Below are 64824 nucleotides of genomic sequence, written 5' to 3' on the forward strand. Positions count from 1 at the left end.
TTTTTTAAATTTCTAGGAATTCATTGAGTTCCAAAGATATTTTTGAAAAGGGAGCCATTGTCAGCTAAAGATGGGAATTCAGGTTTTCCAAATCTTGATTTTGCATCTTGCATACTTTTTCACTAGTATCAAATTTAGACATTTTAGAGCAAATTTCTCTTCCTGAACTCTTGAGATATTTATATTGAACATCTTCAGTTGATTGTTTTGAGTTCAAAATATAATACATTTGCTATGGTTCTTATTATATATATTCAAAACTGGAGTATTATTTGCAAAAAAAATGTATTATCTTTTTTCTTAAACTAAATTGACATTATGAAGTAAACCAGCTCTCAAAATTGGTTAAAAATGGTTTTGTGGAAGATTTGAAGGGACACTGGGATCTTTACATTATATGAACAAGTAGATGGTAACAATGAATTATCATTTTCTATGTTAAAAAATAAAAATTATTTCTAAGTTGTCACCACTGGTGATATTTACAATTTCAACATTTATTGAAATATTTTGGATCAGCTGCATTTTCAGTCTCAGAAACATTTAAGTTATTAGAAAGGAGCACTACATTTTATAAAACAAAAAGCTTCAATAATATTTGCTGTTAATAAATCAATTTAATATGCATATGTTAAAAAGCTAAATGGAGAAAGGAACTGGGGAGCCTCATTTTATCGATACAATATGATGTTTTTATATCCTTGTAAGCTGCCTTTAGTCACCATGTGTGAATAGGTGGCAACATAAATTTTCTAAAAAAATAAAAATAAAATACCTTAATCTCAATATCAAAAACCTTATGAGATCTCAGATTACAGTAATAATTCAAAGTTCTTATACATCTAAGTTTGTGTTTGTACAGAAAAAAAATATTACTGGAAATCCAATCAGAATAACTCTTCATTAAAATACATATTTTTGCGTATTCCTAAAGTTACTATGTTCTGGGAAGAAGTACTTCGATACATTGATTTGGGACATAAACTTTGGAGTAAAGTTCAATATTTTCAGATACGTACATTCTTTTGAATTACCGGTACATACACATTGCATGGAAATTGACAGATGGACAAAGAAATAGATTCTCCATGCCCTGATATCCCAAAGATGCTTTTTCATGAGGCAACTGGACTTTGTTTTTTTTGAAGAATTTCGCTTCTCATCCAAGAAGCTTCTTCAGCTCTGAGACGAAGAAGCTTTTTGGATGAGAAACAAAATGTCTTCAAGAAAAGTAAGAAAGTCCAATTGCCTTGTGAAAAAGCACCTTTGGGATAACTATGAACTGGATGACTGAAAGTCTTCATAGAAACCATGCCCTGATAATTGCCAAAATATTAACTCTTCAACATTTGAAGGAGAAATTTATGGATCCAATTACCCTGTAATTGGCCTGATGTTACTTATGATCTATGAATGAGTTGTATATACTGTAAATACCGATTATATAATTCCAATTACAATGAAGCATAACTTTTTGTATTGAAACTTACATAAAGTTTCATATTTGCATTATAAGCCCTTACATATACAATGTATATTATTTTGCTGCATTATTTTTTTCTATTAAATAAAGCGCATCACCAGCTCCATTTACTTATACATAGAAAACCAGAAATGTTTTACTTGAATCCTCCTTTGGTTACTGCAGGTGGGGGGAAAACATACCTTCCAGGTTCAAAAGCTGGTGATGCCATGGGTGACAGCTCTAGATTAAAGAAAAGTACGCCTTCTGTTGCACGATTTGGCTTTGGGGAGACAAGTTCACATGACACTTGCCCAAGAACTCTGCAAAAAGAAGACCCAATCTTTAACATCAAATCTTAGGCCCTTATTAGTTAATAGAAAAAATGGCAATGAGATACTTTAAAATTCTACACTAACATAAAAGTGAAATATATCTGGAATTTAGTCACTGGATTCTAGCTGAAAGTAGTAAATGGCGCAATCCTTTATAATTCCTATCAAGTAGAAGATAAGGTAGGTGTGGAATAGCTGTTTGATATAAATCAAAGCAACTGCTTCTTCTCTACATTTATGTTGCTTCATAAGCAATATTTACATTGCTTCCAGACTTTCAGGGAACTCTTTTTTGCAGTTCACTGAAAATGATAAGAGAGTTAATGTTATATACCTAACTTCTGCATAAGCCCGATTGAATGTTAGTACCAATTACACTGATATCTGTTGCAATATCGAGAACTACAGTAACAATATGTATGAAGGATAAACTTTCTCTTTAATTATCCAATCATCTCCCAGGGAGGAAATATGGCACTTTTTGGATAATCATTGTAAAAGGTTTAAGAATAAATTCATTTCAGTCAACATTGTGTTATTTTTAAAAATAAGCTTTTAATCAAACAATTTACTACTATTTTATTGTATCTTTTTGTTATTTCATTGACTAATGCATTAAACATCCTGGTTTCATTATATCTTGTAATTTATATATTAAAATTTGTTTTGTAAACAAAAAATTCTTGAAAAGCAGACGGTAAGTCCAAGAACCATGGTGGCACAGTGGTTAGAATGCAGTACTGCAGGCTACTTCTGCCGACTGCCAGCAATTCAAGGTTGAGTCAGTCTTCCATACTTCTGAGGTCGGTAAAATGAGTACCCAGATTGTTGGGGTCAATATGCTGACTCTGTAAACCGCTTAGAGGGCTGTAAAGCACTGCGAAGCGGTAGATAAGTGCTATTGCTGTTAAATACAATACACAGAATTATAGAACACTGGATACCTCGTTTTTCCAAGCTCCACAATACAGCAGCCATAGTCAACACCAAAAGAAATGCGAAGGTTTCTGTAATCGTAGCACTGTCGCCCATCCAGACGCTATAAACATCAAACAATGGAGTCATTTAACAATGAGAACGAGAATAGAGAAAAGACTGCCCAAATCCAAGGGAGCAGCCAAAACTTTGTGCAGGGGTTTTGCATACTTCAACTCTACCTCTATAGTGCTACTTTTTAAAGAGTTTTAGAGTTCAGGAAAAAGGGCAAGCAGAAACCAACAGGACATCTTTGTAGCTCAAGGATAAAAAAATTCTTCATATGTTGATGCTCACTTTGGGCATTTCTAATTTAGGACTGCAATGTAAGAGCATATAAATACTGTATTACCCAGGGCTTTTTTTTTTCTCACAGAACGCTCAGAACGGAGTTCCGGCACCTTTTTTGGATGGAACCTTGTAGGGTAGGCAAGGCGGGTTGTATGACATGTGTGAGTTCCGGCACCTTTTTCTTTTACAAAAAAAGCACTGGTATTACCTATTAAGAGTTAAAGCAATCCGAAGGTTACACCGTGATGAGCCCAGAGTATCTAAAGCTCGTCCTCTGGGATTTCTGTCCAAGGAAAGACTCTCCAGTCGATTGAAGAATACCAAGATCTCTTGTCAACTTGTATTATTATATGCCTAAAGTCTTTCACAGAAAACATCTGCAATTTATAGCACATCAATCTCAAGCAAACACCTTTTTTAAAAAAAAAAGTGGATGGCAAAAGACAGTTCGTCCTCTTTCCTAGAAGCAGCTTTCTCACCCCAAGCACATGCGCAAAGAAACATTCTTACGTCCCACGGGCGCCTCAGCGCAAGCGAGTTTGAAGTGCACGTGATATTATCATCCATCGTCCCTTACCTTCCTTTCCTCGATAGCCCGGAGCAGGAACCGCTTCTCACAATTAGAAAGTGGCGTTTCCTTCATAGCAGCTACTGGGTCGCCTCGTCTTCAAATGGTCGCGTTTTTTCTTTAACCGTCTGTGTTTTCCTGACGTCATAAGCGGGCGCCGTTTAGCAAGAGGCCGCAACTTGAAAAGCGTTGTCAAGCCGGCTTTCGGTTTCTGCTTGGCAACCAGCCGTAAAACGGAAAGAACGTAACGTAAAAAAAAGAGGTTTAGTAAGTGCGCATGCGCGGATTTTAAAGCGCAATCTTGAGTAATTGTGAATTGAAACGGTTAGAAGAGGGGGAGAGATGCTTGGGTTTCTGTCAGCCTTTGCCTGGAGCCTCGACGGGGAGTCCGTAGCTTTTTAAAGGTCATCGGCCTCTGGCGGTTCCTTAGCCGCGGCTGACGGAAATGGAGTGCTTGAGTCGAGATTCCCCATTCCTAATATAGCAGCGTTTCCCAACCTTAGGAACTTGAAGATGCGTGGACTTCAACTCCCAGAATATGCTGGCTGGGGAATTCTGGGAGTTGAAGTCCACGCATCTTCAAGTTCCTAAGGTTGGGAAACGCTGTAATATAGAGCCACTTTTTTTTTTACACTGCCTTTGCATCCAAGCGCGAAAGTTTTGACGATTGTTAACACGGATATGCAGTATCTAAGTCTTGTTGAAACTCATCGACACAGCTGCACCTCTTTAGAGACACTTTCTGCAAGTTCGAAGGGGTCTGGGAAATCTGTATACAGTTGCATTTTTATAATCTGATATTATATATAAAGTATTCCTTTATTAATGTTAAAAAAATTCGTTTTTAAGCCAGTCATTGTCTACAGGCGAAGTTTAATGTGCCTAAGAAGCATAGGTGTGGACCGGTCCTGCTGCGGAGGTTTGGATAGAAGTTCAGTAGCTTTGCTTTGTTTTATTAATTTTTGACTTAATTACGAATTTGGTATACTTATTATTTTCTTTTCCCTTTTTTTGAACATATCTTTAAAAACTATTATTTTTAGTGTCTTGGTAACCTTTGCTAATTATGAGCCTTTGCTTTACTGACATCAGCTCCACAAGTCTCATCTGTCTGATTGTATGCTTTCTTGGTGATCTTGTCCTGTTTCCCTTAATCATTATACATTATAATAATGTGATTTTTGTTTTGTTTTGTTACATTTTAAAATAATTCATTTTCATGTTTCCACATTGGCTTCTTTTCCTATCCTTTAATTTTTCAACTCATTTTTGCAATTGTTTTCAATAGTGCTTTTGCTTTCTCTTCCAGAAACTCTTATCTTGATCTCTTTCTGTTAGTTTCTCTTAGTGTGGAATTTTGCTTATCAAACTTGGACAAAGCAGTAGAATTTCCCTGCAGTGGTCCTAGGGAATAGATTTCTTTCATAGATTAAAACAGGCCCCCTTCCCTAAAACCTTCCTATTTTAGCTCAGTTTCATTGGAAGTAAATATTTGCATTTATTTGCATATTTTGCGTTACCTTGAATAGTTAAGTTTAAGTTTAAGTTTTATTAAATTTTTATACCGCCCTTGAAACTTGATATTTTCATATTGTCTTTTAATTTGTTGTACATTGCTCAAAGTCATAAAATTGAGGTGGTTAATAAATATAGGAAACTATTGAGTTGGTTCCAGAATCAGAGGCGACACAGGTTCAGGAGCTAAGTTGTTTATTGAGGAACATGGCCGAACTGGGGAACAAAGGATTTGAACCCTCACTTATACCTGGTCAGGTAACTGCCTGGCCAATGGGTTAAATCCAAGCGTCCTGCTGGCTGATCAGCCAATCCCTTTAAATCCAGCTTTCCCGCTGAACGCTGTCCCCTTGTTCTGGCTTCCCGCGGAATGCTGTTCCTGCTCGGAGCTGTCCAGCTCCACACCTCCTTAATTCACTGACCCTCACGTGTATGCAAAACCTGCATACACTACAGAAACTTTAATGGTTTATTTAAAATTAAACATTCTGACATTAATTTTCTTAATTTTCTTGCTATTTGCATTTCTTCAATTAAGTTTTCTTTAATAATTAGTGTCAAATCACAGAGAAGTAATCTTATCCACCTCTGAATAAGAAAGTTGAAAACAAAGTAAATATAGAATTTCCTGGGAGGATCATGCTTGACATAGGTCTGAATAGATATTAGTATGTAAAGTTCACCACCCCTGTAACTTCACACCCCTTTGAAAGATCTGCAATCCATATCTTCTGGGCTAAGTGGGCACAATTGTAGTCATCGGCAATAGTTTTGTCTATTTATTTTAATCTAGATGTTCCTTAAAAGACTGTGAAATATATTTATTTGGATTTCTGAGCAGAAGCAAACATTATTAATGCTTAGTGCAATACTCTATTATTTTGAAAAAATTATATCCTTCAGGCAATGGTATCCTTCAATCTTTCATCTTAAAACAAATTTGGACTTGTAGGCTTTTTATTATCAGAGGAAGAGGTAACTTATACTAGCAGAGGTTACTGGAGCATGGAGCAGTTACAACCAGGTTAAAACCAGTATAACATACTAGTTTTTAGAACTATATCAGAAATATTTTTCTGTCTTCAAGTGTGGGACAATCAAGTAAGTTATAAATACTTTAGTGTAAGATAAAATGTGATTTCAGTGTAATATCAAGTACAGTAATGGGACTGTAGACTACATATGGTTGCAGGTTTATACACTACTGTATATAATACTTTCCTGGGAATAAATCCTATTCAATAAGATTTCTGGGGAAAATTTAAACTTTGTAAAAATTTGTATTACATATATTAGCAGATATAGGATTTTTAAAAATACAGAATTATGAAATATGTTATGACTGTCTGGTATTAAAGACTGAGTTTCAATCTGAAATCCAATTTAGATTCATGGGTAAGAACCAATTTAAATAATTTGGCTTTACTTTTTAGTACATCTTTAAGCATCTACTGTATTGTCAGATGGTGATTCTTTTTATGGCATCTTGGTGGTGGTTCAAAATATTACAGTATGTTTGGCAAAGACTGTAGCATTTCTGTACTCTTAATTCATAAGTGCTGCGTAACAGAGTGAGCGCCTGTTACTTGTCCCAGCTTCTGCCAACCTAGCAGTTCGAAAGCACGTAAAAATGCAAGTAGAAAAATAGGGACCACTACGGTGGGAAGGTAACAGCGTTCCATGCGCCTTTGGTGTCTAGTCATGCCGGCCACATGACCACAGAGACATCCTCGGACAAGTGCTGGCTCTTTGGCTTTGAAACGGAGATGAGCACCGGCCCCTAGAGTCGGAAATGACTAGCACACATGTGCGGGGGAACCTTTACCTTTACTAATTCATAAGTAGCTGTTATAAGAGCTCTTACGATAAGATTTTAAAATGGCCAAATATTGTAAAATGTCATTTGCTAAAGTTTAGTTATGAATGTTTCATCAATGCATTAAGTAAGCAAGTAAAATGTCCTAGCCTTGGTCTTTAGTGGATTTCATTCCTTCCAACATAGCATTTATTCCACTTGCATTGCAGGCAACGGCTGCATGCTTAATATCAAACCTTTTAAACAATAATTTCTTGTTTCTCATAGAATCCCCAGGTGCAGTGGGTTGGATCACATGTCATACATGCAGTCATAACCTATTTTGTTAGAAACCAGTTTTTTTTTAAAAAAAAGAATCAAAAAATGCTACAAACAGAAAAGAAGCAGTCTTGCCTCAGGTTTATAATTTTTAAATATAAAATACAATTTTTAAAATAAAACTAAACAGTTTTATAAATAGAGGAAAGTAATAAGTAGATACCTAAAGGGTTAGGAAAAAAAACAATGGGATGGGATTGGAAGTTGGTTGAGGAATATGAAATCATGCATGATATGGGAAATGAAAAGAGGATATTCTGTCTTTCTCAAAATGCCTGGTGAAGGATTCCATCCAATGAAGTTGATTAGAAATAAATTTGGAAACTATATTAAAAAAGTACTTCATTACGGAATTCTCTTATAGAAGATGTGGTGATGAATGACTTTAAAGCCAGGGAGCATGGGAGGTGGAAACTAAAGGATAAATTTAGCAAGACAGAGTGATTGCTATAGAAAACAAAATGCAGGACTAAAAGTGGTATTTATTTTGATCTTTTAAAATTTAATTTACACTAGAGTACCAACCTCCTAGTGAACACCTGTCTTTTCAGGGCAATATACAGAATAAATAGCTTGTTGATTTAGCAACAGAAAAATGTTTTTCTGTCTTTTGCAGAAGATGAAATGGTGCACCTGTCACTTTCAAAACAAACAATCTGGACTAAATTGAAGCTGGTGTTTTCTGCTAGAGACTTTGATAAACTGTTTAGTTAGTTTAGGAGGTGCAGGACTGAGGGAGATGTCATCCAATCCAGAAAATGGCTACCCAGGCTCAAGGCCACAGGTGTGGAATGCTATGATATTTGCTTCCTGGGACGCTTGTCTTGCTCTCTAATAACAAGCTTGAGATTAATTTAATTCTCATTTCTCTAAATAGTTTTTGGCTTTTGTTTCATCAGATACAGTATGAGAAATGTCTCCACAATAAGGTTTCACCATCAGTAAGCACTTTTGCTTGATTGCCTAGAAAGAATAGCCTCTAGGAGTTAATTTTTCCCCAAGTTAACATAAAAGAATCTCATTTTGGTTTTGGTGTAATCAAGATGCCACACTTCATGCTGTTGAAAGAGAAACAGTTTTTAGCAAACGAAGTAGATTTCTTTGGTTCGTCTCAAGATTGAGAGCAGCACATAACATTCTAAATAACAGACACTGCAATCAAATTTATTTATTTATTTATTTGTTTTTATATACCGCCCTTCTCCCGAGGGACTCGGGGCGGTGTACAGAGTAAGGTAGGTATACAGTTGAACAATAGTAAAAAACAATAGTAAAAAACAACTGAGACCCCAAGAGCTATCAGGCCAGGCCGGACTGCTGGAACAGGTAAGTTTTTAAGTCGCGCCGGAAGGTGCGAAGGTCGGGGGCCATCCGGATTTCGGTAGGCAAGCAGTTCCAGAGGGTTGGCGCACCCACTGAGAATGCCCTCCCCCTGGGGGCCACCAGCCGACATTCTTTGAGCGGTGGCACCCTGAGGAGGCCCTCTCTGGGAGCGCACAGGACGGAGGGGTGTTGACGTTGGCAGAAGGTGCTCCCGTAGGTAGTCCGGACCCATGCCATGTAGGGCTTTGTATGTCATTGTTAGCACATTGAATTTCACTCGGAAGGCAACCGGAAGCCAGTGCAGCTTACGGAGGAGAGGTGTGATATGGGAGTATCGGGAGGCCCCCAAAAGTGTTTGTGCAGCTGCACTCTGCACCAGTTGAAGCTTCCGAGTGGCTCTCAAGGGCAGCCCCATGTAGAGAGTGTTACAGTAGTCAAGGCGAGAGGTCACAAGTGCATGGGTGACTGTACGTAAGGCATCCAGGTCCAGATAAGGTCGTAGTTGGCGCACCAGTCGAACCCGGGAGAAGGCCCCCTTGGTCACAGCTCCTATGTGATCTTCCAAGGATAGCTGTGAGTCTAGGAGGACACCCAGGTTGCGGGCCCTATCAACAGGGGGTAATAACTCATCCCCGATGTTAAGGGATGGAATGTTCTGAGTATCCTGGCATGCCGGTATGTACAGCCATTCAGTCTGTGGAATGTCAACATTCAACTGAAAAAAACATGCAGTGATGATTTAAATTTTAACACTATTGTAAGAATACAGTTGACAGTGCAATCTTATCAAAGCTTACTCAGAAATAAATTCTGGATTTACTCCTTTGCAAGTATGACTTAAAGTGGTTTGCAACCTGAGGCAAAAGGAATCTTTTCACACACCCACTCGTCTCATAAACAAAAATAAACATTGGCAAATTCTTGACCTTCCACATAGGAATGAAGATGCAAATCAGTGCCATGAATAAAGAATCATAAATTTATCAAAATATTCTGTTCAGCACTTAACTTTTTTAAAAAAGAAACTTTCACCGATATCAAAATTCCAGCCAGATGGGGCATCTATGCGATCAATGCCTTGCTCATCATATGTCTATCATCTAATGCAGCAGTCCCCAACCAATTGGGCACAGGTGACTGGTTCTGTGGAGAGTTTTTTCCGTGGACTGGAAGGGGCATGGTTTTGCATGCTGCCTGCATCCTAGAGATGGGGCTTTTATTTCCGTGGACCGGTTTCTGGCATGCTGGGGCTCCGTGCTGGTCCATGGAATGGGCCTGGGGACCCTTGATGTAATGGACAACTGAACCCAAAAGATAGGCTAGCTTGTGAGCTAGATCAGAGGTCCCCAACCTTTTGGCTACCAGGGACCGGTTCCGTGGAAAGAGGTTTTTCCATGGACCAAAGGGGGCATGGTTTTATGTGCTGTCTGCATCTTGCGGATGGAGTTTTGCTTGTTTGTGTGGCCTGGTTGGTGGCAGGCTGTGGCCCGGTACTGGTCCATGGACCAGGGTTGGGAACCCCTGAGCTAGATTGTAATATGAAGTTGCAATAATCTCAAGGTAGCCCACACACTACTCCAATGAGTTACATACTACAATCTAAGTTCTAGTAGCAGACATTTTTCCTATGGAACACAGCAAAAGAAACTACTGTGATCATTATGACTTTAGCAATGGGAAAATGTATGAGTCCCTGAGCACAGAAGAGATTGATTGCAGCTTTACAAAGGCTCAGTTCCTTGCAAACTATCATATCAGGGCAAAGATTGCAATTCTACTCCATGCTCTTGGAAAGAACGTTATTTCTATAGAAAGCCAAAGGAATGGCTTTCTTATCTGTTTTGTCACTGGAAACTGGAGTTCCTGAATGGTTTCTTGTCCAAAATAAAGTAGTTTGGAGGATTAGTAAATAAAATCCATGTGACTGCTGATTGTTATTGGTGGCAATATGCAAGACCTCACTGTTTAAATGTGAATGTAATCTCATAATTTTTGTACAAATACTGTAGATGAAAAATTGGAATGCACTCACTTTTTATGTATAAAATGTAAATAGATGCTTTAAACTGCTTTCATTTATGCAGTATGCTGAATGGTGTTTAGATAGGACAAAGATAATATCTGTTTATGAAAAAGTCACTGAGTTGGAATGTGAACTGCACAATTGACAGTAGGATCAATGTAAAATAAGTGAGCAGGATTAAGGTACCATTTCTAGCTTACTGGCATACTGTAATTAAAACATCTCATTAAGTTTTAAGCATCAAGTTATTCCAGCTGAATATGGGAATTTTGAACACAAATACAACATAGACAGAATCTGCCTATGTTGTTCTTACCCTTCTATAATCAGTTTCCTAGTCTTGTAATGAAGTCACTGTAGTATCTTAAAGACAAATTTCTTATGGCTCCAGATTTTGTCCAACACCTGAAAGCTATGTCATAGCAAATGCTATTGCCTTTACATTGCTAAAAAAACCCAAAACCTTTTATGTTTTGCCTAGTAGTGGTGGTCGTGATTAGGTTTTCTTGACCAGTCAATTAAAAGCTTGGATTATCCTGGAGACTCAAGGAAAAGTGAAATTGAAAAGCACAAACATTACCATTCCAGTATCGTGGTTATCTAATCTTCATGAGCCACCCCATAAATAAATATTGTGGAAAGTTTTAAGGATTAAAATAGCCCATAAGCACTTTTCTATTAATCCTTTCAGTAAATCCTGTACAAAAATGGCGTTTTAAAGCATCATGGATTAATCTTTAGACTGAATATCTGCTGTAACCATGGAACCTATGTGTTTAACTGAAATGTTGCATAAGGTTTCCTCTTTTCCTTTGTTTCTTATCTTCCTAGTGACAGTCTTTAGTTTGCAAGCTCTTTGGATTAACACCTGCACTGTTATTCTTGATAAAATGCCATGTAAATAGACAGAAATGATCTTGCCATTACATAATGCAGCACTTTGTGGATTAATAGCAGGTAGTTATTTTGACTTTCTTCAATCTCTGAAATATAATTTATACACAGAAAGAGTAAACGAGAAGTTAAGAGAAGTCTGAATTGGAAGAAGTGGATCTTTCGAAGTCTGTCCAGATTCTTCCAGTAGTATCGAAGTCAGAGAATCTCAAATCTTGGAAGTCCCCAAGTGACAATCAAAAGTGTAGCAAATGATAAAGAGCTCTGGACATGCATGGTTGCCTGGACTGTTATTTTTCACAGTACTTTATTTTTTATTTTTATAACGATGGCATAATCAGGTGCAGTTGATATGTACACAAATATAAACACCCATTTTATTATTGGCACTGTATTGTCTTTCCTATGATGAAATAGTGCTTATAACTAAGCAATTGGGTTTAGATTCAGAGGAGCAGAACCAATGAAAGCCATACATGGTATTTCATTTTTAGGAGGATGAGTGTAAGATAAATGGATCACAAACTCTGAATCTCATAAAGTGTTTAAGGTGGTGGACAAGAAGACAGGAAAGGGGCTAGTCCTTCCTCATCATGAACACCAGCTGAGAAACTTTGGGCTGCTCACTGTCCTTTGGCCAAACCCACCTTACAGGGTTGTTGTTGAGGAAAAATAGGAGATGGAGCCCTGGAATGCTTCTCTGAGTCATGCAAAGAAAGGCAGGATATAAATCTAATGATAAATAAACAATGAATAAATACCTACATTTCCAAAGCCATTATTTTCTTTCCCTCATAATAAAAGGGATGGATAGGAAAATTATCAACCTGGCTTCCTCATCTGGTTGTGCAATCCACATACACCATTAAGTGGATTTCTCTAGTAGCGAGCACAAGCCAAAAAGGAATAATGGTAGCTGTAACAAGCAATTTATAGTGGCTTTTATTTATTAGATTTTTATTCCACCTTTATTGCTTTGTAAATAACTCAAGGTGAGCATACACACTACTACTTCCTCCTCTTCTCTGCACCTGTGAGGTGGTTGGGCTGAGAGAGTGACTGGCCCAAAGATATCCACCTGACTTTCATGCCTAAAGTGGAATGACTAGAATTCATGGCCTCCTGGTTTCTGATCTGGTGCCTTAGCCAGTAGATCAAAGTGACTGTTAAAAGATTTTTAATATATTTTTAAATCTTTGATTGAGCTATTGATCTGTTATGTTCAATGATCAGACTATTATAAATGAATAGTGTTTTTCAGTGGGTATTTTAGTTGGTCAATGGTAGTAAAATTGGCTTCTGCAGATTATGTCTGTATAAGTCATCTTGACTTATATCAGGGCTTTTCAACCAGTGGTACGGTTATCACCTGTGGTACAGTGGCACCTGGCAGGTGGTAGCGGGGAAGGGGAATGAGCTGAACCAGTGACAGCACCACACAAGTCTAAGCGAGAGATGGCTGGAGCTGCAGGGCTGTCACGGCTGAGTGGAAGCGCCAGGATCAGCGCCCGGCTCCAGCTGGAGCTTGGCGCTGATCCTGGCGCTTCTGATGAGCCCAGAAGAAGCACCGATCAGCTAGAATGTTGCAGCGTCTCCAGGGTCTTGTGATTTACATTCAGATGCTTGGCAACTGATTCATATTTATGACGGTCACAGTGTCCCAGGGTCATGTGAAGTGACCAAAACCTGCTGCAACCACACAACAGACAGGGGGAATAAAAACCAAACATACCCCCCACCCCACCCCCACTGCCAATTCTCAACAGAAATGCTCACAATGAAAACCTTGGACAGGAGGAAGAGCGCCGCTGGGGGGGGGCAGGCAGGCGTCTTGCTTGGCTGTGGCTTGGGGGGCACTTTTTTTAGTGCCATTGTAACTGAACAGTCACTAAGCGAACTGTTGTAAGTTGAGGACTACCTGTACTTCATCTCTTTTTTTGGGGGGGTTATCAAGTTTTTGACACCTTGCTAGGCCACTGGTGTTGCCATATCCTAAAAGTTGAACAATGGGTGAAAAGGTTGAAAAGCTCTGACTTATATCACTTTCCTTTCCATATCCCTTTCCTTTCCATATTTATATATTTATAAATAAAGTCTGCATTTTATTTATTATTATTATTATTATTATTATTATTATTATTATTATTATTATTATTATTATTATTTATTAGATTTATATACCGCCCTTCTCCAGAGGGACTCAGGGCGGTGTACAGGGCAATTAAAATATAACATACAAAAGTTAAAAATAAATTAAATTTAGCCCCAAACAAAATAAATTAAATTATGAATTTAAAACCCCAATCCCTCAGTCCAGGCCGGCAAGCTCGAATAACCAGGTTTTCAGCTGCCTCTGTGGAAATTCCACACATGAAAAGAAACCGAAGTACAAAAAAAGGGGACACTTATCAACCGTTGCCATCCTTCCACCTAAGAATTCCAAGTAAAAGTTAAAAGAAGCAATCCTTTGCATACTTGTGAGGCATTCAACAATTGCTCAGGAACTCGGAGAACGTATGAATCAAGAAGCGGGTGCAGAAGGGCAAGACGTGTTGCCCGATCCTCTTCTAGCGAAGTGCTGCAAAAAGAAAAAGGGTGTGGGGAGCGATGGGGCTGCTAGAAATATTCGCTGTAATTTTTTTTTCTAGCGCGAACAGCAAAAAAAAACCAACTTCACCGCTTTCTGAAAGGGCAGCAGTGACCCGCCGATCTAGGCAGCCTCGATTAACGTCAGAAAAGCCTGCTCTCCCTCCGAGGCTCGCTTGGCGGGGCTCCAGATGCGGTGCCCTCCAAAGGTCTCCAGCGCCCGCTGGGAGGGGGGGGGGCGACCGGGAGCTGTGGTCCATTTACGTCCGTAGAGTCGGCGGCACTCGGTCCGTTGCACCTTCGATCCCGCCCTTATTCCCGCTTGCTCGCCTTTTCCCCGGGTTTATAGCTTGGTCAAAAGCCAGCGGCCGCGCCGGCTGGACTCTCTTGCCGGGAATCCTGCTATTTTGATGGGAGTGGGGTGTAAGGTTTTTGCCTCACCCAATGCCCCCCCCCCACACACACACCGGCTTTTTTCAACCAACTTGTGGAGTAGTCGTGCTTGAACGCGAGGAACATCATTAATAATAATAATAATAATAATAATAATAATAATAATAATAATAATAATAATAATAATAATAATAATAATAATAATAATAATAATAATAATAATAATAATAATAATAATAATAATAATAATAATATAAAGTTGGAAGGGACCTTGGAGGTCATCTAGTCCAACCCCCTGCTCAGGCAGGAAACCCTATACCCTATACCAGGGGTAGGCAACCTTGGCTCTTTTATGACTCATGGACTTCAACTCCCAGAATTCCTGAGCCAGCTATGCTATGCTGGCTCAGGAATTCTGGGAGTTGAAGTCCATGAGTCATAAAAGAGCCAAGGTTGCCTACCCCTGCCCTATACCGTTATCTGCGGGACTGTGCTAAGAAATCCGTCCCAAGCGCGGCGTGTGCGTGCGTGTGTGTGTGTGTGTGTCTGCGTGTTCCTTCAGCGGGGGTCTGTGAGTGAAAACAGCCCGTTACAAAGCGCCAGCCCTTTATTTACCGCGACGGACTGATTGGTCGCGCTGTTCCCAACCCGGAGTCGGTGAGAACCTTCTTGGCGGTCTTTCCCGCGTCTCCTTCCTTTTGGCTCCCAGACTCGGCGAAGAAAGCGTGAATGTGCGCGGAGGGGGGAGCTCGAGGAAGAGATGTCCGGGGCGGCTGAATACCCCGCTTTCGCCCCCTCCTGGGAACAGGAAGCCCGGCGGGGCAGTTGGTGAGGGATGGCCTGAGCGGCGCCATGGAGTGGCAATTCAACTTGCTCCTCTACCTCGCGCTTTTCTTCCTTCTGCTCTTCTTGCTCGTCCTGCTCCTCTTCGGGGTCATTAAGCAGCTGAAGAATTCCGTCGCCAGTACCGGCGCCCTCCAACCCGGGCGCCCTTCCTTGCGAGAGCCCTGGGGCTTCTGCCGCGAGCAAAGCTTGTGAGACGAGGCGCCCCCTCCTGGAGTAAAAGACGAAGTACGCCCCGAGGGCCGGCCGGCCACAGGTGTGTCCCGGTGGGTTGTTGATCTTGGCAGTTGGGATGTGTGATCCAGTAGCGACAGAACGGGCTCTTTGGGCTGGGAAATAGTAATTTCAAAACCAGCTTCAGCCCCATCCTCAGCTTGCAGTCTCCAATTCAGTCGGAGAGATCCTTGCTCAGGCTCCAAAACGGCCTTCCTGAATCTTCTGGCTCCCACTCTCAGACTTTGCTTTGAGAAAGCTGCCCTAAATAATCACAGAATAAGTTCCTCGGTTTAGCTTCCAGTCTGGCAAATGGATAAGGTTTAGGGGTTCCTTAATTACTGGAATTCTTAAATGTGAAAAGGCTCGATAAGTCATAAATAGAAGGAATTCTACTTACAGTAAAAAAAAGAAACTTGATATAAATTCCAAAGCCATTCTTTGATTTCTTCATTTCAGCTGGTTTTGATAACTTTTTGGGGGGAGATGGGGGAATCTAAATTCTGTATATAATGCAAAACATGCTTCTACTACAACCTGCCTAAGATACGCATAAAGCAGCCCCAATACAAATGGTATTAAGTGGCTCAAATTTCCTGAGCAAATGTTTGAAGTCTCAGGTTTACAGAGACATTGAAGTGAGTAAGAAATGCTGCAAATATATTTTTAAATGTCTCAATTTTCTCCATTTTTGCATTTATTTTTTTTTTCATTTTTGTTTACTAATTTAAAATCATAATGATCACTTAAGTCCCTTTGATACTGTTCATATACATCCTTTACATTTACTCTGCTCTCAGCTTAAATAAATTAATATCTGTTTATTAATATATTGTTTTATAGATTAGCCTAGCCCGGAATCATGCACACATAGGGACATGAGTGCAGAGGTCTCTTTCTTGTGGGGATGGCTGGGGAATACTGGGACTTGAAGTCCACAAGTCTTAAAGCTGCTAAGGAGCCTTAGAACACTGTAACATTTCAGTGGACACTATAATGATTCTATTGAATCAAGATGTGGCTTCAGTTTTAAAAATTGCAGTGGTGGCTTATGCAACAAAATGTGGAAAGAACATTTATTATTTTAGTTTTGAGTAAAGTGCTACTCACACCAGGTAATTACACAATACTGTCAGTTTAGTTTTGGCTTAGATCAGGGGTAGGCAACCTTGGCTCTTTTATGACTCGTGGACTTCAACTTCCAGAATTCCTGAGCCAGCATAGCTCATAGTCATAAAGGAGCCAAGGTTGCCTACCCCTGGCTTAGATCTATGTATAAGCAAGGTGTGAATCCTATCATGACATGACCTTTTCATGACATGACATGAAAAGAGCCTTGGTGGAGCAGTGGGCTAATGCCTCCTTAAGTAACACCAGCTGCCTGCAATTAGTGCAGGTTTGCGTCCCACCAGGCTCAAGGTTGACTCAGCCTTCCATCCTTCCGAGGTAGGTAAAATGAGGACCCAGATTGTTGGGGGCAATAAGCTGACTTTGTAATAATGCCGCTTGGGGTGTGTGTGAAAGCCCTAATAAGCAGGCATATACATAGAATGAAGGCTACTGCTAAGCTTGTAAGCCGCCCTGAGTCTTCAGAGAAGGGCGGGATATAAATGGAAATAAAATAAATAAATAAACTTTCTTAGGAATAATTAAACTGCTTTTCTCCAAACTTCAAAGATTGGAGACCTTATTAATTATCCAGTTAAACTTGGTAAGCAATGGTCTGGTTTGTTCTTTACTACTCCATTGTTATAAAATATGCTGTGTGAATCCAGAACATTTTATCCCATGGAAGTGAATGAGAAACTTTAATCATGACTAAATCAAGCCCCAAAGATGTCAGTGGGACTAACAGTAGGAATGGATGCCTTGTTCTAATTCTCATCCAATATCTTACTCCAGTCTGATGGACTCTGATCATTCTACACAGTGGTCAGTAGATCTCTTTATTCAAATGAAATTTATGAAATAGACACAAACACGCTTTATAAATGTCCTTGGGCAATATTGGTTCCAAATGATTTCACATAATCTGTAAGGTTTGTGCTCTATCAAGTTTCTTGGTAAAGGGAAGAAATCAGTACCGGTACATGTCTCCAGGCACTCTTTTCATTGTCTTTGTCACTGATGTTTTAATGATACCTGGCTTTGCCTTTAGGCTATTAAAACTTTTGGCTTTAATTAACCTTTTTGATTTCTTAGGTAGAATAGCATTATTGTTCCTTTGAACATATTGTTATTTTCAAAATATATGTGTGTCTTTAGATAGTTTAATTTATTGTCCACTAGCAGGATCATCAGCATTCCAGAGGATGTATAGGAAACAGGTGACTGTGAGCCATTTGGAATAGGTTGGAAGTTAACTGGTGGAGGTTAACTGGCATTTTGATAGAAAAATTATCCACATAGTTAAATAGTTGCATTTGTATACTGTAAAAAGCTCCTGATTTTGTATATGAAAGCTAATGATTAGACTGTGTGTGTGTGTAGTATATGTAGGGAGGGTTTTTGTCAGGTCCTGGCAATAACTGCAGTAGCTGTGTTCTGATAATTGTAATTTTCAGGCAGGTGACATATCAGAGAAGCAACGTTTCTTTCATAAGGCTCAGTTCAGGATATAAGATGCTGGCTTAGCCACCTTATTTGGGGGGGGGGAGGGGGGAAATGTCTTCAAGTCAGTTTCTGATTCTTAATTGCTGCCTGGACTAGTCCCTGCAGTTTTCTTAGCAAAGTTTTTGGAAGTGGTTTGGCCTTGCCTGCTTCCTAGAGCTGAGAGAAAGAGACTGGCCCAAGATCACCCAGCTGGCTTTGTGCCTAAGGTGAAATTAAAACCTATGTGACTACATTCCACCATCCATCTTATTGTGAGAATTTCACTTAATTGTAGATCAGGGGTGTCAAACTGCCGGCCTGCGAGCTGGTTGCATCATACGGAAGCCATGCCCACCCCAGCTCTGCCAATGCAAAAAAAGTCACGATACGTCATGACACGTCACGTGATGTGGCAAGTTTGACACCCGTGTTGTAGATGTATGTAAAGGTGCAATGCTACCAATAGTAAAAAGAACCTTCCCTCTACGTGTAGCAGACTTGGCTTTAATTGGAACAAGTTGATTGGAACAAGTGTTACATGTTTAGCAGATACTTGTTTATTTCACGATATCGCAAAGACATTGAGTGTTTGCATAGCCCAATAATTCCTATTCTGTTCCTCCCTAAATGCCTTTTTTTCACGTTACCTCAGGCCTTCTAATCTATTTCTTCCTAGTCTAGTATAGAGTGTAAGGAAGATGGTTGGCTGGGGAATTCTGGGAGTTTACACATCTGGAAGCTGCTGAGACTGAGAAACATTGTCAGACTGTTCTACATGTACTGGATGTTTTGGGATTCTTCTTTATTGAGATTTGCTTACCAAGGGTCAGCATATAAGCTAAGCCAGTGGTGGCGAAACTTTTAGAGACCGAGTGCCCAAAGTGCAACCCAAAACCCACTTATGTATCACTGGGTGCCAGGTGGGCGTGGCCCTCTGGGTGGGCGTGGCCCTCTGGGTGGGTGTGGTTACAGTGGTCATGGCAGACTGGGTGGGTATGGCCAGGGTAGGCATGTCCAGCTCAATGTTGCTCCTGGGGAGGGATGCCTGTGGGGGCCGGGCAGGGATGGGGGAATTCCAGGGGGGGTCTGGTGGGTGGGGCAGTGGGCAGGAGGGCGTCTTGCTCAGCTGATGGCTTGGGGGGAAGGGGGCAGCTACACCCCCTCCCAAATGCTGCCATCTCACGAAAGCAGGATGAAAACTCCAAATAGCGACAAGGAAAAAAAGTTAAAACAGAAGAGTGTCTTGCGATGGTTTTCTTCCCTGGGGGGGACATGGGGGAACTACTGTCTTTCCTTCCTTACTTCCTCCCTCCCTCCCTCCCTCCCTCCATTATCAAAAATATGACTTCGTATTTACTAAATAGATTCTGTTAAGGAGAGTCTCAGAAGATCTCTTTAATAAGCATTTTAAACCTAAGAATTGTATATCATGTGTATGTATACATATGTATCTGTCTCTCTCTGTGTGGTTTATATTATATATTTTAAAGGCAGCAAATAAGCTAAGGTAAAACTATATACAGTTAATATGGTAAATTTACAATAAAATGAGATAATGTAATAATTTGTATCCATCAATAACAATATAAATTTAAAAAGATTAAAAGAGCAACTGTGGAATAATGCCTACCAGTATGGCAGATGAAATAACTTCTGACTTGATAAAGGGACTAAAGGAACACCTGATGATTGTTTTGAAAGAATATTCTTTGGGACGATTAGAATGGCAGTTGTTTTGCCTGCTACATGAAATAACTAATATGGTTTTGTAACCTCAGACCTTTTTCAAGTGAATTAATGGATCAACAATCTGAAGATGACTAGACAAACAGTGATAACAAAGAATCAGTGTTGGTTTATGGTAGATGAGATGATTGGTGCATTTCAGCTCTAAGCAAAACTTGCAAAAAAACAAGTTGTCTGTTTGGCTCTAATGGCCACACAGTAAGTGCTGCTACTTATCATTAACAGCAACTAATGACTAGAAAAATATTGACCAAATGCAGGAAAATGATAAAAACAGTATAAATTACAAGGTATAATAAGAATGATAAGGCTTGCTTGATTAATTGATAACTAAAGGGAGCTCAAAAAAATAACTTTTTTTAAAAGCAAGAGATTAGTTAATTTTATTTACATTAAATTAAGAGGAAATGGAGTGAAATTAATTATTTAAAACCTGTATCCTGACTTTTACTGGTAATATTACCGTGAAACTGGCTTACATGATAAAATTAAAATATTAATAGCCAAATAAAAAAAAAGACATTTTGAATTCATCCTTTAATATTCCCTCTGTATTTTCCAAGTACTATAAAGGTAAAGGTAAAGGTTCCCCCGCACATGCGTGCTAGTCGTTTCCGACTCTAGGGGCCAGTGCTCATCTCCGTTTCAAAGCCGAAGAGCCAGCGCTTGTCCGAGGACGTCTCCGTGGTCATGTGGCCGGCATGACTAGACGCCAAAGGCGCATGGAACGCTGTTACCTTCCCACCGTAGTGGTCCCTATTTTTCTACTTGCATTTTTACGTGCTTTCGAACTGCTAGGTTGGCAGAAGCTGGGACGAGTAACAGGCGCTCACTCTGTTACGCGGCACTTGGGATTCGACTATACTATAGCATGTAATATTTTATTTACCGGTACTTACTTCTTTACTTACTTACTTTGTTACTTATTCATTAGACTTGTTTGCTGCCGAACTCGGCGAGAGGTGATTCTGCATGGCTTACAAGCATTAAAAGCCAATGAAACATTGAAGCAATAAATACTCATAATAATAATAATAGTAATAATTTATAATTAAAAAGATGGGGAGGAAGGAACACCATACCCACAGTGGGAGATGCAGTTCTTGCCTTAATCCATCAGATGCTTCAACGGTGATGCACTGTTGGGGCCCCAGGCCAACTGGCAAAGCCAGGTCTTCAAGCCTTTATGGAAGGTCCAAAGGGTGGGTGTGGTTCACTGTGGGGCACAATGTTCCAAAGGGCAGGAACCACGGCAGAGAAGACTCTTCTCCTGGACTTCACCAGCAGAATTTCCTGGACAAACAGGGTCTGCAGCAATTTATTGATATTTTAATTATCTTTTGCCAAGCACCTGATTTTCATATATGTTGGACTTCTGTTCCTGTAATTCTTCAATATTATAGTGAATGAAGACAATATAAGTTTAGAGACATTCTGCAACGCCTACCTCCAGAAGACTTCCAAGAGATTATTAAGGAATAAGCGAAATAACTGTATTTCATTCAAATGTATTAATTCTCATTACATATACTGCAAATGCCAAGTAAATTAAATTACCGTAAGTTTAGTTTATGTCATGGTTCCACCAATTTTTTCCCCCACTAGCAATTTAAACTGCAGTTCCTGGCATGCTCACCATGCTCAAATGCAAACATAGTCTTGGCTCTAAAAACTTTGTGCAGTCCTGCTGTAAACTAGTCTTCAGGAGATACAGTCTTAGGACTCTATGAATAGCTCATTTGTATAATTAATTGGTTGCGTCTTTGTCCCGATGCTTTCAAATTCAGGAATGTTACAAAAGAGGATTATTCTTTGTTTGATTGCTGAGGGAATCTCTTGTTTTCAACTGAATATTGAGTTAGCTGCAAGATTGAAATTGGGTTTTCATCCTGCCTTGGAACCCAGCTCCTTAGCCTCACAACAGTTTGAAAGAAAGCTGATTGGGCAGCCTCAATAGAGAATACAGATTTAATTATTTGAGACCTAGATTAAGTTTGGGATTTATCCTCTCTTTATATCTCCCAAATTGGAGGAATGGCTCTACCAATCTTAAAAGGCAGATATTGGAGTTGGGATGTGGGGAATAGGATGGATCCTTCCAAAGGCAACTGTTAACAGCCATTATCTTCTCTGGTGGACAGAACTTTCTGAGGTCAGGTATTCCCTAAACTAGCTTGCTATTCCCAAGTAGTGCATTCTAAGACCCAGCTATTAACCTGGCTGTCTTTTGTATATGGAATGCAATTTAATCTGACTTCAGTATTATACCAGTCTTCTCCAAACTATCAAATAATTTTCTGAGGAGAGAAACACTTGGTTCAATTCTTCTAACACCTTCTCTATTAATAGGTTAAGCCAATTCAAGGCTGCCCAATATTATTATCAGCTCTGCCAGATGTTATCAAATCTGAATACAATTTAGGTATTAGGGGAGAGAGACAATTTTTCACTGCTTCTTTTTAGTTAGGGAGTAAGTTATGCATGGTGACTGCCCTGATGTAATTTGCCTAGTTTGCAAATCTGCTAATTTACACAAGATATAACGTTAATGCTTTTTGCTCAGATGAGATTATCTTTTCTTTATAGATGGATCTCCTATACTCCTTGGCATTAGAACTGAAAGCTGGGCCATTTTGTTCTTGAAACAAGCAAAGAAAGATATGATGAGATTGCTTTTGGGGGGGAAAACAAAACAAAAAGAAAACCTGGTTAAAAAGATAGTTGTCTTTAGAGAACGGACAAGTCATGGAATAATCAATAATGGTTGTGGAATGAGATAAATATGACTAAGTAATAAACAATATCAATTAAAATTTACATATAAATAAAAGTATCTTCCTCCTTCTTCAAATTTGATCAGGTACTCCTTTGGGATATAACTATAACAGTGCCTGCGTGTTAGTTATTGTTAAAGTAAATGAAAAACCAGAATGAAATTTCAGATATCCAAGACTTCATTCATGTCCTTCCTTTGTTTCTATAAATAAAATTTGTATTCTCTTGTAATTTGTGCGCTTATCTTTCTGCAAATTCTGAGTCTGAAATAAGAACAAGTAGCTTAAAAAGCATTGATCTTTATCACTAATAATAAAGAGAACAGAATGTTTAATTTACACATTACTCCAAAAGGTCCATTAAGCTGGAACATTTTAAAAAATAAACACTATGCAGAGTTTTCAATGTTTGTTCAGTTTGAATTTCATAATTATACTGCTACATAGCTTTACTGTTAAGGACAATAATAATGGTAATCTCTTTCCGAAAAAGTCATTTTTTATCAAATTTAAGAATAGCCTTCTTCTGCTGGGAAGTTATGGAAAGATATATTGGGGAGAGCCGCTCAAGAATGAATTTAAAAATTGGGAATGGGCTGGGATATCTGTGAATTGAATAAACATTTTATATATGTGCAAATGTACCCCTTTTATTTAATAGCTTTTATGATAATCTGTTAAACTCATTAAAAATATCCATTGCATTATATGGAAGTGGGAATATTTCCTGTGTTTACTATTTGTTGTAACTTGTAAGATGCATGATTGCAATGTTTTACACAATCCTGTGAAACGATATAGTGTTCATCTTATTTTATTTTACAGATTGTTATGTCTGACATTTGGTTTGGTATATATAAGCATGCAAAAATTGATTGGGAAATAGTTATTCTATGTGAATGTGTTGATCTAGTATGAATATGCTTCACTGTTTAAAAACAAAAACAAGGATCTAAAAGCAATAGAATATATGTAATAAGTAGATTAGAAAGTCTATTTTTAAAATAGCATTCCCTGATGAAAGAATTTTTAATACTCTTATGATATTGCAAATAAGAGAGGATTTTGGGGAAAAAATAACTTGATTACAATTAAGAAAGATTAACCACATAATTTAATACAAGAATTGCTCAAATGTTTTATATTGTTGTAAATGCAAAATGTTTATGAAATGTGGATACAAAGAATGAACGAAATATAATCAATCTATAGCAGCAATAAAATAAATTTATTAGACAGAAACTTCAATAAATTTTAGAGGTATGAATTCTACTTATACATGCATTTGTAGTAATTAAAGAAACAAAAATTCAGTGGTGCTAAAACTTCAGGGTTTCTCGTCTTTATGCAAAAAGAAATAACAATTCAAAGTATTTTTAAATAAAAGATTGTATACATAGATATTTTTCTTTTCTCATTTGAGTAAAACATTTCTACAATGTTAAGGGGAGAGATAAATACTTCAAGCATCCTCACTTTTATCTCTAAAACAAGATGTATACAAAATGATGATAGTCTATTACAAAAGATTTTTATTACATAAATAAATGATGAATCTCATTGAATCTATTCTTCATTGTACATCTCTTTTTGGTCAAAATAGTAATATTTGTGAATGGCAAAAGAGGTAAAATGATGTCAGCATGTCATTTGGGACTTATGTTTTAATATATGATGCACGTTATTTCACTGCCCCTAGACCAGACATGTCAAACACAAGGCCCGGGGGCCAGATCCGGCCCACAAAGTGGTTTCATGTGGCCCGCGAAGCCATCCTGGAAACAGTGAGGGAACGGCCCCCACTGCCTTGGCCCTGGCCCAGAGACCCTCCTTCTGCCAGAGACCCTCAGATCTGTCCCACTCCTGCCCAGGCCCCCATAGGCACCCTTGATGCGAACGATGTAGAGCTGGCCACGCCCACCCAGTAGGCCATGCCCACCCAGGCCATACCCACCCGGCCCCCTAAGGGCAACCGCAATGCTGATGAGGCCCTCAATGAAATTGAGTTTGACACCCCTGCCCTAGACACTACAAATGTCAACATGTTAAAATATATGTTATCATGTAATTGCCCCAGTTTTAATTATCATAGCAACTCTTTCTTGAGGCTATTTGCAATTGTAGATATCACAGGATATCATATATTTTTCTGTATGGAGGCACTTGAAACAATGCTATTCCATTTCTTTATTTTTAATAAGTTATTAAACGTGTGTCATTTGAATTTATTTGTATGCGCATAAAAACGGGTCAAAATAAAACAAAGCACAGACAACAATGTAAGAAACCAAACAAGGGTATACATATATTGTTGCAAGAATGCATGCTGAATATCATTGATAATCACTCTCCCCAGTGAACAAAATGTACTATGTAACCTATCAATAAATTATCTACCATCTTTCATTAATACCTGTTCTCAATGTATTCAGCTTATGAACTTTCTCAGATGCAACCTACCATTTCTCATATATTTACATGCACTTTATGTGCATTCTTTTTCTTAAAAGGCAATTATATTGGGGGAGGGGGAGGGAAGAAGAACAACAAAGCCTAGCTCAACTTGGCTAATTTCAGAAACACTAAGACCAGTTGGACCTGATTAATATTGTAATGATATACTGCCAGAAAATCCCCAAACTGAAGACTAGACTGAGAAGGAAAAAATTATCCCTGAAGAATGCAATGACAACTGACTTCTCTATTGTTCCAAGCAAATAACATTACTGCTAAGTATCACCAGCAAACTGTACACTGAACATTGCTACATACAATTCAGTATTTGCATTAAACTTATTGATTAGTTAATGTAAGAGGAGATTTAGAACAAGGAACAAGATAGCTTCAGTGTGGCACACATTCGGTCTTTATGCCACTTTCATTGACTCCCAGAAAGCTTTTCACTGCTAGGTGAGGTTGTGGAGAAAATTGGGAGCCTCTCCAGGTGATAACTATTGTAGTTGATCATGATACTGCACACAAATAGCTACCTGCAGGTTAGACATGCTGCCACGGGAGGTCTCACAATGACAATTACTTTCATGTAGGGTGTCAAGCTGTGGCATATTCTTATCAAAAAAGAATATCTTAATTTAGCCAATAATTCTATCTTATCTACTTTATATTGGGACGCGGTGGCTCAGTGGGTTAGGACGCTGAGCTTGTCGATCAGAAGGTCGGCAGTTTGGCGGGTCGAATCCCGAGTGCCGCGTAACAGAGTGAGCGCCTGTTACTCGTCCCAGCTTCTGCCAACCTAGCAGTTCGAAAGAACGTAAAAAATGCAAGTAGAAAAATAGGGACCACTCTGGTGGGAAGGTAACGGCGTTCCGTGCGCCTTTGGCGTCTAGTCATGCCGGCCACATGACCACGGAGACGTCCTCGGACAAACGCTGGCTCTTCGGCTTTGAAACGGAGATGAGCACCGGCCCCTAGAGTTGGAAACGACTAGCACGCATGTGCGGGGGAACCTTTACCTTTACTTTATCAACTTTATGATGATGGTGCAGTTATTGTTTCACAAACCTACCCCTATCGCTGGTGACACTTGAGAGGATTTGCAACATTTTATCATTTTATCATAAAAAAGAACTATTACAGAAGTAAAGGTTTTCTGTTTGCTAACAGTTTGCAAATTGCCAAATAAATGGCAAATTAATGGCTTTCAAATCAAACAGATCAATTTTTTTTAAAAAAATATTTGGAATGTTATTTAAAATCTCCCAGTGTATTGTTGTATCAATTCCATGATATTTCAATACATGTCTAGATGGTTTCTATTATTCTAGGTAATTTTGTTAATAATTTTATCCCAACAGCTACTAATAAACTTTTGAGTTGATTTGCTGGGCTGTCATTGTACTTTGCATATTTTTTGTTGCCTCAAAGATTGAGTGCTTCAGAAACTGTAGAGTTCAAATTTCTAAGAAACTTGTCAAAATTTCCTTATATGTAGGTAACACATTCCTGAGTTCATCATTGCCTTCATGGAGAACTATATGAGATTTTCCAAATTAAATCTCTGGATAAAATTAGTCTTTTGGATAGTCCCTGATTGAGTTCATCATTACCGATAGATCTAATGCCTCTTGGAAGAAAGATGTAATAAAAAACTATTCACTGGAGTCTCTCAGCTCCATTCTTGAAAATGACTGGGTCTGAAAAAGCCCTTACTGGGATCAGAGACTCTTTGAAGTGAATGCATTGAGAAACAGACTTAAGGCCTTGAACCACCACAGTAGAGACAATTTTACTGATTTTCTCCCGATACCTGAAGACTTTTCCAACAGAAAAGCTTTTATTCTACTTAGACTAGCATGTTGCCATTTGGAATATTTGAGGGGAAATATAGCAATAACTCATCTTTGGTTTTTTTCCTGAATGGATAAACTGTTGAAACAATCGTCTATGATTATTGTTGTATTTTTATGCCATCTGGCATTCTGAACTAACTATCCTTTCACTGCCCTGTCCTGCAAAGCAAATATTTTATTTTCTATTCTTGAATAGGTCTACTAATATCTCCAAAAAGTAGGCAGATTCAATTTGTTATCTTCAATAAGTACTGTGCCAAGCTAAATACAGTGATGGGTGACTAAGACCAGAAAGTAGGCTCTGGGCAATTCCATACTGCAGCCTGAGCTGTGCTGGTCTCTCTTGTGCTCCCACCTGCTTTGTAAGGCAACTTCAGAAATTCCACTTCGGACTGTGGTGGGGTGGGGTGGGGCCATGTTGGTGCTCACTCTGAACTATGGCAACTGAAGGACCTGATGGGTCATTCTCCAGTTATTTGCCCTTCTCACCCATCTAGAGCAGGGGTGTCAAACTCAATTTCATTGAGGGCCGCATCAGAATTGCGGTTGCCCTTAGGGGGCCGGGTGGGTGTGGCCTGGGTGGGCGTGGCCTACTGGGTAGGCGTGGCTAGAGTGCGTATGGCCTACTGGGTGGGCGTGGCCAGCTCTACATCGTTCGCATCAAGGGTGCCTATGGGGGCCTGGGCAGGAGTGGGACAGATCTGAGGGTCTCTGGCAGAAGGAAGGTCTCTGGGCCAGGGCCAAGGCAGTGGGGGCCGTTCCCTCACTGTTTCCAGGATGGCTTTGCGGGCCACATGAAACCACTTCGCGGGCCGGATCCGGTCCCCCGGGCCTTGTGTTTGACATGTCTCATCTAGAGAAAGTAAACCTTGCTGGCTGGCTCTTGTGTGAACCAGCCTGCCTAGGCCCACCACTGAGGTATTGTTCTTCTTCCACTTATTCTAGGTTCTTGCCATTGCCTTTCCAGATGTTTGAATGCATAGAATTACACACTGTTCTGCAAATTATCTTTGATAGTAACAACTGCTTTGATCATTTTTTGTTGCTTTGATTGTTTTCGCCCTCTTGTGGTATGATCCTTCCTCTGCAACTCTGTGGCTCAAAGCAACAGGAGATAAGATCGTTCTTTCATTTCCCCCCCCTCTTCTGTTGGTGTATTATTATTATTATTATTATTATTATTATTATTATTATTATTATTATTATTATTATTATTATTATTATTATTATTATTAATTTTATTTGTATACCGCTCTTCTCCCGAAGGACTCAGGGCGGTGAACAGGGCAGAACATGTTAAAAGACAAAATACAAAAATTAAAAGAGATTAAACAAAATGCCCACAACTCTTACAATAAGTTAAAACACATTAAAAAGTAGGTATGGAAACTTTGTAGCAAGGAGGAATATCACAGGAACAAAACAGCAACATCCCTGTTGCCATTTGAAGATGTAAAAGAAAATGAAAAAGAAGGGAAGAAAAAGAAAGGTCTGCGGTACTCTGGGAAAGGAGCACGCTTCATTCAGCTTGGATAGAATCCAAAAGGGTGCCCACTGGGAGATATAAGGACTGAATGAAGCATGCCCTTCACATGGTGAGGATAGGTCATTGACTTAACAGCCTGTTGTTAAATCAACAACAATATTATGGGGAAATGACAGCTGCCAATCAGCAGAGAACAGCAGTCTTGGCAGCCCAGGATGAAATGGTTGCATGGGACAGTGACCAGCCCTTGGAAAAAAAAAAGGCCTGGCAGGCATTGCAACCAACTGAATTGCATCTGTCAGTTTGGAACCAGGTGTTGAAGACCATCCCCTGTAAAGGATTCAAATTAACACGGATATAAAAAACAATTTTGAAAGAAATTTGGAAAACTTTGCAAGGGGGGGGACTGGGAGGACCTGATCTGTTCCTGCACTCAGGAAGGTTGTCACTGTGTGTTGGGGGGAGAGAGCATGGGGGGAGGCTCAGCTAATCTCAATGTACACATGTTGTACTTTGACAATAAAGGTTTATTATTATTATTAAATTATTATTATTATTATTAAGGGGATGGTGATAATGCCCAGGAATACCATGGTGGGTGCTTATTTACTCATAACAACCTTTCCCAAATAAACACTCATCAATTACATTGGATTTCAGTGCCCAGCCAGGAGGGTCAGGTTGAATTTTGCTTCCAAAATAATGTAGTGCTTCCGGTCATCCTATTACATTTGCTTTAAATACTGTAGTGTGAAATGGTAAGAAAAATACATACATACATAAATACATACATAAGGAAAAAAGAAGGAAAGGGCTGAAGGACAGAATATGGGACACGTGATACCATCACTACGTGCAAACAATTGGAAAACCAGGAAAAGAATGGGGACTAATGAGCAGGTAACAATTCCTAAAAGGAGAAGGGGAACTCTGATAGACACTCTGATAGCTTAAGATGAATGGGATGGTTAAGAATCAGGGTAAGGGCTAGGGCTAGGCTAATCAGGGTCTGCAATGGGCCCAATCTGCCTTGAGCAGCAGCCTGATCCCTTTGCCAATAAACCTTTATCTAGATCAGGGGTGTCAAACTCACAACGTCACATGATCTGTCGTGATGTATCTCACGTGACGTGTCACAATGTATCGTGACTTTTTTCCATTGCTGGCAATGGGATGGATGCGGTTTTGCCATGTCGCATCCGGCCTGTGGGCTGGCAGTTTGACACCCCCGATCTAGATTGAAATTAAAAAATTTTTTTCCAGTATAGCTGGGAGCAGCACAGAACCTCAGCTGTTATGTGGAATTTTCCTTAGTTCTATCTTAGAGATTTCAGAGTATTTGGGTTAATTCATCTTAGTTTCTGCAGCATACAGATTTCTCTGTTTTGTCTTATCAGAAAGCTCACAAAGAAATTCCAAGATTATATGATCTTTAAAAATGTTAAGGTTAGTTCTCAGTTGTCCTAATTATATTACACGGCTTACTTTCATCATTTTTTATTTTAAAATTGCAATTTAAAAAACTTGGAATATTTCTGGAAATGGTTTTTTTTTGCACACATAAAATCTGATTTTCTTATTTATGAATTTCATTTCTGAAATGGTGCAGACAAACTACATAGTTCAAAACACCTTTGGTTTTAATGGGTGGAAAATGGCAAAACCTCCTGACAGTGAGGACAGTTAATCAGTGGAACAGCTTGCCTCCAGAAATCGTGGGCGCTCCATTGTAGTGTATGCGGGTTTTGCATACACGTGAGGGTCAGTGAATTCGGAGGTGGGGAGCTGGACAGCTCCAAGCAGGAACAGCGTTCGGTGGGAAGCCAGAACAAGGGGACAGCGTTCAGCGGGAGAGCAGGATTTAAAGGGATTGGCTGACCAGCCAGCAGGATGCTTGGATTATACCCATTGGCCAGGCAGTTACCTGACCAGGTATAAGTGAGGGCTCAAATCCTTTGTTTCCCAGTTCGGCCATGTTCCTCAATAAAACAACTTAGCTCCTGAACCTGTGTCACCTCTGATTCTGGTCCAACACAATAACAAATCATCTGCAAGTTTCCATATTTTTGAAGATCATGACCCACCAGACTGAACATTTTAACTCCGCACAAACCTAGTGGTGAAATTATAATTTTTGGTTATTTATTATTAATAGCTAAAATAGTCAAAAGTTTAAGGTAACTTCCTCATTCTGTTCAAAGAAACAGCTCTCCTGTTTGGACAGATTTCCATAGGCAAGTCCTTTGATTTATTTAGACCAGATACAGTATGGATCTTTCTTCTTTATAACCATTTACTAGGAAGTGAATTTCTTTGAATTCACAGCTTTGCCAGTTTCATTATTTGTGTCTGAAAACGTTGTGTGGACCCAGCCTGATAGATGTAGCCCACTGTGCGAATCAGTCAGGATATGATTTTTACCACGAGGAAACAAAGAATGCCTTCGTTTGTAGGGCGACTGCGGTCCCTGAACTGAGACACTTATCACAGGACAGCTACAACCAGGGCTTTTTTCTCATAAAACGCTCAGAATGAAGTTCCGGCACCTTTTTTAGATGGAGCCTTGTAGGGTAGGCAAGGCGGGTTGTATGACATGTGTGAGTTCCGGCACCTTTTTCTTTTACAAAAAAAGCACTGGCTACAACTATTACAACCGCCCTTTACTTTAATTGTGCAAGCGGTGCGTTCGCTTGGGTGTAAAGCAACCGTTCTGCATAGGACCAACAATGACCCAGAAAGAGCTTCGTCCCACGCATCCGCCCATTATTAAGTCCCCGACTTTCGTAATAATTTCAACCGGGAGGAAAAGGAAAGAGACACCCAGGGCCCGCCGTGCCGAGGAGTAGCAGAGTAATCCGGGGTGGGGCTCCAGGCAGGAAGACCACGAAACGAGTCCAGCGAGGAGCCGCAGGGAGAATCTGACTGCAGGGTGTGGCAGGCCCCGAGAGCCACGCACACTTTCTCCGGCTCTGTCCGTTTCCGTTGCTTCCCGAGTGGCGGTCGCGTCTCGCACCTTCGCCCTCTCCTTTTAAGGCTGCGGTGCGTATCGGAGGTGGGGGCTGCTGCTTCCCGAGCCCCAGTTAGTTCGGCGAAGCTAACACTGAGGCTAGCGAAAGTAGCGAAAGATCGAGCGGAGGGAGCCATTGCGGAGCGCTCTTACTGCTCCGCGTATCGGTCTTTCTATCTCGGAGGCCTTGGCTGAACCCAGCTTGGAGCAACAGGGCGCGGAAAAGCGGCAGGAGAAAGCGCTCGGGCCTTTCCCTGCGGCCGAAAGTTGGGGTTCAGCAGAGATTCCCCCCCGATTCGGAGGGGGTGCCTACTGAGGTACCCCGGAATCGGAGCTGCTGGGGGGGGGAAACCAAAGAGAGCTGCCCTGCTTTGTCGGCTCTATTCGCTCGTTTCCTGGGTAGCGGTGCTTGTTGGCCGCTTTCCCTGGAACTCTCCAAGCGTAACCCTGTCGCTCCTTTTTCCTTGCAGATTTTGCTCTTCGGCCCTCAACGATCCCCGAAGCCATGGCAAAGGTAAGTCCCACCTTGCTTCCTCTTCGCGGTGTGATTTTAAAACTAACTTGCGAGAGGGCTGAACAAATTTTGAAAGAAGCCAGTCGATTCGATGAACATATAAATCAGGGGTCTTCAAACTTGGCCCTTTTATGACTTGTGGACTTCAACTCCCGGAATTCCTCAGCCAGCTTTGCTGGCTGAGGAATTCTGGGAGTTGAAGTCCACAAGTCATAAAAGGGCCAAGTTTGAAGACCCCTGATATAAATGAATTGTAGCGCTACCGCCATTTTGCAAGACAGTTTTGCCGTGCGTTTGTTCAGTGGAATTTCTTCACCCACCGCGATCCCTAAACCCCGAAGGGCGACCTGTCATTCGTTTGATTCCCACAGAAATTCCTGCGAAATAGGTTTTTTTAAAAAAACAAAACAAAACAAAACAAAAACCCAGCTAGCTTGAAATTCCAAAACAACGTTTGGCCTTAAGAAAAGAAAAGAAAAAGTGGGTAAAAAAAGTTATTCTTTTAAGTTCTGACTCAACTGACTCTGCTCCCTGCGCTTATGACATTTTACATTAGCGTTCCTCAATGTGATGTTCTCCAGCTGTGCTGGGACTACGACTCCCAGAATTCCTAGCCAACCCCGTTAGCTTTCTTATCGTTTGCCAGATACTCTGAAGATAAATGACTGGGAATAAGAAATCCCTGTTTGGGGATATAGGAGGACAGTTTTTTCCTCTCTGTTTTTCTTCTAACTCTATGCTGATTTCTAGGAAATAGAGTGAGATTTCTGAGACAAACGGAAAAGGCTTCTTTTTCTCATCCAATTGTCCTAAAAAAGTTCCCAAAGAAATGAACAGAACATCAACTGGGGGGTCTCCATGCATCTCCTACTCATCATGTTTATTTTGGAGATGCGATATTCAAAGAAATCCATCAAAAATAAAATGGGGGGGTATGAGAAATGGGTATGCTGGTAATGTAATCTTTCAGTCTTAACTGCAGTTAAGATAATCTTATATATGCTTAGTCTTGTGTTACATTGTAGTGCCACTTCCTGATATCTAGAATAACTTCCCTTCTACATTATTTACCTGCTAACTTGTAACTGGAGTTTTCTTACCCTTCACTTGCCTTTCTAACAGTATTGTTTCCATAGTAGCTGCAAATAGGAAATTGTTTATGTCGTTTCAAAAAAAAAAACCTACAAAGGAGATATAAATATTCTGGTTTTAGCAATAAATGTATAATCTTAGATGATTCTCAAAATACATAGACTAGGAAAGCAAGAACATGCTGCTTTTGACATAGCACTTTAAATTGGTGTGGTCAGGCTACGCTCAGGGCTTTGTGCATCTTCAGCAGTCTGCTTCGAACCTGTTGGAAACATGTCTAAATTGAGCTGTACAGTCTCCTGACCTTCGAGTGAAGAAAAATATATGATCCAAAATAGCTGTGCTGTAATTAAGACTAAGTAATGTACTCAAACGTAACCTTATATTATATGTGCTATAATCCATCTTTTTTGTGGTCCTCAGTCACTCGCCCCAAAAGTTAAATGTAGTCCTTGGTCTCTACCAATTTGTCCAAGCTGGTCCTGAATTGTTCTAATGCTATTTCTGGTTAAATGGAAAATAACCAAAATATTGGTCATAATTGTAGAAAATGTGGTATGCCTGAATGTAAACGTTTGAAGCTGGTAGTATTAGGTTCTCCCAAGATTAAATATTTATAATAAATAGAAGAGATAACAATAATTTTAGAATCTAATTTGAACACTAATGGAGAAAAAATACAATGAAAGCGATATTTCCACAGAATTATCTGTGGCAATATATGCAATTCCCAAATAAAATTGCTAAGTTACACTAAATATAATAACTTACATTTGTGGCTGATGTACTAAATGAGTAAAAGTGTTGTCTGGTTCAAAATGTTTTGTAGCTTTTTTCCTGGGCCATGGGATGCAATTGGCTTTTGAGAAGCATGCAAAGGATAAGATAAAAACAGTTAAGTCCAGAACATGAGAGAGTTTTGAAATGCAGTTAAATAAAGTACAAATAATAATTATTCTGCCCTCGTACATGTAATATGTGTGTGTGTGTATAATATTAAACATATATATATATATATATATATATATATATATATATATATATATATATATATATATATATATATATATATATATATATATATATATATATATATATATATATATATATATATATATATATATATAATATTAAACATTAGAATTTGTTGTCAGGAGTTGAATGTCTCTTGAAGCGACATTTGGTCAAAGATGTCAGATTATAATTTGTTGATTTATGGAGTTAAATTTATGGATACACTACATGATTGAAAAAAAAGTTCCAAATAACATTGGAATAAAGGAAGGAAAACAAGTTACAGTATATACTTCACCTGCCTTAACTTTGTTTTACAACAATGAACTTTCATTTAAAAGTAAAGCAAACATTAGTAAATGACTGTTTGATTTGACCCTAATTTAGTTTTTTGTTTGCTTTGCATTTCCCAATGACCAGCATTGTTTTCTTTGGCTCTTGGCCAGCATTATCTTCCAAATGCTTTCATTTTGTTAGCTATTATCTACAGCAAGGATCAGCAGTCATGCTGACCATATAGGTGGTAGAAATTGTAGAATGCAGTTGGGGGGGGCTCTAGTTTGGAGATGAGAGTTTTGGCTTATCATTTCTTCCATGCGCTTCCCCTTGCTCCCCATTCCCTGAGCATTCACAAATATTTTGATCCAAAATCTCTTCCTGCAGCTTCAAGTAGTATTCATTGTATTGGTGGCTGGTTAATAGAAACTTAGGTATGGTGGCCGACATTCAGTCAGAAGAAACCCCAGTCCCTGAAAAACTGGGTTTTTCTCTTGCAAATGTCTAAAAGTTAACTACATAATTAATTCCATTGTTTCTTTTCTTTAGTATATATATTTTTAGATTGTTTTTATTCTGCCTTTATTTATAAGTAATTCAAGGCAGTGAACATAGATAATATACCTTCTTCCTAGGTTCCACGTAACAACAACCCAGTGAAGTGAGTTGGGCTTACAGAGTGACTGGCCCAAAGTACCCTAGCTGGCTTTCGTGCCTAAGCAGGACTAAAACTCAATTTCCTCATTTCTAGATCAGCACCTTAATCATTCAACCAAACTGATCCCCTTTTGTATTTACACAACAAAATCCTAGCTATGTTGTTAACTTGCAAGATTAGGGTCTCAGATAGTTCTTTGCATGGAATTATTTGCATTTCCATGTATGTGTGAAAATCTATTGCAAAATGCTGCATGTAGTTTTCAGTGATTACATTGTTTCCTCTGTGATACCTGTTGGAATTTGTGAGCACTTGTATTTCAATAAAGTGTAGGGATGAAAATAAAAGGAGACATACATAAACCAATTGTTTCATGTTGAAAGATCAGATTCCATTTTTTCTTTTCCATCTTGAATATGCACTCAGATTATATACATTTTTGCTTTCATTCATAATTATAACTGCATAAATTGCCCATAGCAGCTAATTTCCTTGGGTTATTGGTTGGCCTTGTTAATTAGAAGAAGCATTGTTTTCATAGTTTTCCTATCACCATCAGAAAAGTAGGTCTCTTGGCAGCCTTTCCAGTAAATAGGCAGTCAAAGTTAATCTGGCTTGCACATTATAGTGAATTAGAAAGAAGGCATTCCTAGTGTCTGATCGGCCAAATAAATAATACGTGCCTTTCTTATGAAATGCTTGGCAGTTAACTGATTAGCAAAGGAGGTCGCTTGGGAGCTTCCATGTTTTCAACCAAGCAGCTGTCAGCATTCTCTGAATTTTAAGAGCTGGAGAGAGAGTAAGAACTGCTGGCTAACTGCTGGAATGAATCTTCCTTCATACTGTACCTCTTCAGCCTCAAAGGGAGGAAGGCTAGCCATTCTTTCCACTTGCCAGAGAATATAAAAACTATCAGCATGGTTATTTTTGTTTGTCAGGATAGCTGTCCCATTAGGAGATCATGATTCATTTCAGGATTCAAAAGACATATATCTGTTGCCAAATTACAAATGACTAATATTCACATGGTAGTTATACATTTTCTTTTCACTCAAGTTTTGGTGGCTTTGTATGCCAGTCCCTTTTGCTAATTTTTAACAATATTCTGGACTTAATATTTGTTTGATAATTGAACAAACAATATCTGAGTTTCCTTCCTGGAAATAAAGAACATAGCTAGTTTCTAAGAAATTAAGAATAAGGAAGTAGTTGGTCCTCTACAGTGAAATGTACTGATATTGAAAATGTTCCCTTAGACTGAAATATTGAAGTTTCATGCTACCACTTTCCTGTAACAAGATGAGATCTAGAATAATTAAGACTAAGGCAAGAATCCTGTTCTACTAAACATGTTGTGGGACATGTTGTCCCAGCAACACTTGGGCATGCTTAATGGGACTACTGGGAATTTAAGTTCAGCATTTGGAATATTGTGGGTTGTTTATCACTGATTCAGGTGAACAACTGAGAAAATGAAGGTCTAAGAATATGTTGTTATTTCATGATTCTTGTATGTTAATAGTTAATTATGTCACTCATCAAAACATTTTCTCCAATCTAACACTCTTTAGAATTGTTGGAACTATTTGTCAGAATTATCAACTGACTGGTTATATACAGCTTAGACAGACTGTAAATTATATATCAGAATTATATTAGCTGATTTAAGTTTTTTCAGGGTGTAAGCTCTTTACAACTGATTTCCATATAGCTCCTATATAAATCACAGAATATGAATTATTTTTAATATAATTGTGCTGTGAATGAGCTGCCAAGAAGCTATTGTTAAACTAGTTTCTTATTAAATTATTTTTAATAAGAAAATTATTTTTAACTTTTAACACTTTTTATCAGTAAACCGTGGAAATGTTCTTTCTTCTTGTCTGTAACAGTGCCTAAACACATATACAACTGCACATCATTTTATTACACACAGAGACAACAAATGCCTTCCTAAGGGATTGTTAGAGATCAGATTCCTAAACCTCTAAATTCTACGATCTTTGCTCCAGATCTGATTTGTAATATTTGAGTTCAAGCTTTTACCATATAAGAAAGCTTTGCACTCAGTATTTTAATCCTGCCATGAATTTGCAAATTGTGCCAGATCATATGGATTAATTACTGTTAGATATACAGCAGATTATCTTTTCTAGGGGATCAACATTTAGATTTTATAACTCATGCTTCTTGATTATCAGTTTTATAATGTTACTAAAAGGATGCTGCATGAACATAATTTTATTTTCCTTCTAGTATACAAGAGGTACTGTAAAAGATTTCCCTGGATTTGATGCCAGAGCTGATGCTGAAGCTCTTCGCAAGGCAATGAAAGGATTGGGTAAGCAGAAGCAAAATAACACCCGATTACATACAGTTACAATTGTGTGAAGATGAACTCTCTGTAATCATCCCTCTCCTTCCTGTCTGCCATGCATTTGGACTGAAATTTCAGTAGCAGCGACTCTTCATTTTGTAGGCTTCCTAATAATCTGGATCAGGAACTAATTTGTTCAAGGAATGTTCAGAAATAGAGTTGGCTTCCTTCTTCAGTGTAAACATTAGACAGATAGGCTAAAATAAAGTTCAAGGGATTCTGATTGCATATGAGATAAAATTGAAAATAGACCTTACAATGTTCTACTGGTGGAATCAGAAATGTATCAGTGTGATCACCAAGTTCTCTTTATGCTTTGGCTTGGCATTTTTTTATTAGCATTTGCATAAGTGGAATTTAAGAGCAATAGCACTTAGACTTATCTACTTCCTCATAGTGCTTTACAGCCCTTTCTAAGCGGTTTATAGAGTTAGCAATTGCCCCCAACCATCTGGGCCTTCATTTTGTTAACCTCAGAAGGATGAAAGGTTGAGTCAACCTTGAGCTGGTCAGGGTGACATAATAAAAAAAACATTCATTAGAATGGGAAAGGACCATTTAGGCTATTGAAACGAAACCCTTATATAGTATAAGAATCCAAATTAAAGCATTGCCAGGTCATGTTCTAGTTTCTCTGAATTATTAAATGGTGCCTAAACTTTGATCGAATGCCAGGCTGTAGGCAGAGCCTTCATCACTGCATTCTAACCTCGTGTCACAGAGCTCCTAGATATACTACCCAGGTTGGTTCTGACCAAAGTCCCAGTAAAAATGTAACTATTAATCTGTACTTATTTAAATAAGTAGAATATCTGTTGAGATTCTTAATCATTCAGGTCAGACATGTCAAACACAAGGCCTACGGGCCGGATGCAGCCCGATATGTGGTTCCATCTGGCCTGGGTACCTGCTCTGGAAAGAGTAAAGGACTGGACCGCCGCATTTCGGCCTGGCCTGGCTCAGGCCAACCAAGTGCTGATCTACAACCTGGTTGCGTCCATCAAAGCCAGAACACGCTCAGCATTAAATCCACGGGGAAGCCCCGCCCTGCTCCCTGGGTATGCACACAAGCGGAGTCCACCATCCCTGCTGGCTGTCTTATCCCGGAGGCTGACTTCTCCCAGAATGCCGGCGCTGGCCGTCTCCTGTGAGCACATCTGGGGGGACGGCAGAAGTGGCGAGGCAGCTCCTTGCTGGTTCCAGTGGATCTTAGGCTGAGCGCGTTCTGGCTTTGACGGATGCAACCAGGTTGTAGATCAGCGCCAACCCCCACCAGCACCTCCAGCCTTGCAGCCATGAGGCATCCCTTTCATCGGCACAGACACACATACCCCATGTGGGAAGCAAGACCGGTAGCAACATGGCAGCTCTGGCAATCTCTCCCCCTCCCGTCACCCTTTCCTAAGTGTTGAGGAAGGAAAGAGATGAGAAGGAGAGAAGGAAGGAAGGAAGTATAGCGGAGAGGGGAATTGGGGGGATCGGCGTTGGCTGGGAGGCTTTGCCAAAGCTCTGTGGATTTGGCAGAGGTCGGGAGCTTCAGTGGCCTCCATGGTGGCTGGCGGTGGACCAGGGCTTTTGTTGAGGGATTTTTAAAGGGGAAGAGGAGATTGACTGGCGGAAGAAGATTTTATTTTCTCTTTTCTGGAGAGACAAGCCAGAAGGAGGGAGAGCAAGGTAAGAAGTTGGCGAAAAGGCTTTTTATTCTCTCTCCAGAGAATAAACTTCCTACCTCGCTCTCCCTCCTTCTGACATCCTTTTCAGCGGGACCACCCCCACCTGCCCACATGGTATAGGAATGGCTGGCAGCAGGATATTAGTGCTGGCAGTCTCTCCCCCTCCCATCACCCCTTCCTGAGCACGGGGGAAGGAAAGTGAGAAGGTAAAGGAAGGAATGAAGGGAGGGAGGGAGGAAGGAAGGAAGGGTGGGAAAAAGGGAGGGAGGGAGGAAGGAACAGGGAAAAAGCAACAGAGGGTGAGAGGAAGGAAGGAACGGAGGAAGGTAGGAAGAGTGGGGGGAGAGAGAAAAAGGGAGGGAGGAAAGAAGGAACAGGGAGGAAGGAATGGAGGGTGGGAGGAAGAAGGAAGGAACAGAGGAAGGGAGGGAGGAAGGAAGGAACAGAGGGAGGAAGGAATGTAGGGTGGGAGGGAGGGAGGAAGGAAAGAACAGAGGAAGGAAGGGAGGGACCATGTCCCAGTGTGCACCCCAGTCCCATCCTCCTCTGCTGGACATCCTCAGATCTGCCCCAGTCCTGTTGAGCTGGCCACACTGACCCAGTAGGCCAAACCCACCCTGGTCACACCCACCTGCCCCCCCCTCGAGGGCAACCACAATGCTGATGTGGCCCTCAGTGAAATTGAGTTTGACTCCCCTGATTCAGGTCATAGTTGTCCCAAAGGTTCTTTTTCCAAAGAACTGAAGAAGTTTCTTAGTTGAGAAGCAAAATGTTTTCAGAAAAAAACCCAAGAAAGCCCAGTTGCTTTTTGGGAAAAGCACCTTTGAGATTACTATGTAGAATCTTCTTCAGGATAATAGAACTATTGTTTTGGTGTTTGGGTTTTTTTAACTGGAATTCCTGAAAAATTAAGATAAGGATACTGAGACAGCCATTAACTTTTATTCATACAAAACAAATATTGACTTAACTTTATCTTAACTTTTATTAATGCAAAACAGATTCTGAAGGCCAGATAGTGAATAGGAAACAGATGTTTTCTTTAAAAATGTTGATTTATACTGTCAGGCTGAAGCATCCAGAACTACTTTGGGATAGTCTCAAACAGAAGCTTTATTGCTAGTCACCCATATTACAAGAATCTTGCTAATTGACTACATTTCCTTGGGAATGGTCAAATAAGGTTTTAGGGATTCTAGGGGAAGTCAGGCCTGTTCCACTTCCTGCAGTGCAAGAACTCTAAGCTCGGCCCCCTCTTAACCCTCCCTTCAGTCTAATTGGAGATTCCACCACATATACTGAATATTGAGGCAAATGGTGTGTTGAAATGTGGAGGAACTTCTATGAAAAATTTTGCTAGTCTTGAAATTTTGACTGACTTGAAATTCTCCCCCGCTATCTGCGATTGGATTCAAGACTTTCTTAAGGATCGGGTACAAACAGTGAGGGTCGGATCTGCTTTGTCCACCCCCCTGAAGCTTTGCACCGGCACGCCACAGGGCTGTGTGCTTAGCCCCTACCTGTACTCTTTATACACTTATGATTGTGTATCATCTGACCCATCCACTGCGATAATCAAGTTCGCAGATGATACAACTGTGGTGGGTCTTATTACAGGTGGGGATGAGACAGCATATAGGGCGGAGGTACAAAAACTATCCATATGGTGTAGTAACAACAACTTGCACCTAAACATCGGCAAGACGAAAGAGATGGTGTTAGACTTCCGGAGAAAAAAGGAGGAACCTGCCCCACTTTACATCGGGGAGGACTGTGTAGAGAGAGTTTCCTCCTTTAAATTTCTGGGAGTCTACCTCTGTGAAGATCTGACCTGGAAAGTTAACACAACCCAGGTGGCTAGAAAGGCCCAACAGAGGCTTCACTTTCTTAGGATCTTGCGGAAGAACAGGGTAGAACAACAGCTAATGACCCTCTTTTACCGGTCTACCATAGAGAACGTCCTCTCGTATGGTATTGTGGTTTGGTACTTATTTATTTATTTATTTATTTTATTACATTTATATACCGCCCTTTCCCGAAGGACTCAGGGTGGTTTACAGGGTGATTAAAAAACCAAGATACAAAAGTTAAAAACTAATTTAAAAAAAATTATATTTGTCCCTACATAAATAAAACCCCAGTTAAAATAAGATTAATCCTCAGCCTGGGCCAGAGAGCTCGAAGAGCCAGGTCTTCAGGCCCCGGCGGAATGAACGGAGGTCGGGGGCAGTCCTCAGCTCCACTGGCAGCTGGTTCCAAAGGGCAGGCGCCCCCACTGAGAAGGCCCTATCCCTGGGTGTTACCCGCCGGCAAACTCTTACCGGTGGCACCCTGAGAAGACCCTCCCTGTGGGAGCGCACTGGACGAAGGGAACTTGATGCCGGCAGCAGGTGTTCCCTCAGATATCCCGGACCCAAGCCATTTAGGGCTTTATAGGTCATCACCAGCACCTTGAATCTCACCCGGAGGGCAACCGGAAGCCAATGCAGCTCGCGGAGTAGAGGTGTTACATGGGAGTATCAGGAAACCCCCATCACAACACGCGCGGCCGCATTCTGCACCAGCTGAAGCCTCCGAGTGGTCCTCAAGGGCAGCCCCATGTAGAGAGCGTTGCAGTAGTCTAAATGGGAGGTCACGAGCGCATGAGTGACTGTGCGTAGGGCATCTCGGTCCAGATAGGGTCGCAACTGGCGCACCAGGCGAACCTGGGCAAAAGCCCCCCTGGTCACGGCTCCTATATGGTCTTCAAAATTGAGTCGTGAATCCAGGAGGACGCCCAAGTTGCGAGCCCTATCAACGGGGGGTAACACCTCACCCCCCATCGTTAGAGATGGAATAGTCTGGTTGACCCGAGATGCCGATATGCACAGCCACTGAGTCTTGGCGGGATTGAGACGAAGCCTGTTTCTCCCCATCCAGACCTGGACCGCCTCCAGGCACCGGGACATCACGGCGAGGGCATCGCTGGGTTGGTTCGGGGTGGAAAGAAAAAGTTGGGTATCATCAGCGTACTGATGATACCCCACCCCGAAACCACGAATGATCTCACCCAGCGGCTTCATATAGATGTTGAACAGGAGGGGCGAGAGAACCGACCCCTGAGGAACTCCACAAATGAGAGGCCTCAGGGCGGATCTCTGCCCTCCCGTCAACACCGACCGAACGGCCCAGGAGATAGGAGAACCACCGTAAAACGGTGCCTCCCACTCCCAACCCCCTGAGACGCCGCAGTAGGATACCATGGTCGATGGTATCAAAAGCCGCTGAGAGATCTAATAGGACCAGGACAGAGGAACAACCCCTGTCCCGAGCCCTCCAGAGATCATTCACCAGCGCGACCAATGCCGTCTCCGTGCTGTATCCGGGCCTGAAACCCGATTGGTACGGGTCCAGATAATCAGTTTCCTCCAGGAACAGAGGAAGCTGATGCGCCACCACACTCTCAACAACCTTTGCCAAAAAGCGAAGGTTGGAGACTGGACGATAGTTATTTAAAACAGCCAGGTCCAGGGCAGGCTTCTTGAGGAGGGGTCTCACCACCGCCTCCTTCAAGGCGGCAGGGAAGACACCCTCCTTCAAAGAAGCAGTTATTACTGCGTGGAACCAGCCTCGTGTCCCCTCCCGGGCCGCATAAGCTAGCCAGGAGGGGCACGGATCCAACAAACAGGTGGTGGTGCTCAGCCTCCCCATGATCCTGTCCACATCATCAGGGGAAACAGGATCGAACTCAGTCCAGATAACATGCTCAAGACCGTCCGATTCCTGGTCTGACAGCCGCGGATAGGAAAGTATTACAGAGGGTAGTGAGCACAAGACATTGTGGGCTGTTCCCTGACACCACTGGATGACATCGCCAGGGCTCGTTGCCTTGGAAGAGTGAGGAAGATTCTCAGGGATGACTCACACCCTGGACGGTATCTCTTTACTCTCCTACCATCCGGTAGGAGATATAGGAATATAGCCAGCCGTACCAACAGGCTGAAAAATAGCTTTTATCCGTGGGCTGTTAGGCTTTTAAACGGGACATAATCTTATGCAGGATTGACTTGGGAGGCCGGTGTGTGGTGCAGTTGGTTCACATAGTGTGGTGGGATGGAGGGTTTGTTGTCACTGTGTGTTGGGGGGAGAGAGCACAGGGGGAGGTTCAGCTAATCTCAATGTACACATGTACTTTGACAATAAAGGTTTGTTTATTTATTTATTTATTTATTATTTATTATTTATTTAGTATCAAATCCAGTTAACTGTGCAATCTTGTTCAGAGTTTTTTTTAATGAGGGTGCATACATATGCCTTCTGTTGTGAAAGGTGTCACATACTTAAATCCCATTGGCTACCTAATTATGTGGTGTGAGTCAGAATTACTTCAAGTTCTACTGCCAGTTTTTGCTTTTCGTTTTTTTAAAAAGATGCTCAGTAGATTTGAAAAGAAGCATATCCCTTGATAATTATTCTCAATTATCCACACAACTTTGGTGGAAAACAATGCTTGAAAAAAGTAAGAGGGTGGATATTATAAACTGGTTTCCTTTGTGAATTCTCCTTTTGATGCAACTATTTTCATGGGTGACAACTCATATACATTCCACTTTTTAATTATGAATATATATGTGTGTGTGGTTATTTGTATAGCAACTGACTCATTCAGTCACTATTCACAATAACAGTGGTGACGAAAAGGTAGCTTTGAGAGAATCCTTGCATTTATGACTTCTACAGGAATGTAAAATCATGATATTCCACCTAGTGACTGCTCTGCTTAATGATTGAGTTGCCAGTCCCAGTGGTGGTCACTTAAGAAGTGAGGACTACATTTACATTAAAATAGAGTTTTCCAAGTGAAGTATGATTTCAAGAATATGAATATAAGGACATAATGTATTCATTTACATTCATTTATAAACTATTGGTGTTCTTTCAGTGAATTATTTTATTTTAACTTGCATAACTTAAGGAACTGATGAAGAGCCAATCCTGAAGATTATAGTGGGCAGAAGCAATGCACAACGCCAGGAAATTGCAGCACAATTTAAAACGTTATTTGGCCGGGTAAGCAGGTGACTCTACTTGTGCTTTTTCATATTACAGATATTTCATGATGATTAATGTGTTTGGTTGGCTGGTTATTATTTGTTTATTTCTCTTACTCTTCACTTCTGTGTAAATGCATGTGTTGTGTGTTTGTGTGTGTGTGTGTGTGTGTGTGTGTGAATGTATGTATATATCTCCATACATTTATATGGAATATTAATAAGACAAGTGATACTGCAATAAAGACTGGCATTGATACGCATTTCTCATTAATTACTCATTCTTCATTCTGTTGTTTAGGATTTGATTGATGACCTTAAATCTGAACTTACAGGCAAACTGGAGAGACTTGTGGTTTCTTTGATGAGACCTGAACGGATTTATGATGCTCATGCATTAAAACATGCCATTAAGGTAAAATGAATGGCACAACATTAAATTAAAAAGTTCTTTTATCTAGGATGGTATCTTTCCTTTTAATTCTGAAGTTAACAATTATGACAATTGATCTGTTTGGTTATAGTGTTTCCATTGTAATAAAATTTACTTTCAATTCAACACATTTTAGTATTACCTGTGGGCTTGAATAAGAGTGTTGATGTTATAAAACTATGTAAAATATAATCTTCAGGCATCCATGCACCTTTTAAATTACATTTATGTTTGAATTTCAGTTTATGCTGCTTTGCATCTGTTGGACAATTTTTAAGTAGCTCCTTACAAGTGTTTTGTATTAATTAAATACACTGTATACAAAGAAGAAGGGGAAGAGGAAATCTATCTCCAGGATAGGAATCAGCAAAATGGTTACAGAAAAAGGCAAACTGTATTTGAAGATAATAGCCAACTTTTATTCTTTTTCCCCATCAAATGGTATTTTGAAGGATATTTTGAATGCTTCTGCTTACTGAATTAAAATGACACTCTGTGTGTGAGAGAGAGACAGAGAAAGAGGGAGAGAGAGAGATAAGATTAGTAGAACCCATGAAATTGAAAAGAGAAAGAAAAAGATTTTGGGAAAAAAACAAGGATTGCTCAGTGCCCAGAGAACTGACACCGGAAAAAAAAGAATAAAACAGCAAATAGAAATTGAATGGGAAAAAGTATCTTTGGAAGGGAAGATCAGATACACAGACTGTATTTACATATTGCTCTAAATCTTGTGATGTTAAAGAAAACATAATGACCTGGGATTTTGAATAATCCCAATAATTAAAGTGTGTGATAAAGAATTGACTAAGAATGTTAAGTGTATAAATGTAGAATGAATGAGTCAGCAGAATTGATGCTCCCCATTCAGAGGAATAAATTCACAAATAGGAGAAACACTGCCCTCCCCAATTTCTTAAGAGGGTAGATGCTCATAGGATGGTTGCTATTTGATGGTTGGGGCAAAAAAAAAAAGATAAAGTAGAATGAAATGATGAATAAGCACACCTGAACAAAATCACATTCCAAGTTATTAAAGGCACATAACTGCAAACAACTTCTATTTGATTAATTCTGAATTCCCTTTGCAAGATAGTTATAGCTATCACAACATAATATATATATGCGTGTAATTTAGTTTTGAAAACAAACAATGCTTCAGAGGGTGCAAATATAGCATCTTTCTCGAACCTTTAAAGCAGTTGCACTTTTTTCCACAATCACAGGGAACCTTTTTGCCCACAGACTCAAGATTACTGCACAGCCTTATTATGTAACTACGATTTCCAAACTTGTCAGTTTGCTTCCCCAATGAGCTCAGTTTTTAATGTAGTGATAAAGGAAAAATTCCTTTCTGCCTTCTCTGCATCATCTATTACTGCATACCTTTTAAACATGCCATCTTCTTTTTTAGCTTTTTTCCTACTTAAGACATTTCTCAGCCCTGTCATAAAATATTCCATCTCCTCTTCCCTAATTATTTTGACTGTCCCTTTTAGCTTGCATAACAAAATAGTTCTATAATATACAAGTTGTGGATAATTAATATTTTTGTAGGCAGTTTTCTACTGTCATTCAAATTCAGCGTGTGAGTTAAAAATGTTACTCAAAATATTCCATGGAACCTTGTGATAGTAGGTAATTTCGTTGCCAATACTGTCACTCGACAAAAATCCCTATGTAGCATTGCAGCCAAATATTGATTTTTACTGCTAATATTTGGAAGAAGATAGATACAGTTTAACTTACTGAGTCAGTGGAAAAAAACCCTAATACTTAAGATCTGATCACCTGATTCAAGTGATAACTTCAATAAGCTGCTGGAGAGAAGAAAGAAGTAGGATGGGAAACCAGGTGATTTTTCTTTATGTTCTCAGCCACAGAAGCAGCAGCAGGGAACTTTGGAAAGGTATTTTATGGCAGTCACTCTGTTAATGATTAAAAATGTAGTGTTAATATTGATTGCAGAGTGACTAGAACTCTTTAACTTTTGAAGCTTAGAACAAGCAGCCAGTGATTATTTCTCCTGGCCCATCCAATTGCACTAGTTTTTACTTTTCAACCACAGGAACTAGAACTATACATTTGTCAGGAAGTTTCCATCTGAAGAGCTCATGACTATCATCCATCTCTTCGTAAGAGCAGGTGCATTTATCGGTCTCTGATAGGGTGAGAAATGGTAGTTATCTGGATACCTGAAGGAGGGGCCATTTTCTCCTTTACCAATGTACATGCTCTGAAAATAATTTCCAAGGTTATAATGGGTGACTTAAAACCAGTGGGTTTTATGTGGTCCCTTGTCAACATTGCTGATAGTTTTGAACCCCTAAATCGCATTGAAAGTTCAGCCATTTTCCCCAAGTTTCTAAATTGTGCTATGCTGTAATGTTGCCTTTGCTTCTCCTTAGTGCAGTGTGTGAACCCAGCCATTGTCCCTGGTTCATCAATCACAGTTAAAATGAACCATGCTTAGTATAATATGATTTTTTTTGTCACTTAAGTCTTGAGTGTTTTTATTCTTCCATGTTATTGAAACCAGCCATTTTATATGCTTTAAATATTCTCAAATAAGCCAAGATTGAAATTTTTAGTGACCATTCTTAATTATGATGGCACTAAAAAGTGACTTACAATGGTCCTCACACTTTAAACTGTTACAGCATCCTCTTGGTCGTGGGATTGCCTTTTATGACCTTCCCAGATGGCTTCTGACATGAAAAATCAATGGGGAATCCAGCAGGATGTGTCACAAGTCATGGTCATATGATATTTCACTTAATGACTGCACTACTTAACAGTGAATTTTCCGGTCCCCGTTATGGTTGTAAGTTGAGGACTACTTGTATCTTCTAGTTACTACATTATTACTTGGTTATATTTGTATCCAAGATAAGGTTTATATCACTGACCTGTTATTTCCAAAGTGAGTGAGTTAAAGAAATAGTAGGATAGTGAACATGTGAATATAGTTTTTTTCTGTTAGTTGTGTAAAACAGCTACTTGATCTCTTTACTCTAGTTGTACCCACTTCTATAACCATTATTGTATCAGCTGCCAGTTATGAAACTTTCCTATCAAGTCTCCAAAAATATTTATTCTATGCAGAAGTGTTTCCAATATATGGTAGGCATTTGTATTTCATGCCAAAATTCCCACAGCAGGAAAATAAATTGCTATTGGTCATCATCCATGATGAAATCCATGAAAATAGTAGAGCAAAACTAACTTGTCATGCCACATCAGAGAAAAACTGGTCCCTAAAATATATTCCTTTGGCAGGAATTCCTTGTATGTATGTGAGTACTAGAACAAAGATGCAACTAAATGAATTGGCAGATAAGTAAGTTATAATTAACTAAATGCAGGAAGATGGAAATATATTAATGTAATTATTAGAGTAGTTTAGGGAAGACCAGATGTTGCAAGAAAGAAATCTGCATAGTTTAAGAATAAATCCTTTATATAGTTCTAGTCTGAATATAGCTCTTTGCATATTATATGTATATACATTTTTATAAGTTTTAAATAGACTGGAATACCAAACAAGATCAAATATACAGTTTCCTTCATTAAACGTAAGATAGTTTTACTATTTGCTGAAAAAAAAGTGACAATTACAGTAAAATTTCAAATGTTCAAAAAGCAATCCTGGCAGACAAGTTTGTTAATTGTAATAACAAAAGTCTATTTTTGTTAAACATTTGTTAATTTATGTAACATTTTGTTAATTATAGTAAGAAAACTCTATTACTGCCAAAAGTTTTAAATTTTTCTCTTATTTAATTCAGGAGTTGACAGAAGAGATACATATAGAAAGAAAATGAAAAATGGGCTTGGGGACACAGTACCCTCTGCACCTGACTCACTGCACACCTGGAAGCTTGGAATACCTTAGAACACAGGTGTCAAACTCACCATGTCACGTGATGTGACATATGGCAACGTTTTCATTGCCGGAGCTGGGGTGGGTGCGGCCTCTGCATGATGCAACTGGCTCGCAGGCTGGCAGTTTGACACCCCTGCCTTAGAACAAGTTATAAAGGAAAGAGAAGCAATCTGAACTTTTCTGAGTTAAAAAAAATGCTCAGCAAATTCTGTTGGACAAAAGGACTGTCTTACTGGAATTCAAATTTCAGCAGTAAGCCTTGCCACAATTTCCTGTATGAGTCAGTTGGAATCTATTTATGTAGTTTCACCCACCCTTATGGATCATACGGTTAGGCATTTTTGAACTTAAGAAAAAGGCATTCTTGAACATTATGGGTTTATTTCAAATATATTGGAGTTATGCTAGTATTTCTTTACATTTTGGTTATAAAGTAAAAAAATGACCTGATATTGCAGCATAAAAGCAGAATTGTAGAACTGTAAGTCATTTTGGTTGTTAATACTAAGAAAAATAATGTGATTTCATGATCTCATTACATTGGTTTCAGGGAGCAGGAACTGATGAACAAATCTTGACTGAAATTCTTGCATCTCGGACACCTGCTGAAATCCGAAATATAAAGCAAGCTTATCAGGAAGGTGACTTGTGGTTGTGGGGTGTATATTTTATAAAATTCCAATGTGCATGCTCTGTAGAATATATTGTGTTGTTTTAATTTTTCCTGTAATAAAAATTGGTCAAGGGTGCTCCACCTTAGTTTGTGTACTTAAGTGCTTTAGACAATATAATTATGCTTTTCTGTCTTCTTCAATTCTTCAACATTCCAGACAAAGTGTATATATGTGTATGTACACGCACACATTTGTGTACAGTTTTATCTAGCCTGATTGCCTTCAACTTGTCTTCCAGGTAATCAGTCTACAGTTGAAACTCAAAAAATTAGCATATCGTGCAAAAGTTCATTTATTTCAGGGGAAACTAATATATGAGATAGACTCATTACATGCAAAGCAAGATAGTTCAAGCCATGATTTGTCATAATTGTGATGATTATGGCGTACAGCTCATGAAAACCCCAAATCCACAATCTCAGAAAATTAGAATATTACATGCAATCAATAAAACAAGGAGTGTACATAGAACATCGGACCTCTGAAAAGTATAAGCATGCATATGTACTCAGTACTTGGTTTGGGCCCCTTTTGCAGCAATTACTGCCTCAATGCGGCGTGGCATGGAAGCTATCAGCCTGTGGCACTGCTGAGGTGTTATGGAAGACCAGGATGCTTCAATAGTGGCCTTCAGCTCTTCTGCATTGTACGGTCTCATGTCTCTCATCTTTCTCTTGGCAATGCCCCATAGATTGTCTATGGGGTTCAGGTCAGGCGAGTTTGCTGGCCAATCAAGCACAGTAATCCCACGGTCATTGAACCAGGTTTTGGTGCTTTTGGCAGTGTGGGCAGGTGCCAAGTCCTGCTGGAAAATGAAGTCAGCATCCCCATAAAGCTCGTCTGCGGAAGGAAGCATGAAGTGCTCCAAAATCTCCTGGTAGATGGCTGTGTTGACCCTGGACTTAATGAAGCACAGTGGACCAACACCAGCAGATGACATGGCTCCCCAAATCAACACAGACTGTGTGGAAACTTCACACTGGACTTCAAGCATCTTGCAGTGTGTGCCTCTCCATTCTTCCTCCAGACTCTGTGTCCTTGGTTTCCAAATGAGATGCAAAAGTTGCTCTCATCAGAAAAGAGGACTTTGGAGCACTGAGCAACAGACCAGGTCTGTTTTTCTTTAGCCCAGGTAAGATGCTTCTGACATTTGTTGTTCAGGAGCGGCTTGACAAGAGGAATACGACATTTGAAGCCCATGTCCAGGATCCGTCTGTGTGTGGTGGCTCTTGATGCACTGACTCCAGCCTCAGTCCACTCCTTGTGAAAGTCCCCAACAATTTTGAATGGCCTTTTCCTGACAATCCTCTCCAGGCTGCGGTCATCCCTGCTGCTTGTGCACCTTTTTCTTCCACACTTTTCCCTTCCACATAACTTTCTATTAATGTGCTTTGATACAGCACTTTGGGAACATCCAACTTCTTTTGCAATTACCTTTTGAGGCTTTCCCTCCTTATGGAGGATGTCAATGATGGTTTTCTGCACAACTGTCAGGTCAGCAGTCTTCCCCATGATTGTGATTCCTACTGAACCAGACTGAGAGACCATTTAAAGGCTCAGGAACCCTTTGCAGGTGTTATGTCTTAATTAGCTGATTAGAGTGGGACACTTTGAGCCTAGAATATTGCACCTTTTCACAATATTCTAATTTTCTGAGATTGTGGATTTGGGGTTTTCATGAGCTGTATGCCATAATCATCACAATTATGACAAATCACGGCTTGAACTATCTTGCTTTGCATGTAATGAGTCTATCTCATATATTAGTTTCCTCTTTTAAGTTGCATTACTGAAATAAATGAACTTTTGCACGATATTCTAATTTTTCGAGTTTCACCTGTACATGTGCAGGATGTGAACAAAAAACAGACAAATGATTGTCTCTGTTTTTTTGTTCATGTAGTTGCTTTCTAAGAGATGATTTCTCTCTATATATACCCTGTAACTTCTTCAGCTAGGTCAGCAAGAAGCAGCGCTCTTGTTATGTACAAGGGACAATGAACGGCAACGTCTGTAATCAGCAGCATTCAGTGCACAGCAGCAATCAAGGGAAAAAAATCAGTACTAGTTAGGAAACAGCAGCAGTTTCTGCCTTGTATGAATTTTCATCCTTTAATTCCTCATCATACTCCCTTGCCAACTCCTAATTGATCTCTCTGTTTGTGTGGTCATAATTCTCATCCGAGAAACTTATCTTACATGTGTGCTAAGAAGGCTTAGATCTTTTAGCCAATTTTCTTGATACAAGATGTTCTATACAGGGATAAGATAAATTTTGTTTAATAATGCAAGGGTGGTGTTTTTTTTTGCAGAATATGAAGCTGATTTAGAAGATCATATAACATCAGATACTTCTGGTTACTATCAGCGAATGCTGGTAGTTCTTCTACAAGTAAGCTCCTAAGATTGAAATCAAATAAATGGTTCAGAAATTGACCTGCTCTTGTATTAACTTGTGTTCCTTGGATCTTTGAGCCTGGACTTTGGAAACATACTGCAGGCAGCTAGTGGGCTTTCTTGAGGAAGAAGAAAGGAAGGATAAGTGAATGGGTAGAGTTGGTTTGGAAGTCACGTGCAGCTCTGGAGCTGCAGGATGCCTAACTGGATGATTTTTTCTTTTTCAAAATATGACTACAGAAATACCATGGATGCACTGATATTTTTGTTCCTTATCTCTAGTCTTGAGTTTTTTTTGTTTTTTTTTAATTTTAATTCCATTTATATCCCGCCCTTCTCCGAAGACTCAGGGCGGCTTACAAGCTTAGCAGTTGACTTCCATCTTGCTGTCCTTATGGGTACATGTCTTGCAGTTGTGCTGCATTTGTCAACGCTGCTAACATCGGACGTTCTTGCTTTGACAACATGTGGAGAGGCAGCTTTGCTTCTTTAACTTGTGTGTTACTTTAGAGTTAAAATTAGTTGATGCTGAAGGGGGGGAGGGAGGAGGAAGAATGTCTCTCAAGGCTGTTTTGAAATAAGAGATGGTAAGAATTTGGCCAGGTGTTAAACAGCAGGGAAAGCTTACAATTCAAACTAATTGGAGAATGTGATTTATGGTGGTTAATTAGAGGGAGGAACTGCTTTGATACTGTGTGCTTAGGGGAGGGGAATCCAGATTTCAGCTTGACCATGTAGGTGCCGAAGCTATGCTCTTTTGATTAAAGACTACTTAAGGTAAACAACGCCTGGAGGTTCTTTGGAGAATTGCATCTGTGGAACCATGACAGGTACAGGTCTTACAGTTGTGCTGCATTTTTAATAGCACTGGCAGTTCAGGGTACTTTGCCATAGTATTTATTCAGGTCTTTGAGCACATGAAACTCAAAAGCATATGGGAAAGAAAGAAAGAAAGAGAAAGAAAGAAAGAAAGAAAGAAAGAAAGAAAGAAAGAAAGAAAGAAAGAAAGAAAGAGAAAGAAGGAAAGAAGGAAAGAAGGAAAAAAAGAAAGAAAATCCAGATATAAAAGATTTGACTATGACATAATAACCACTGATTTTTAAATACTATTTATACTCTTGATTGACAGTCATAAAATCTTTTTCTTGTATTCATTTAGGCTAACAGAGACCCTGATGGCCAGATTAAAGAAAATCTAATTGAACAAGATGCTCAGGTGGGTAAAGATTCCCTCTTTCTGTTTCACCTAAATATATCTAAAATGGCACCATCAGGACATAAGAAAATAAGACATTTCAAGTGATTGAACAAGCTTGATTCTAGTATGGAAAAGACACTGGCAATTTTTTTAGCGAAATGTCATTACCATAAAGAAGCCAGGTATTCTAATTATTTTTTCCTTGTATGAAGAACAATAATTATCTAATTACAATTATTATAAAAAATGAATAATATATAATAATAAATTACAGAAACAGACACGCGCGCGCACACACACACACACACACACACACACACAAACACACAAATTAAATAAATAAGTAAACCGTTTTTTGGAATCAGTGTTAGATCCTAGATCTCCCCTTGGATTGTATGGTTTCATTCTCAAACTATCTGAAGTAAATTATTTCTAGTTTGAATGTTTATGCAAGTAGGTCTTTGAGACAGCTGGCATTTAGTTTTGGATGAATAAAAAATAGAGACTATTGTCTATTATCCCTCAAAATTAATAACAACAACAACAACCCTACCCCAAAAATAAGGCCTAGTTTTGGAGCTAGGCACACACCTAAAAATCAAGCTACGACGGGGGTGAGATTGTGGAGCTGCCCCATGTGCCCTGTACCCACTTACCTTGCAGCCAGGCCTCTCCTTGCTGGCCCACTTCTTCTGTGGCATCTTCTGCAGCCAGGCCTGCATTTCTCAGTCACAGGCCTTTCCAGAAGGCCTGTGCAGCCAAGAACCAAGCTATGGATTCAATCCATTCAATTATTATATGCTAATGCTTTCTACAAGAATCTGAACTACTAACTGTCAAAGCAAATTATTGGTAGATAAGAGTCAACAGAATTCAAGGTGAGCTGGCCTTAGACTTGTGGGTACAAAGGGACTTGAGACTGATGATGTGCTTGACACAGGCTCTGCCTGGTCATCCTGTAGAAGGATAAAGTTATCTTTTCTGCTTTATCATTTTAAATCTGGAATTAAAATCAATGAACATAAGATTGTTATGAAATTAAATATACAGAGATGATACTGAATTATTCTGTTCCAGAGAGGTATTTGAAAAGTCATTAACACTTTTATATGTAAAGACATTTCTGCTTCCAAAAAAGTGGATCTAATCCATGGTACATCTCATTGATCCTATTTTATTCTCTTTTATAAGAGATAGATTTAGAATTTGCTTTTAATCAGATAGTTTGTACATTTAAAAACAGCCACTTATTAAAATAAGAAGCAGATTAATTTTATAAGAGGTACTCCTCAACCATAATTTACATCAAAAGTCCTTGCAGTCATGTCAGACCAAATTTTGTGACAGGTTTTACAGTGGTTAGATCAGGCATGTCAAACTGCCAACCCACAGGCTGGATACGTCACGCCAAAACCGTGCCCACCCCATTGACAGCAGTGGGGAAAAAGTCGCGATATGTCGTGTGATGTCATGTGACAGGGTTAGATGAATCCCACTGCCATTAAGTAAATTACATGGTCATTAAGTGAATCCAGTTTCCTTAATATGGTGTAAAAATATATCACTATATATTTTTTATCATTTACAAGGTCTATTCTGAAATGGTTTAAATTGTGTGGGTTTTTTTTAAAAAAAAAACAACAACAGACTGGCATCTAGAATTTATTTTCTTTTACAAACTATTTGAAATATCCACATTACACAGTGTGAAGCTGTTGTTTCATGAGAAAATTAGAAAGGAACAAAATAATGGTTCTTATTGAGATTGGTGGGAATTGTTGTTATTAGTTGCGAAGTCGTGTCCGACCCCTCACGACCCCATGGACAACATTCTTCCAGTCCTTCCTGTCCTCTACCATCTTCTGGAGTCCCTTTAAGCTCATGCCTACTGCTTCAGTGATTCCATCCAGCCATCTCATTCTCTGTCATCCCCTTCTTCTATTGCCCTCAATCTTTCCCAGCATTAGGCTCTTCTCCAGTGAGTCCTTCCTTCTCATTAGGTGGCCAAAGTATTTGAGTTTCAACTTCAGGATCTGGCCTTCTAAAGAGCAGTCACGGTTGATCTCCTCTAGGACTGACCGGTTTGATCACCTTGGAGTCCAAGGGACTTGCAGGAGTCTTCTCCAGCAGCATAGTTCATAGACCTCAATTCTTTGGTGCTCAGCCTTTCTTATGGTCCAGCTTTCACAGCAATACATTGCAACTGGAAAAACCATAGCCTTGACTATATGCACTTTTGTTGACAGGATGATGTCTCTGCTTTTTAATATGCTGTCCAGATTTTCCATAGCTTTCCTTCCCAGGAGCAAGCATCTTAATTTCATGGCTGCAGTCCCCATTTGCGGTGATCTTGGAGCCCAGGAAAATAAAATCTGTCACTACCTCCATTTCTTCCCCATCTATTTGCAAGGAATTGAGAGGGCCGGATGCCATGATCTTGATTTTCTTAATGTTGAGTTTCAAGCCAACTTTTGCATTCTCCTTCTTCACCCGCATCAAGAGGCTCTTTAGTTCTTCTTCACTTTCTGCCATTAGAGTGGTATCATCTGCATATCTTAGGTTGTTGATATTTCTCCCGGCAATCTTAATTCCAACTTTTGATTCATCTAGCCCTGCCAGATGTTTTGGGAAGACTGTGATGGGGAATCATATTGAAGTGGCCAAAAGAATGAATGCAAAAATACTAGTTGTGTTAAGGATGGTTCAAAAGTTCTCTGGTAAACTCATAATCTAATATTGGACCCTTATCCAAGATAAGTGGACCCTTATCTTTATGTAGAACACAGGGAAATCTTACTATTTCTTTTTTCTTAATTAATGATGAACTCTTTTTTTTATTCCAACAGGAGTTGTTTAGAGCTGGGGAGTTGAAATGGGGAACAGATGAAGAAAAATTTATCACCATTCTGGGTACTCGAAGTATAACTCACTTAAGAAATGGTGAGTAGTACTGAAAAGAGTAGTGATATGTGTTTTTATAACTTTAATAAATATGCACACTAATAAATAGATGCACACTAAGGTGAAATGTTATTTCTAAATATTTAAATTTTCCCCTTTCTAGCCCACTTAATTGTCCTGCCCATATGTTGAAGAATGTATAGGAGTTTGAATGTGTTTTTTTCCCCTAAACTTGTTTGAAGAAGTTGAAAGTAAATAATAAGTAATAGTTAAAATGTAGATGCCACCTTTTACCTCTTTTTTGATCTTTCAGTTTTTGACAAATACATGACTATTTCTGGTTTTCAAATTGAAGAAACAATTGATCGTGAAACATCTGGAGCACTAGAAAAGCTGCTTCTGGCAGTGGGTAATGTATAGTCCTATTCTTGATGAATCTTAAGCTTGCATATACTAGGCCTGTGTTTCTAGCAACATAGATTCTATTTAACTAAGTGGCCTCAAATCACTTCAGGACAGTGTTGCAGGAGACATTTCCTGACAGTTTTTTCCGGTAGCTCTGACCAGAGACCTTCCAGGCTGGGTGGTTTGTGGATTGCTGTCAATATACTCCAAAATTGCCCAAACTTAAAGATCTCCAGCGATAAGCTAAGGAGGCTTTGGACTGAGCAGCTGCACTGTAGACAACAGTTCTATTGCTCTGTAAGTTATAGTTAGGGTATAAAGCCCCTTGTTGCAAGCCCAAGAGGCACTGGGCTGAACAGCTGTAAAATGGATGGTCATGCAACACAAGGAGCAGCTGCCAATCATAGTCACCTATGGCATGATTAGTGGCTGTATGGCTATGTATGTTCCAAATATTTTTTGGAGCAAATATGCCAATGTAAAAATTGCACAAAATTGCGTCTGACATGACTGCAAGGACTTTTGATGTAAATTATGGGCTCAATCATGGTCATAAATTGAGGACTTCCTCTTATAAAATTAATCTGCTTCCTCTTTTAATAAGTGGCTGTTTTTAAATGTCCAATCTATCTGATTAAAAGCAAATTCTAAGTCCATCTCTTATAAAAGAGAATAAAATATCATCATCATCATCATTATTGTTGTTGTTGTTGTTGTTGTTGTTCCTGCTTAGTCACCAGTTAGCCGGTCAATGGAGGAGGGTAGTGGCCAGGAACTTTGGAAGTTAGCCAGGAACTTTGGAAGTTCTTAGCTGTCTGGCTCATATAAAAGGACAAGCCAACCCAAAGTTCACTGAGAGGCTGTGGAATGGTGATAACCATGTCACAGATAACTCTGCTGGATCTCCTCAGAACTGGTAAGCTGAACAACAAGATGGGGTGAGGAGGAAGGGAAGAGAGTAATTTGAAAGTATAGCAACTTGCCAAAAGTAAAGATGAAGAATGCTAGTAAGTAATGTCCTTCAGAATGTAGCATTCTGTTAAATTGGCGTTTTTTAACAGTCATCTCCCAAGGACATATTTAACTGGTTTGTACATGCTATAAGTTGGGGATCCCTTTATATTAAACTTCCCAATAGCACGAAGTATTGGTGGTGCAATTCCTCTACTATAAGGAAGGTTGGACTAAGAGAACAACTGGCTTAAAGTCACCCAATCAGCCCTTCAGTTAAATGAAGAACTAACCTGGGTCTTCTTTAGGCAAATCCAGTGTCATAGATTTGCACTATATTTCTGATCAGAGAATTGTCAAAGGTTGTTTCTGTTCAATTCTCAGTTTAAATAGATAATAATGTGTGATAGAAATTGTGGATCAAATAATTTATTGTAAATACTTGAAAACTACTTTGCTGTCTTCAGGGGAATAAATGCCAGTTACATAAGCTGCTTGTCATCTGATAAAGTAATGTTAAAACATTTTGTGATTCAGATGGATTGTTTTTCTTCTTCCAGTGAAGTGTGTTCGAGGTGTTCCTGCCTATTTTGCTGAATGTCTCTTTTATGCAATGAAAGTAAGTATTTGTCATTTTTAAATAAAATCAATATCTTCAAGCACTATTGTTTAAACAACGTCAGATTGACAATATCTAAGTTACTTTCTTGAACATGAATATTTTGGCTTCTTGTTATTCCATGTATATTTATTCAGAAATAAGGCTCATTGTGTTCAATGAACTTTATATTTTAGGAACACATCTGTAGGATTTCAGCCTTAGTTTGTTGTTAAAGATAGCTGAAAAGCACATAATAAAATGAAATGAGGAAACATTTGATTTTATGGATTTTTTATCTCTTTCCGTGTTTGTAACATTTACAATATAGTGTTTGAAATGTACATTTGGGTATTGAGTAATAATTATTAGTTGATCTGATGTGAAGTGTTCATCATATGATCCATTTTCAATATATTGTTTAAAAAGTTGCAGCAATTTCTACGTAGCAGTAGCCATTTTCTAGTTTTATTGTTTTTTATTTGTTTTAACAATTTTTATTTTGTCTGCATTCCCATGTTTTAATTTTTTTGAAAGTTACATTAAAGAAGGGGTTCTAAAACTGAAGACAATTTTCTCCAAGGGGCTAATTTAAGTATTTTTTATTTATCAAATTTATTTGCTATTCTTAGGAGACTTGGGCATATAGTGGAACTAATGGACCAATTTGTAATTGCTTTGTTAGCAAGTTGAGAAACTGGTAAAAAAATGACACAGTCTGGCTTCTTTATGGGAGTAATGACGCTATTCAAGGCTGGGAAAAGGGGTAATTGAGTCCAACAGTTTAAGAACCTTTCTTATTAAAGCAATAAAAATTAAAAAATGAATTGTTCCTCTTGAGTTGCAAGCATTTCATACATCATGCTGAGTCATTATTTAGTTTTAACTGTGGTTTGTTGAATTAGATACTTTGTCTTAGTGGCGCCAGCAGAAACAATGGGACTTGGTAGAATTACTGCCTAGCGCCCTTAATTAGTTGCTTAACCTTGTTTTACTAGGGAGCAGGCACTGATGATGATACATTGATCAGAATCATGGTTTCAAGGAGTGAAAAAGATCTACTTGATATCAGGCAGGCATTCAGAAGGGATTTTGCAAAAAGTTTGCACCATGTAATCCAGGTAAATTTTACCTTACCCACTAATTATATTATTTGTAACAAAGTACTGATGTTTCATGTGATAATTTTCAGAAATGTATGTATTATAGTCTGCCAGGCTTTAAGTTATGTTTCAGCCTCGGTTAGTTAAAACAGAAGCATTTTATAATCATGGTTTGTTGAGGAATGTATGTTAGGTTTAGGTTTATTAAATTATTATTTGTATGTTAAATTTATATTCCAGTCTTCTTCTGGGAGCTCAAAATTTATACCCTCAACAATTCTGTGGGCCATTAGGGCTGAGACAGTGATTCTCCTGAATCTCTTAATGAGCTTCTATGGCTGAGGATGACCTTGAATCTGAGACTGGCCAGCCACTTGTCTGAAATGGTATAGGGTTTCCTGCCTGAGCAGGGGCTTGGACTAGATGACCTCCAAGGTCCCTTCCAACTTATTATTATTATTATTACTTCTGATCAACTCAGCTTAGCCACATACCAATTTCTGGTGTTGGCATTTTATCAAGGGCAACAGCATATTTAAACTTTCTTTTTGTTAGAACTTATCATTTACTAGTAGTAGCATTTGTAGACAGTGTTGGTTTTGCAGTTCTAGATTTTTGATGAAAAAAAATACTTTGCTTGATAGTTTGTTTACATCACATGATTAGAGAATAGTCATACAAACAGCAATACTGGAAAAGCTGTTCCTTTTTGAGAATACATGGACTCATTGTTGATTGATCCTGTACTTTATAGAAAGATACATCTGGTGACTACAGGAAGGGGCTTCTGCTGCTGTGTGGAGGAGAAGACTAGTGAAGTCTACAATAACACAGAGGACAGAATCTCAAATCATGCATTGTGCCTTTTTCCATTTGTATGGTATTTACATAGATCTGCAGTCTTCTCTGTATCCATGCTGGCATTTTTACGCCAGAAGCAGTGTAGTGTTGTTAGTCATGTATTATGATGCTTCTTCTTGCACTGGCTTGCTTACATAAGATTATTTTCTTTACTAGGGAAATTATGTTTCATGCATTTTTTTTACATAATTGAAATTTACAGTTTGCTGTTTACTTAAGTCACAGTAAAATCAATGGGACAAATTTTGATCCAATATTTCATGCGTACATTCCTTGTTGAAAAAAATCGACAAAAGTGCCTTTTAAATAAATGGGCTTTTATTTTTAAAATCAAAAGCCCAAAATATGAGGTGCTTCTAGGCAAAGCATACAATTAGGGCCTACTAAAGTTTTGCAGTTGGTCGAGATGACACTGTTTTCCTGAAGGAACTTATCCAGAGTTTTCTACTGCTGTTTCTGACTGTTTTCATCACACAAAGAATCTGGAGGAAAAGCTATAATAATTGCACAATGTCTTTTGAGAGGATAGTGCTGATGGTTGGCTATCTAGGAACATTCCTTCATTTCTGCAAAAGTGGAAGTAAAATACATTGCAAGAAACAAAACCAAATTTCCTCTTAGCTAAACTTGCACTATATATCTTGCACTTTTTATTCATAAAGAATGTATCTGCTAATAGATTTAAAATTGTGAGCTATGCATTGACTGTCCTCATGTAATTTGATTTTGGTACAATTAAAAATGTTTATAATCTACTGAATGGCTAAGTTGTCTCTGTGGTACCCTGAGGACCAATAAAAGGAATACCGCTAGGCTCACTGTGAATACATGGCTTCACTTAAGCTTAAAAAATATTTTCCATACAGGTATTTACATTTTGTTAGAATTAGCATGAAGGATCTTTCTTTATCCACAATCTCTGGGTCTTTTATAATTTCAGTGTGGATTGCTTGTATGCTTATATTCTGCTGAAGGTTGGAAAGATTTGAAAATGTCACAATATATAACAACAACAACAACAATAACACATTTACAGTTTTAGTACCTAGTTTTATGTATGGTAAGAATACTGTTCTATACTTCAATTAGGAATGAACTTTGAATCCAGTCTAGAATGGGAACATATTTAACTTCTTCAAATAGGAGTGGCAGTATCTCATTTTGTATATAATATCCTTATGTGATTAATTTTACTGTTTATCCTAACCTTTTGCTGGGCAATGAAAAAGAGGGGCTGCAGTTTTCTTGAACAACAGAATGAAGAATGAATAGAGACAAATGCAGAGTAGCCTGAAGCACTTCCAAGTTAGACCATTTGACTACAAATTAGATGGGAGTCTCCTTATATAACCCTAATTGTTATTGTATTTTGAAAAATAATTATCTACGTAGAGATGTTGGCACTCAATAATTATCTGATAGAAATATTTACTACATTATTACAATGAGAACAATACTGGATGCCCCTGCATTTTTAAAACTACTGAGGGAAGTAGAAATTGCTAAAATTACCAACCAAGATCTTAAGGTAGAATAGAAAAGCATTCATATAAAGGTAAATTTCACGATGCAGATTTCTGAAAATACTGATATTGCAGGATAATTTTTTTGCTTAATATAATAACAGAAGTCAGGGCCACAGGAATAGGGCATTTAACCAGCACTACACAAAAAGGGATTTTTCCTGATCACAAAGGATTGCTGGCTGCAGAATTCTGGGAATTAAAGTCCAGGCATCTTAAAATGGCATCTAGAAAGCAATTCAGACTCTTGAAGAGTCTGCCTCTCAACAGACCTACTTTGAAACTGCTGAAGATCTCACTCTGCATCTAAAAATATGAAGTGATTGTAAATTGTAAAAATATGAAGTGTGATTATAAATCACTTGGTTAAATGAAGATATTTAAGAACCCCCCAAACCAAAAAGCATACCCTAAAGTCTATACAATCTAGGCTTCATAAAGATGCTGATTAATATTGTTTATTTTCTTTGTTCCTCGTCACATTTCTTTCTTTTAATCAAATCTCTATCATGTTCAGCCGTGTCCAGCCCTTCCTCCATCTCTGCTAATTCTCCATTTTAAAGAAAATTAGAAATAATTTTCAACTAAATTCAGCTTTAACTTTCTTTCGTACTAGAGGGAAGGAGGGAGAAAGCTTTCACTATTAAGATTGATGTTAGCCCTTCAAGGTAGGTCAGGCCAGGAAACATATCCTGCAAGAAATATTGGAGTTCTATTTTAGATGTTGATTATAGTCACAGAAATTATGAAAGTCTGGTATTATTTTCTGTCCTTCCTTATACAAAGAGAATGAAAATTGAATTATTTTAAGCATCTTCTTAATACCTTAAGACCATATCAGGCCTGGATATGGGATGGAAATGGCTTTGGTTGTGGTTTTTGATGATCTCTGGGAAGGGTATCGGGAGAGTGCATCCATCCTTGCTCTGCTTGGCCTCTCAGCTGCCTTTTGATACCGTTGACCATGGTATCCTTCTAGAGCGGCTTGGAGACGGTTGGGAATAGGAGGGCCCTGTGTTGTGCTGGTTAACTTCTTGCTTCTGCAGCCACTCAGTATTGATAGGAAGTCAGAGGTCTATGCCATGTCCATAACTTTGTGGGGTTCCATAGAGCTCGGTACTCTTCTATGTAACATCTACCTGAAGCCACTGAGTGAAATCATCTGCCATCACGGACTGAAATAGCATCAATATGCTCATGACACCCAGCTGTTTCTCTAGAGCCATAGTGAGTTAAGCAGTGCTGTGACCTCCCACTTGCAGTGCTTGGAGGCTGTTAAGGACTGGATGGGGAGTGAGGGGCTCAAACTGAACCTTGGCAAAACTGAGTGGTTCTGGATTAGGGGTTCTTGGGTCTGTGGAGAATTGCCATCTTTGATCTTGGATGAGGTGGCAATGCCCCAAACAGACCTAGCTGACAGGCCCCAGAAGAAGGGTTTTCTCCGTGGTGGCTCTTTCCCTTTAGAATATCATCCCTGAAGAGATGAGAATTACCTGCACTTTCGCAAGGACCTAAAGACCTGGTTCTGTCAATGGGCCTAGGAAACCCAAAGCGGGATGGAGCCTATCAGGTGGTTTGTTTGATTGTGTATTTTTGCCAGGGGGTGGGGGGAATTACTGTTTTTTATTTTTTATATATATATTGGTTTTTTTAATTGTTTTATCCAGGGCTTTTTTTCTCATAGAACGCTCAGAACGGAGTTCCGGCACCTTTTTTGGATGGAACCTTGTAGAGTAGGCAAGGCGGGTTGTATGACATGTGTGAGTTCCGGCACCTTTTTCTTTTACAAAAAAAGCACTGGTTTTATCCACCCAGAGTCACTGAGAATGAGTGGGAGATCATATAAATCAAATAAATAAAGGGAAAGGGAAGTTTGCCCTGTCCAATCATTTCTGATTCTAGGGGCAGTGCTCATCTCCATTTCTTAGTCAAGAGAGTCAGCATTGTCCAAAGACAATTCCATGGTCATGTGGCCATCATGACTATACACTGAGGCACATGGAACACTATTACCGTCCCACCAAAATAGTACCTATTTATCTACTTACATTTGCATACTTTCAAATTGCTAGGTAGGCAAGAGATTGGGCAAGTAATGAGAGCTCATCCCGTTGCATGGCACTTGGGTCTCAAACCTGGGCTATTAGTTTTCCAGCTGACAAGCTCAGCATCTTTAACCACTGAGCCACCACAGACCCATAAGTAAGTAAGTAAGCAAGTAAGTAAGTAAATCAATCAAATAAATACTTCTTTTAAGTCTGATAGCCTGACTATTTATATAACTACTGTGAATTGTATTGTAGTTTATTAGTAAACCTTGACTTGTTTTTTGCTTGGAAGTGGACATTGCTTTGCCCTTGAAGTTTCCCCTTCTATTTATGCTCTGCTTCCTTGAACTTTATTTAAAACCACATTTTTTCTCCACAGGATTTATAATGTTCTGGAATATGTTTTGATTTAGTGATTTTTAAGCCAAGCTTTATGCTTCAACATATTTGAGCGCATAAGCAAATGTACTTTATTCAATAAACTGTTGGTACACTATCATGGATTAATGAGTGTGAAAACTTGACCAGTGGCTTTATTATTGTCCATATTAACAGCAAAATTTATGGCTGACCAGGAGATGGTGCTGGTGAGTTATTTATGCCTTTATCAAGTTTTCAACAATCCAACTTTTTTTTTAATTTTCAAGCCAGTGAGATTGTGTCTCAGTTTCCAATCAGTAGACATCAACCTCTTTTCTACATATATGTTTTCGTTCTGTCTAAAATAAATCTTTTAAAAGTATCCTATGTAAATATTAATGGCTTTTCTGAAATTAAAGAAAAACTGAAGCTTCATTTATTTATTTAAGAAAATTTATATGGCTGCCCAACTCACTCTCAATGACTCCCAGGGGTTTACAAAGATAAAAAACTAATATAAAAACAATAATAAGCAACAACTCCTACTCCCCTGATATTAGACAAGTATAGTTTCTAATAAAACAGATACAGCAGAGAGGAGAGCTAGTCATCTGTGTTTACTAGAAAAAAGCCAAGAAACACAGCAAAAATGATCACTTTGCCAACTGAACTGAAAATCTATACTCAAGCATCCCTGTTGAACTGAAACAAATCTCTCGTTCTTCAGTGCTGGGAGAGCCCTTGAAAATACTGCCTTGAGTTCCGGCATAGACGAAGTGCAATATGTAGTACAGCAATTAAAAACAAAATATCCTCCTTAGTATATTTAATAAGCAGCTCACTGTATGTTTCACAATTAGTGCATGTATATTTTAGTACATCTTCTTGGAAATAATCTGTTTACTTTAGAAACATTTTAAAATTATTTTTGGTATGGTTTTGTAATGCAATTACATCTTCCAGAAACGTTGGTCAGTTATAAATTTCTTTTCCATTCAAGCTGAGTGAAAGGAAAAATGCCACCAGCTGACACTGCTTATAAATTTTGTCAGCAGTCCAATCCAGGCATTTGCAGGGAAAAGTGACAGGCTGAAATTGAATGCAGTGGCTCTCTAGGCCATAATAGCTGAGCACAAAGAAAACTTGACAAGCTCTGAAATTCCTTGATCTGTACAATTACAAAAAAAAAACAACCAAGGGACTATCATCTTTTTGCATCTTTGTGTTGCTTTACTGTCAGGATTTGGAAATAACAACAGCAATGAAATATCCTAAATGTTAAGTATTCAGATCCTACAGTAGCTCTGGCATAACTTACCTTTGGATTAGAAAAAGAATGATAAAAGTAACAGCATAAATCATCTCAGTAAGAACAATCAGGCCAG

At 39.1% G+C, this 64824-nt stretch overlaps 3 protein-coding genes across 5 annotated transcripts in view; 2 read left to right on the plus strand and 1 right to left on the minus strand.

The window, feature by feature from the left end:
* The window catches only part of EXOSC9 (exosome component 9), a 22841-nt gene extending 19073 nt beyond the window's left edge, over positions 1-3768 (minus strand). Inside the window, exons 1-3 of one of the 2 annotated variants that reach the window (XM_081333262.1) lie at positions 3641-3768; positions 2742-2836; positions 1666-1785 (exon numbers count right to left, since the gene is read on the minus strand). In XM_081333262.1, the coding sequence (XP_081189388.1) occupies positions 1666-1785; positions 2742-2836; positions 3641-3706 (281 nt within the window). In that variant the 5' untranslated portion in view covers positions 3707-3768. Of the gene's footprint in view, positions 1-1665; positions 1786-2741; positions 2837-3271; positions 3308-3640 lie in introns of those variants that run through there. The other variant, XM_081333263.1, reaches the window with a different exon arrangement.
* Positions 3769-15351: 11583 nt separating this feature from the next.
* Positions 15352-15537, plus strand: SMIM43 (small integral membrane protein 43; the record flags this gene model as incomplete). Its single annotated transcript, XM_081332271.1, has 1 exon — positions 15352-15537. One exon carries the CDS (start codon positions 15352-15354, stop codon positions 15535-15537), a length of 186 nt encoding a protein of 61 aa, XP_081188397.1.
* Positions 15538-31283: 15746 nt separating this feature from the next.
* Positions 31284-60263, plus strand: ANXA5 (annexin A5). 2 transcript variants are annotated; one of them, XM_081332349.1, is made up of 13 exons: positions 31284-31502; positions 31941-31984; positions 37281-37365; positions 44029-44123; positions 44406-44519; positions 48971-49061; positions 51407-51486; positions 52651-52707; positions 55536-55629; positions 55904-55999; positions 57507-57565; positions 58543-58665; positions 59402-60263. In XM_081332349.1, exons 2-13 carry the CDS (start codon positions 31976-31978, stop codon positions 59459-59461), a joined length of 963 nt encoding a protein of 320 aa, XP_081188475.1. In that variant the 5' UTR covers positions 31284-31502; positions 31941-31975; the 3' UTR covers positions 59462-60263. The 2 variants fall into 2 exon arrangements, with proteins under 2 accessions (XP_081188475.1, XP_081188476.1); XM_081332350.1 differs by lacking the exon at positions 31284-31502 and adding an exon at positions 31584-31787.
* Positions 60264-64824: the final 4561 nt, after the last annotated feature.

This window comes from Vipera berus, assembly GCF_964194415.1.
Source record: "Vipera berus genome assembly, chromosome: 7".
Lineage (NCBI taxonomy): Eukaryota > Metazoa > Chordata > Lepidosauria > Squamata > Viperidae > Vipera > Vipera berus.

What these genes read in the sequence shown, in the direction of transcription:
- ANXA5 (XM_081332349.1), top strand. An exon ending in AAAGCTGCTTCTGGCAGTGG is followed by an intron (nt 56,000 to 57,506) that starts GTAATGTATAGT and finishes TTCTTCTTCCAG; the next exon opens with TGAAGTGTGTTCGAGGTGTT. An exon ending in GTCTCTTTTATGCAATGAAA is followed by an intron (nt 57,566 to 58,542) that starts GTAAGTATTTGT and finishes TTGTTTTACTAG; the next exon opens with GGAGCAGGCACTGATGATGA.